The 55,368-nt window shown below is 43.5% G+C and overlaps 4 protein-coding genes and 2 long non-coding RNA genes across 36 annotated transcripts in view; 4 read left to right on the forward strand and 2 right to left on the reverse strand.

Moving 5' to 3' along the window:
• The window catches only part of trdn (triadin), a 7,360-nt gene extending 4,100 nt beyond the window's left edge, over nucleotides 1-3,260 (forward strand). The window contains exons 3-7 of one of the 3 annotated variants that reach the window (XR_008947503.1): nucleotides 426-467; nucleotides 1,708-1,755; nucleotides 2,125-2,286; nucleotides 2,671-2,786; nucleotides 2,831-3,260. Coding sequence is in view for 2 of the 3 variants with exons in the window: in XM_057017595.1 (XP_056873575.1) it covers nucleotides 426-467; nucleotides 1,708-1,755; nucleotides 2,125-2,286; nucleotides 2,671-2,693 (275 nt within the window). In the remaining variant the exon portion in view is untranslated. Of the gene's footprint in view, nucleotides 1-425; nucleotides 468-1,707; nucleotides 1,756-2,124; nucleotides 2,287-2,670 lie in introns of all 3 variants that reach the window. The other 2 variants (XM_057017595.1, XM_057017596.1) reach the window with 2 other exon arrangements.
• A 6,882-nt stretch (nucleotides 3,261-10,142) lies between these two features.
• Nucleotides 10,143-30,258, forward strand: LOC130515921 (uncharacterized). Of its 22 annotated transcripts, none has more exons than XM_057016525.1 (15): nucleotides 10,143-10,265; nucleotides 10,601-10,661; nucleotides 11,124-11,245; nucleotides 11,325-11,385; nucleotides 11,462-11,611; nucleotides 11,729-11,806; nucleotides 25,702-25,839; nucleotides 27,407-27,556; nucleotides 27,772-27,813; nucleotides 27,943-28,137; nucleotides 28,220-28,489; nucleotides 29,166-29,306; nucleotides 29,522-29,563; nucleotides 29,693-29,888; nucleotides 29,971-30,258. In XM_057016525.1, the coding sequence occupies exons 2-14, from the start codon at nucleotides 10,604-10,606 to the stop codon at nucleotides 29,884-29,886; spliced, it is 1,641 nt and encodes a 546-aa protein (XP_056872505.1). In that variant the 5' UTR covers nucleotides 10,143-10,265; nucleotides 10,601-10,603; the 3' UTR covers nucleotides 29,887-29,888; nucleotides 29,971-30,258. The 22 variants fall into 22 exon arrangements, with proteins under 22 accessions (XP_056872505.1, XP_056872507.1, XP_056872502.1 ...); XM_057016527.1 differs by lacking the exon at nucleotides 10,143-10,265 and adding an exon at nucleotides 10,333-10,530 and having other exon boundaries at nucleotides 27,775-27,813; XM_057016522.1 differs by lacking the exon at nucleotides 10,143-10,265 and adding an exon at nucleotides 10,334-10,530.
• On the reverse strand, nucleotides 15,344-17,502 carry LOC130515927 (uncharacterized). Its single transcript, XR_008947306.1, has 2 exons — nucleotides 17,337-17,502; nucleotides 15,344-15,584 (listed from the first exon to the last, which is right to left on the reverse strand). It is a non-coding gene; the product is annotated as an uncharacterized LOC130515927 (long non-coding RNA).
• Nucleotides 20,944-23,900, forward strand: LOC130515925 (A-kinase anchor protein 7 isoforms delta and gamma-like). 4 transcript variants are annotated; one of them, XM_057016554.1, is made up of 5 exons: nucleotides 20,944-21,496; nucleotides 21,589-21,799; nucleotides 22,157-22,305; nucleotides 22,376-22,512; nucleotides 23,825-23,900. In XM_057016554.1, exons 1-5 carry the CDS (start codon nucleotides 21,344-21,346, stop codon nucleotides 23,883-23,885), a joined length of 711 nt encoding a protein of 236 aa, XP_056872534.1. In that variant the 5' UTR covers nucleotides 20,944-21,343; the 3' UTR covers nucleotides 23,886-23,900. The 4 variants fall into 4 exon arrangements, with proteins under 4 accessions (XP_056872534.1, XP_056872533.1, XP_056872535.1 ...); XM_057016553.1 differs by lacking the exon at nucleotides 23,825-23,900 and adding an exon at nucleotides 22,921-23,712; XM_057016555.1 differs by lacking the exon at nucleotides 23,825-23,900 and adding an exon at nucleotides 22,921-23,712 and having other exon boundaries at nucleotides 21,654-21,799.
• A 1,786-nt stretch (nucleotides 30,259-32,044) lies between the features above and the next one.
• LOC130515923 (A-kinase anchor protein 7-like) lies at nucleotides 32,045-52,863 on the forward strand. Of its 5 annotated transcripts, none has more exons than XR_008947305.1 (11): nucleotides 32,045-32,280; nucleotides 32,388-32,427; nucleotides 32,900-33,085; nucleotides 33,251-34,343; nucleotides 34,436-34,646; nucleotides 35,004-35,152; nucleotides 35,229-35,365; nucleotides 36,000-36,160; nucleotides 38,077-38,327; nucleotides 38,466-38,512; nucleotides 38,809-38,900. XR_008947305.1 is itself a non-coding variant. In XM_057016552.1 (11 exons), exons 4-11 carry the CDS (start codon nucleotides 34,191-34,193, stop codon nucleotides 38,912-38,914), a joined length of 1,077 nt encoding a protein of 358 aa, XP_056872532.1. In that variant the 5' UTR covers nucleotides 32,046-32,280; nucleotides 32,388-32,427; nucleotides 32,900-33,085; nucleotides 33,251-34,190. The 5 variants fall into 5 exon arrangements, 4 of the variants coding, with proteins under 4 accessions (XP_056872532.1, XP_056872528.1, XP_056872530.1 ...); XM_057016552.1 differs by having other exon boundaries at nucleotides 32,046-32,280; nucleotides 38,077-38,189; nucleotides 38,809-38,914; XM_057016548.1 differs by lacking the exons at nucleotides 32,045-32,280; nucleotides 32,388-32,427; nucleotides 32,900-33,085 and adding an exon at nucleotides 50,607-52,863 and having other exon boundaries at nucleotides 33,816-34,343; nucleotides 38,077-38,189; nucleotides 38,809-38,909.
• LOC130515930 (uncharacterized) lies at nucleotides 41,941-43,452 on the reverse strand. The gene is made up of 2 exons (XR_008947309.1): nucleotides 43,215-43,452; nucleotides 41,941-43,146 (listed from the first exon to the last, which is right to left on the reverse strand). It is a non-coding gene; the product is annotated as an uncharacterized LOC130515930 (long non-coding RNA).
• Nucleotides 52,864-55,368: the final 2,505 nt, after the last annotated feature.

The following is a 55,368-nucleotide window of genomic DNA, read 5'->3' on the forward strand; positions in this document are numbered from 1 at the left end:
AGGTTTAAAACCAAACAAAAATTCATATATTCAGATAATTTGCTAAACTAATGTTTTTGAAATATTATTTGATAAATGCAGACAGCACTAATTCCACAGCTAGACCTTCTAAAAAAAAGGTCTAAAAAAGGCTAAATCAAAACTGTTCTTTTTCAAAAAATCTGTAGTAACCAAGTCCTGTAATAACCAATTATACAGCTATTTTAAAAAACAACTTTAAAACAATATTTGAGTGTTCACCTGTACTCATGTATCACATCATGCCACCATGTTGATGACTATCCTTCGCTGGAAAGATAGTCCCTCGTCACACATCTGCACACTCACCTGTAACTCCTCTCCTCACTCTCCCCCCCTCACCCCTTCACCCCTTCACCCCTTCTCTCATCGTCATGCTGTCAATCACCCGCCATCACCATCCCAAGAGTACACATCACACTGTGACGACCCCGTGTGTTTACATCCCGGTAAAAACAACATGGGTGCTGTTTTCCTTGTGTCTGCGGACGACCAGATAAACCTGTGGGCTGCATGAAGTGTGTGTGCAGCCTGTGAGAACTTTGCCCTACTTTTGGGTTGCATGAGCTAATGGGATGTTAGCATTAGTGATATCACATTAGCATTAGCGCTATCTCTGGTGGGGGGAAAGCCAAGTTCCTCCGACTTTATCTTACATTTTCTGAGCCAAATATTTGGACCTAGGCTCAGTAGCATTTTGTTACACTGTTGCAGCGCTCCTATTATTAATTTTTAATTAGAGCTTATATACAAATGGAGGGAAAACACACACAGAATGTGGTGTTTTCTTTCCTCCCAGATCAGGTGATTTATGATTCTTTCTACTCTGAGACGTGTTGCAGAGCCTTCTGGGTTTCCATCTGCAGCACATTTTGTGGTTTTTTTGGTTTTTTTTTTACTCTCTTCTTTTTGAGTGAGAAGACGTGAAATGATTGTGAATATTCCTCTCCAGTCTCATGAGAGGTGACAAAGGAATAAATCCTGAATACAAGGGTGGAGAAATGATGGCCGGGATGACAGAAAGAGCTGGGAATGTTAGCTATCTAATCCTGGTGGCTCATGCAGCCCGTCAGGGGTGCCAATCAGAGAAATGTCAGTGCATAAATCAGCTGTTTATGGAGGTCCATTATACAAAGTCCTCCACACCGGGAAACAGCCCTCTTCCACCTGGGGGGGCAAAAACTAAAGCAATTAATTAATGAGAGCAGATCCTGGGTCAAAGTGCTTGTGAATAGTGCAGAAGGGTCTATGCTCAAGTTCAAGAACCATAATTTCCTTTACATACTCGTTATATCCCTTTCTGTCACATCAAAATGGCAATTACACCTGTCCTTTTGAGTATTTTGCTACATTTGGCATTATTACGTTTGATCTCTGATGTGAAATGCTTCCTACAGTCCCTTTATTCAGCATGACCTTGAGGTGCTGCTAGCATGGTTTCCGCGATGGTTAACAGGGCCGGCGTGTCAGGAATTCTTATATTTTCATAGAACACTTGTCACGTCGCAGCAAATCAATGCATCTGAAGCCGCATGTGTGTGTTGAGTGATTGAGAAATACGAGGGCCACAGATCAATTATGGACCTTGGCTTTAATCTCACCCCTCTGTTTGCACTGCCTCCCTGCCTTCCCCGTTTTCTCTCTAAAACCTATGTTTTATTCTTCACATCCTGTCTTCTCTCCCCGCAGGTCTCCCTCCTCCTGCTGCTATCGCAAAGAGAGGTCTGAGGATGAGAGGCAAGCAGAAACTCTCGAGCCATCGCCATGAATATTCCCGACACATTCTCCCCCCACTTAACGCTCATATTTCTAATAGCATCTCGCGTTCTGGTGGCCCGTTGCTACCAAAATACAATGTCCATAAATTCACTCCACTTAGGGTAATTGTAGCTCATATCAATTCAGATTAATAATTACGTGGCTTCACACAGCCGAGATTAGGTGTTATCACATCACATCTTCTTCAGGTGTTAGTTAATGCTTAGTTTCGCAATAATTATTGGTAGTTAAAGGACCCCCGCGGGGGCATCATGTGATTGAGAAACTAGTTTCTCTCTGGGCTTCGCACCATTTACGTCACTCACTCCACTTGTGATCTTTCTTTAGGCGCCATTCGTCCGGTTAGATCCGCTCGTGCGTCAGTCCCCGCTGACGTCACAGGTCAGGAGGGCACGGATTGGCTGCAGCTTTTGTGGAATTTCGTAGCAAGTTTGGTTGCCCCGGATGAGGAGGAGGAAGGTATTCACCAGCTAACCGAAACCTTCACACGTAAGGGCGCACCCTCTCACCATGACTCACCATTTCACAAAGACCAGGAAAATAAGAGGCTAACATGAATCATTCAAGATAGAACTGTGAGACTGTAGAAGAGTGACTAACATGTCTAATCTATGTACTAATATCCCATTCCAACAACTTTATTGCAGAAATACATTAGGCATCAGATTAACTCCCATCTTATGGTTTCATTCAATTACCAGAACCAATGGCCCATTTAAAAAAAATGTTAATTAACTGAAGAAGTTACACTGGCGCACTTAATGTGTTTCACAAACTTTCAGCAAGGCCTTCATTAAAGGATTCACAGTGAGCTGCGTCACAGCTTTAATCAGTATTGTCGGTGTAAAAGTTTTTCCTCCTCTTGCCCATCAGCCTTCCACACCGAGGAGCTGTGAAGAGAAGAGCGCATGGAGGGCAAGAAATGATGAAGAGAGATGAAACGTTGGTGACTGGAGCGGAAGAGAGGCTGTGAAGGAGCAGGAAGATCTGTCTGTCTGTCTGTCTGTCTGTCTGTCTGTCTGTCCGTCCGTCCGTCTGTCTGTCTGTCTGTCTGATTATGCATGTCAGAATATTTGATGAATAAAATGAATACATTCTGGCATTTTTTTGAGGGGGATGAGCACAAAGTTTTGCACCATGTTGTGAGCCAGCAGAGGCACCAGTGACCATTCAGCGAATGGTCAAACTGGACATGCTTTCACACTGGGTTGACTGGGGTCTCCAGAAAATGGTGTGTGTTTGTTTGTGTGAGCTGTAATGGACTGGTGGCCTGTGCAGGGTCCCTGGCGGCCACCCGGTGACTGCTGGGCACTCCGGCACCAGTGACCCTCATTGGTGCACAGCAGTTAGGAAAACATGGATGGACAGAAACCTCCACAACCTTAGTGCCACCGTGCGCCCCCTGCTGGTGGAATACATTAGCGGGCTAACTGTGCAAACAATATAATCATGTGATGATGCTGGTTCCTTGTCTTTTCTCTTCTCTTCACTTATTTTTTATCCATGTGCACAGCAGGTCATCCACAGTTGAAGGAAAAGTCTGACATTTTATAAGTGAAAGACATTAAATCAGAGCCATGCAGCCGACACCGGCAATAAGGGTCATCTCGCCTGCAGAGGGTCCTTCAAGCATCAAACGGCACGACTCTAACAGGTATCTGAACATCAGAGGGACATGATGGTGGGCAGCAGTGGGAAGAGATCGCAAATTAATCATCTTGATGAGATTAAGAGCTCCCGCAGGAGCCTCAGTTGAAAAAAAAAAAACTGCAGGAGTTAAAGAAAAAATGGAGTAAAATGGAAAATCTTAGCAATTCTAATGAACCAGATCATCAAAAACCAATAAAGGCCCCTAATTATATCATTCCCTCTTAGATTAACCCTAAATTAATTAATCCCAGTGAGATTAGGAACCACTTTATCAAAGATGGGTCGGGACAGTCAGCAAAATGAGACTAATCCAATTTAAACCGACCAAAGTTTTTATTAAAAGAGGGAAATTTACTGGGAGTCGGTTGCACAGTTTCATCCGAGAAAACCATTTGTGGGATCTGATGCGAAGACACATCATATTTGTGGAGATGAGTAATAAAGATGAAAGTATTTTGCCTGAGAGAACAGGCAACAGAACCTCCTCATCAGATATGAGCCTGCAGGATGGACAAGATGCACCAACTGGAAGATGCGAGTGAGGTAACAGACAAGATCGCTAGAACCCAACACAGAGACACGAGCTGCAACAGTACCGGACTCCTTCATTTCAATAATTAGACGCGCATCTGTCCCCACAATAGGGAGAATTGTCTGCAGCCTCTAGAGACACAAGGCAAACCACAAACCGGATCTTTAATTACTCAGTTGCTTGGAATCCGATTTGTTTCTCTTTCTGATGATCAACATGACCAACGTTTATTCCAGCAGTAATGGAGCTCTGACCAGTGAAGCACTGGTGGAACCTGCGGAGAGCTCGTCAGGGTCTTTCCGCTAATGAAGAACTCAGTTCAGATAAAAACGAACTCTCCCGAGCTCACTCTGGTGTAAAATCAAATCACTTTTTTTTTACTACCCACTTGAGACCACTGTCAGGGTGCCCGACAACTGGACCTGAAAAAGGTTTCAATTCTGCTGTTTTACCCAGATCGCTGCTCAGACTGCTAAAAGAATAACACGCCGCGGACAGATGGATGGGTTTTATTTCCACAGAATCGGCGCAGAGTCGATATTACAGCGTCAAATGCACGGACGATAAGCACCTGCGGGGGGCGTATCCCTGCGAATATTGAATAAAAGACCCATTACAATGATCCCAGACCGGAGCTGGGGAGTGTCTCATGTCTCCCATGGCTGTTTTTGCCCTGCAGCCTCCAGTTAAGATCAGAGCTGCAGCCAAATATGAGAACAGAATCAATGGTTTGGACCTAAGCTGAGCCAGGATGTGACCTCCATCACACGGTTCCTCCCCTTTATTCATTTTGTTCATGAGTTGTAATTCAGCACATTTACAGCACAAAGAAATAATGTTGGACGTCCGCTTTTAGGGACGTTCAAAAGTAGGATTAGAATACAAATTATGTTAATTTTTAATGAAGAATACAACATGATGGGGTTCAAACACACACATACACACACACACACACACACACACCTCTGATTCCTGGCAGTAAAAGCCATGAATAATGGATCTCACTTTTCCCTGGCCTGAGGGAGATGCTTTTAAACATAATTTGTTGTTTTAATTTATTGACACAAGCCGGTAACCCTGGCCCTCTGGCTAGGTCCCTCACTCACTCCCCAACCACCCTGAGAGGGCCACAAATGGCACGCACGCACACACACACATGCACACGCACAGAGTTGAAATGCATGAACCCCTTGCACACAAACAGATGGAATTTCCACCCTGGTCACCCGGCACCAACAGCCACCAATCAGCCTCAGAAAGGTTCTCTTTTTAAAAGTTAACCACCAAACCGGGTTAACCAATCAGAGACAGAATGACATCATCATGTGGCTCGGGGTTTAGTAGAGACACACGCTGGCTCTGGATCTGTTTCATCCTCAGCCATATTTTCCTTCACTTCCTGCAATTCTAAAACAGATTTGAGGATCGGCGGTGCCACCAACCTTCGATCATGCTTCCCACCCCCCCCCCACCCCCCCACGATCAGATTCCGCCAGAAAGTCCAGACTGTATTTACATACGCAGACTCCGGCATCCTGGTGGGCCGCCCCTGATCCTGCTGAGTGATAAACAGACAGAAAATAAGCTGTTTGCTGGGCGTACATCTTCAGAGCTGCGTTGTTGATAATCCTTGAGGCTACAGTCTGACCCTGGATCACCAGTCTTTGGCAACAGCAACCAGCAAGCTCAGCAGGAAAATGACAAATAACGTGGAATAAAGTCATTCCACGTTAGTTTTTCCTTGCGTGCATGACAGATGAAGCTGCGCAGCATCCCTGAGTGTCACTCTGTTCTGTCTCCAATGAGGCATTCACTGACCTCGACATCTTCCAACCACATGATGCTTGATCACAGGTTCCACTTCATTACTTTTGTATCCATCAGTGGAGTAATTAGAATCGTACTGACCAGCACCGAGCAGCTTGGTCAATGTCAATGTGCCAGAACTCAGTAAATTCTTACCCTTATTGATCAGATCTTGTGTAATGTTTGCCACACGCTCAGCAATTAATCAGCACCATCATCATTGCTATACTTGTTTCACTTTTTCTCTTTAAGACATTTACAGCACCCAATAACGCCGCACTTTTCACACAGTTTCCAGAATCCATCAAGCCTCCTGTGTCACAGTTGTTTATGATGACAATGTGAAACATCCCAGAGAGGGTTTGTCACTGTGGTGATCGGTTTCGTACCGCATCGCTTCTGTATCGATCAAAGCAAAAACTCTGCACGTTGTGTGTGACGGACAGGGTGAGTCTGCGCGGGTGTGACCTTCTGAATGATACACACCTGCTGCATCTGAGCAAGCACCAAAAGTTGCATCCACGCGCTCAGCAAACAGGCTGACGCTTGATGCTGTGTGTTTTCAGTAAGAGGATTGCCTCCTGCCGGGAAGAAAGGCGAGAATGGACACACACACACACACACACACATACACACACACACTCACACACACACGGAACCAGAAGTAGCTGCACAGCAGAATCCAACATGAAAATAAATGATTAGTCACAGCTCCTGACCCATCAGAGATATAAAAACGACTTATTTTCTCTAAGTTTTGGACGTTTTTGTATCCATACTACATTTAATACCAAAACCGTGAGATATTTACTGGCAGCTGCAGGAGCTCGGCTCTTTCATGTTGCCTTTAATTTCTTCTTCTTGCAGCAAATGAACATGCGGCGCTCCCTGCGACTGCAGTGTGGTTTCATGTGAAATATTCAGTATTTCTAAAAAAATAAAATAAAATACAAAAAAAAAAAATGCTGGGCTGAGGACTGGATTCAGCAGAGACACGTTTTTGATGATCTGAAGGCGGCAGCGAGGCCTCAGAAAATATGAGATGAATACAGAAGGTGGTTAGTTTTGGCAGCCACTTAATGGCTGTATTCTACCACCAGCCGGGCCTGTTTCTGCACCAGGTTTAGCATAGACATGTTGTTGCAGGTTTGCACCATCACCCCCCACCACCACCATTCCCACCCCCCACCACCACCATTCCCACCCCCATCCATCTCTCGCAAGGGATTCTATCCCCACTCCTCCTCTCCTGCTTTATAGTCATCCCATATGGACTGCTGCAACATCCCTCCTGGCTTAACTCCCAAAAGCACTCTTTAGCCCTAACATCTAGAAGTCACGCACACACACACACACACACACACACACACACACACACACACACACACACACACACACACACACACACACACACGCATACACACACACACTGTGGTCCCCATTCCACAATGCTATTTGTGTGGAATACAAAGCTCTGATGCTCAAACCTTCGGGCCATAGTCTAGTTGTGCTCGTCAGCCTGTGATCTGCATTCTGTCGTTAGCTGCCACTTAGCTTTTTCTTTCCCTGCGGCAGGCTGGTTATCATGCACCCTCTCCTCCTCCTCCTCCTCCTCCTCCTCCTCCTCCTCCTCCTCCTCCTCTTTCTCTCTAAAGATGGAATAACTTCACCCTGCCAATTTTCCTCCATAGGCTCAAATCTGTGATGTTTGTCATAGGTAAAAATCAGTGATATTTAAAAAAATAATTATTATTTATATCATTACTGTCCTCTGATCTTGTTTGACTTTTATACCTTACACTCCTGCTTACAGACAGGAAGGACTGGTTGTTGGACTGGTTACTTGTTTGTGCAAGAGTAAATTTCCCTGACAGTTGTTTGAAGTAATTTGGGAGGTGAATGTCTTGAGTTATGTCTGACTACCCGTGTGTGAGAAAAGAAAGACTATATGATGGCAGTTTGAGTTTTAAACGGTATACTGTATTTACAGTCCTGAGAGTCAGTGAGATCTGCAGATGTGAAGTTCCTGCCAACGCTATGTTGTGAGACGTAATTTAGTGCCCTCTAGCGGCGAGAATACACATTACCGGAATTGAACCATAACCTCTCCGTGTCAGACAAGCTGTGGTGGAATAAAATGTCTTTTTCCATTTACGCCCTAAAGTATTTCCACTCCATAGGCTCGGAATAAATTTAGATTTTTTTCTGGGATTGAAAATATAGTTATGAGAGATTATTGAGGATTAATATTTACAAATATGGCTCCTAATCCACTCTGGACTACTGCACCATGTTGGGGAAAATATAGTGATGGATTTCCATCGCTATGTTTTAAAAGCATGTCTCTATGAAATTCTTTGCAGCATATATGAGTAAAACTATGCCCTCATCTTTAAAGGATGCATTTTCCATATGTCATAGACAGATCACATCAGTAAATATGACCATATTCTAGTGATTTCATCTCCTTTAACGCCACGGCTTGGTAAGCCAGTAGAGGAGTGTGTGCGAGGTGGGCTGCCGTTTAATCAAAAATGTGTCACATTAATTCAGACAAATTCGAGCGATCCAGTTTTCTAATAAAGCTGTCATATTTGCATCCGCTGACTTACATTAACCATCATTTTAGATTAACTGCCGTCACAATCTCTTGATTTATGAACATACAATCACTGATGGCAAAGTGTGTGTGTGTGTGTGTGTGTGTGTGTGTGTGTGGTGTGTGTGTGTGTGTGGTGTGTGTGTGTGTGTGTGTGTGTGTGTGTGTGTGTGTTCACAGATATCAGTTTCTTCCTAATTTTTTCCATTTTCTCTCACTAATTAAAGCTCATGGAATTTAAAAAAAACAGTTTTACAATATAACTGTTGACTTCTGAAAAATGGTCATTGGACATCGGTATGTTGGGAAGCAGATTCTGGTTCTTGTTCATATCAACCCAACTGCTCATCAATGCACTGATCTTCCTGTCACGGTGATCTTACAAGCTTTTCCTATAATTTATGCAGAGTTTTGTGCGATTAGGTGGATTTTATGCCAATTTTGGAGCAAAACCTGTTTTCACGCATTATTGTTGTTTGATTCGGGCTATAAATTGATTTAAGAGCTCAGATGTGACAAAGTGGGATTCAGATTAATAGTTATCTTCACTCTTGCATGTATTTAAGCCTCAGTATTAATCCTAATCTTAAACGTTTATGTTATATCCATCTTGTGGAGAGTTTTGTCAGGTGGAGAAGGGAGAACCTTCTGCAGCTCAACGTGACCAAGACGAAGGAGATGGTGGTGGATTTCAGAAAAAGCAAGTCCCCACCCTCCCCAGTCTGCATTAGTGGGAAAGAAGTGGAACTAGTCCCATCTTACAGGTTCCTGGATGTCCAGCTGGACAATAAACTGGAGTGGTCCACAAACACCGATGCTGTCTACAAGAAGGCCATGAGCAGACTCTATTTCCTCAGGAGACTCAGGTCCTTCAGTGTTTGCAGCAGGATGCGCCACATGTTCTACCAGTCTGTCATGGCGAGCACCATCTTCTTTGCTGTGGTGTGCTGGGGTGCAGGCATTAAAGCAAAGGATGCCATCAGACTTAACAAACTCATCAAAAAGGCAGGGTCTGTTGTTGGCTGTAGACTTGATAACTTGGACGAGGTGGTGAGGGACAGGATGGTGTTGAAACTGCGGACAATCATGGACAGTCCCTCTCACCCCCTCCATAACACAGTGGACAAACTGAGGAGCAGCTTCAGCAACAGACTCCTGCAGCCTCGCTGCTCCAAGGAACGGTACAGGAAGTCATTCCTGCCGTCCGCCATCAGACTATATAACTCATCCAAACCCAGCCAATAACAACAACTGTGTAATGTTCATGTTGTAATTTTATTTCTAATTTATTCTATATTTATGTATATATGCTTATAATGCTTATAATATGTATATATTATATTATGTATATATTATATATATGCTTATAATATATGCTGTATATATGCTTATAACATTCTAATCTTATCTGTATTTATTTTTTCTGTCTCTTTACTCTGCATACGCTGCTACTATAATTCAATTTCCCCACGGGGATGAATAAAGTTCATCTTAATCTTAATCTTATATTTATAGACCTCATCTTTTAGGAGAAAACCAATAATCGTGGTCTTTCTCCCACATCCAGAATAACTTTCTAAACACTTAATTATACTCTTATGCAGAAACTGGGCCTGTGAAGAATGCCAGAGCCAAGGTTTATACACAACGTCAGAAAACTGCTGAATGACGTCAGCCTAGCGTCGCGGTCTGGAAGAGCGGCGCGGTGCTGCCCCCTGCTGGTTTCTGCTGTGGGTACAGTTTTTATTCTTATCCAGCAGGGGACTTTTAGGAAGCAGCCCGCTCTCTTTAACGTTTGACCCAGAAAATAACGTTAAAAACCCCGAGTAAATAAAAAGAAAACGAGAAAGACAGAAAGATAAAATGTAAAACTACTTGAAGGTAAGAGCTCATTGGCCCTCTCGGGGGGTGGGGGCATCTGCGTCACAACGTCAAGACGGTTGTTTTAGTTTCACTTTCTTCTGACATTAAACGGAAAGACTACGTGGATGACACCGCGTTTTACTCAAATTATTGAGCTAAATGGTCGTGTGATATTTGCTGCAGCTGCTGAAGGTGGTCGCCAGTCTTGTTTGATCATCGGTCGTTTTTGGCATTTCTGGATTGGATTTCTTGTTTTTAATTTCACCTTCGTCTCTGTTTAAAAGTGCGTTGTGCGCACAAATGCCCAGAAGCGCACGCCAGAATAGATCCGTTTAACCTGTCTTTTGTTCCAGGTCATGTCGCTGCTTGGTAAAATCAGAAAGTACAATTCAGCCGCAGCCAAAGAGCTGGAGAGTAAGTGCGCTGTTTGGTTTTGCTTTCTTTTTAAAGCTGGGAAAGTGAGTCCAGGACAGGGATGCCCAGATCCGGCCCTCCAGGGTTCTAGTCCAGCTGTTGCCACCAATCTCATCAAAGAGACTCCCTGGACCAGGGGTGCCCAAACTTAGTTGGGATTTCTGTCCTACCAGGTAGAGTGCACTTTGACCCGGAGACTTTCCTTGGAGAAAGCATTTTATGACTGGTAGGAGAGAAAACCCGGCCGTAACTATATTTGGGCACCCCCTTGACCAGAGGGTGTCTTTGGTGGACGTTGGTGGCTAAAGCAAAGGTGAAAATGTTTCTGTGCAGGAGAATTGTAGCAAAATATAGAGTAATGTGTCTCCAACCATCACAGAGAAGGCTACGCTGTGTATTAGCCTGTTCAGCTGTTCAAGCCCGACTGTTGATTCTGACAACAGCGGCCTTCTGTTGTTGCAGATGCAAACTTCAGAACTGACTCTGAAATCAAATCTCTGGACCAGACGGACCTCCATGAGCTGTTTCCTGAGAAGAAGAACCTCAAACTGAGGAAGGACATCATTGAAATAATTCACCCAAAGGTGAAACAGCATGGAGAGAGGGAGAGAGTGGCTGAACAGAGACATGACAGTGTCAACTAAAATAATCTCTTTGGTTTAGAGGCCAGTAAAGGACCTTGTGAGAGAACTGAAAGGTTTCATCCCACATGAAAGTGCCTTTGGTGTGTGTTCTTGTTTAACACCTATCCTTCTATTCAAGTTGGCAGCGGCTGATCTCTCTGTCTCTCGCTGCTCCAGCCAGCAGCGGGGTCGTGGGTGATTACCTGTGCATCCTGAAGGAGATGAAGACTCAGATGGATACAGTGCAGACCTTCATTAATGCTCACATCGACCTCCTGGAAGATTTGAGCAAAGACCCACCCCTTCACAAGACTGACGCACTGCCAGGTTTCCATTTTAAAGCACATTATTTCGGTTTGAGGTCCTGGTCCAGAGTGTTCTATCAGCTGCTGCAGGACTCAGCTCGACCTCAACATTGATCATTACTGATGGATTGTCTTTCAGCCGCAAAGTCTTCAGACCCCTCTGGTCCAGCGACCTTCTCAAACTGCCAGACTGGTCACATTCCACCGGAAACACGAGGTGAATCACACCAAATCTGCACTCTGACTCTTTTCAGGTTGATTTTGATAGTTACCCCCTTCCATACATGAGCATATCTAAATAAAATCCCCTTCACTACTTATTTTGTGATAGAGCCCTGTTTTGGATAGAATTGGACTTTCGGGTTCTAGATGCTGAGTCAAGCTTTTTCTGATCTCGAGGTTTCCTAGGGGCCGATTTAGAATCTGACAAAAAATCCATTTATCTTTGATGAGCCATCTACAAACAAAAATGCTCCAGTTTTTAAAGGTTGATCTAAATCACTTCTACTTTTTGCAGTTTGTTCAGCTAATTCTTGGCAGTCATGTGGTTCTCCGTCATGTTTTGTGCCTTTCCTATGCCTTTCCTATGGCTATGTCTCTCAACTACTTTGTTCCATCTATGTCTCTCAACTTACTTTGTTCCATCTATGTCTCTCAACTTACTTTGTTCCATCTATATGTCTCTCAACTTACTTTGTTCCATCTATATGTCTCTCAACTTACTTTCTCAATTTCCAGGTTTGTCTGCAACTCCAGAATATCTGTAGTGCAGAGTTTGCCTGAAAGATTCAACTTTCTTCTCCACCTTTCCTGAGTTATTTTCCCCGAACCTTCTGCATCTCCTTCCACAAACTTTTCATCCCCCTCAAGTTCGACATTCTTTTTCTTGAACAGCCGCATTTTGTACTATGTGGTCTCACAGAAAAGTTCTCTGGCACACAGTCAAAGGGAGGACACTAACACGGCCTTCTACCGTGCACTATCTGCACAGCGGTGTTAGTTTTAAGGGATGAAACCCGTCCTTTGTCCCCTGATCACCAGTACTTCATTTTCTTATGAGGCAAAATAATAAAACACAGGACTAGCAGAGTTCTCCTATCAACTCTTTCAATGGCTTAGTCCTCCATTCAAACACAAACACAATTTCCTATTTTCTTAACTTAATTAATGGCTAAGTATAACCCACTTAATTACGGCTAAGTTTAACCAGGTCTCACCTCTGAGGCAACAATTTGTTGTGAGTTTAGCTGTCCTTTGAATCCATAATCAGTTATCTGCTTGTCTAAATACGCGAGTTTCTTTGGATTTTGTTCTTCGAGGAATTTCCAGTCCTTACACTGCAATTCATCTCTGGGCCTTTGTTTGCTTTTACTTGTCCCCATTTTTGGAGAATTATGTTTTAACTTTTAGCTCTTCTTTTCTCTCTGTTTGTGGTTATGTTTTTTTTTTGTTTTCATTTTACGAGTTAACCTTATCCTAATTTACAGTTGTTGTTTTTTTTTATTGTTTTTTTTAAAAAGATTTTTATTATTATTAAGAATTTGGTCCAGTCTTGCACATAGGGTGACCTAAAACTGGGATGTTGATCTCAGTGGGGTGATAATTAATCAAACCGTTGTGGTACTTCTCACTTTAACTCTTTCGAGTGGAGAGTCTTGCCTCTGCATCCACCAGGGCCTTATCACTTACTGTCCCACTGCTTTGGTATGATTGAAAATACCTAGTGGTATTTAACAATCCTTTCACACTCACAATCACTCTTTTGGATGATTTGTCGTGACTTAATTTCTTTTCCACGTGGCCAGGACTCCCTCGCCCTGCCTTGGTACTGACCTTAGTACTCTTATTTACCTGCCATTGACTAGTATTCACAGGGTTTGTTTCTCATTGCGTCTTACAGAGGATTTTCGGGTTCCTCTCTCCCAAAACGCCGCCTTAGTGTTTATCGCAATTTTTACATTAAGTCCCCGACAATCATCACACACACACTTTTGAATTCAAGACATGCTCACCACTGTTGCCTTTTCCTCCTGGAATTCCATCAACCGTCAGGGTCCAATCAGTGAGCTGAAGCCCAGTCCCGGAAAGGGTATCATAGGTCGCTTTGAAGCGGCCTGCTGTGGCCACGGTCTTTCCTGAGGTTCAGCCTCACCCACTGGACCCTTCAGGTGTGTTGGAATCCGGCTCGAAGGACCAAAATGTTAGGTTCAAACAACCTGAAACACGAGAAACACAAATGAGGCAAAGACAACAGTTTGAATTTTACTTGCAAGGAGAACGGGGAGATGTGCTCAGTTACAGATCTCCAACACGTTCTGCCGCACACCTCCCGCCATCCTTCTTTTATTGGAATTAGGAGGTCCCTAGTTACAGAAGTCCTTCACTGATTTGATTAGCTTATCTCGCAAACAGCACATTCTTCTATATCAGACAGATTAAGAGAACATCTCCTGGGTTCGGCCCCACAGCTCTGTCTCCAGTCAATGCCACTTCTCCAACAGCCGCCGCATTTCTGTCGCCCTTGACCAGAGAAGTTTGAGGTGACATACCAAGCATCATGAACATTAAGCATTAGCAAATAATAAGAAACATTAAGTAATGAGAGACAATATAACAAGAATAAGGAATATAACAAGGTGAAAGCAAATAAAAGATAACTTTAATATAATGGATCTAACAGATTTTTATGATGGCAAAGTAGTAAAAAAGAGTGAGAATAGCATCAAAATAGCCATTAACTGCTGTCAACTGCACAGTTTATGTGAAAATAAATCAATCTCTTAACGGCCAAACACAAAAACATTGTGCATAAATCTCATTTTAAATATTTCCTTTGATCTTCAGCAGGAAACTCTTCCGATCTGTGCGTTTAACCAGCAGAAAATTTGGACCATTACTATCTTTTATTTTGGAATTTCTTTGTTGTTCCAGAGGTCTTACGTTGCCCTGAAAGCAGCCGGTGTACGAGTGCAGGAGACTTTGATGGCACTGATTGTTTTTCGGGTGCAAAGACTACAGACCCCTCTGGTCCAGTGACCTTCTCAAGCCCCCAGATTGGTCACATTCCACCAGGAACACCAGGTGAATCACACCAACTCTGCACTCTCACTACATGGGTAATAATCCATGTAAACACTTGGATGGAGACTCTGATATCATCCATATATCAATCAAAACATGTTCTGTTAACTGCTCGTTCTGAATATAAGTCAAAGTTCATGTGAAAATTAATCAATCTCTTAAACACAAAAACATTGTACATAAATCTCATTTTAAATATTTCCTTTGATCTTCAGCAGGAAACTCTTCCGACCTGCTACCGTCTGTGCTGAGGGAAGGTAAGAGAAGCTCACAGCTGGTTCTGCTTGGAGCAGTATCAGTGTAATCGTGGTCCCTCTTGGGAGACGTCACCATTGTTCCCTTGAATTCATTAAAAATGTAAACGATTCTGTTCCCTGTGCCTGCAGTGAAATACAACATGATTGTCGACGGTCAAACCCTAAATGCTCACCAACAGCTGATGAATGAATTGTTGAGTCAGCAACAAGTGCAAGATTGTCAGTTCTCTGAGAGCAGCGACGATCACCAGGTCACGCTCCTCTTCAAGTCCATCAGTTCACGCATGGAGTCAGACGTCGAAGCAGCCATGAGTCGGATTAAGGGTGAGAGGAATGGTGACACTAGGATCTGCTGTTTCCTTTTGGTCCAGGCTTTACAATTCTGCTCTTGTCTTCCTGTCTTCAGATAATAAACCTGTTATTCTGGTCCTGATGCACCACGTCTATGAGCCCAAGTCCACATCTTCTCAGAGAATCTTGAAGGACCATCCAAATGTTGTGCTGACCGTCCATGTTTTTTTCCATGAGACAAAATCTGGACTGTTGACATGTAGAGAAAACAGTGCTGCCATCTCCAGTATACGAGATAAATTACTGGAGTACAGCACGCTGGTGATTCCAGGAGAAAATCTCCAGGGTGTAAGTGAGAGAAGAAACCTGGAGGCTGAAGGTGGAGGTAAAAAACAACATTTTTAAAGTGATAGAAAGTGTTCAGACAGAGTGGCCACATACCAAAGTTAACTGATTGTCCAGTAAACGTAAAATAGCTCTGTAAAATCACTTGGTCACATGACGACTGTGTAACTTCTAAAAAACATTTTTCCTGCTAAATTGTGTTGTGGAAGAATTTGGTCTTAAAATTCTTTAAACTCAGTCAGCTTTTATTCATCCTTCATTAATTTTTTCCATGTTTAATCTTTTCTTCCCCCGTTGATCCATGACAAAGAGAGATGCGTCTATCCTGGCACAGTGGACAGTTTGGAGTGTAAAAGGATTTATTGTCAGATGTGTGTTTATTGTCACCTGCTTTGTATGACGTTTAGTGTCAGAATACAAAAATATAGATACGCTCCATCCGTTTGATATCTGCTATAACCTATTTTTTAAATGATGAAGCCACGCAGAAGACAAACACTTGCCAAAAACACTCACCTGACTCTTAATGGGTTTTTTTGCAAATTGAGATTGATTTTTCTTTAGCTTTTTGCTACATTTAAACAAATATAAACACTGTCACCAAATACAATTTCAGAATTTAGCAGTAAGCACCTGGGGACTTGATCTGTGCGTTTAACTGCAGAAAATTTGGACCATTACTATCTTTTATTTCGGAATTTCTTTGTTGTTCCAGAGGTCTTACGTTGCCTTGAAAGCAGCCGGTGTACGAGTGCAGGAGACTTTGATGGCACTGATTGTTGTTCGGGTGCAAAGACTACAGACCCCTCTGGTCCAGTGACCTTCTCAAGCCCCCAGATTGTCACATTCCACCAGGAACACCAGGTGAATCACACCAACTCTCACTCACTACATGGGTAATAATCCATGTAAACACTTGGATGGAGACTCTGATATCATCCATATATCAATCAAAACATGTTCTGTTAACTGCTCGTTCTGAATATAAGTCAAGGTTCATGTGAAATGACAATCAATCTCTCTTAAACACAAAAACATTGTACATAAATCTCATTTTAAATATTTCCTTTGATCTTCAGCAGAAACTCTTCCGACCTGCTACCGTCTGTGCTGAGGGAAGGTAAGAGAAGCTCACAGCTGGTTCTGCTTGGAGCAGTATCAGTGTGATCGTGGTCCCTCTTGGGAGACGTCACCATTGTTCCCTTGAATTCATTAAAAATGTAAACGATTCTGTTCCCTGTGCCTGCAGTGAAATACAACATGATTGTCGACGGTCCACCCTAAATGCTCACCAACCGCTGATGAATGAATTGTTGAGTCAGCAACAAGCGCAAGATTGTCAGTTCTCTGAGAGCAGCGATGATCACCAGGTCACGCTCCTCTTCAAGCCCATCAGTTTCCGCAAGAAGTCAGAAGTCGAAGCAGCCATGAGTCGGATTAAGGGTGAGAGGAATGGTGACACTAGGATCTGCTGTTTCCTTTTGGTCCAGGCTTTAAAATTCTGCTCTTGTCTTCCTGTCTTCAGATAATAAACCTGTTATTCTGGTCCTGATGCACCACATCTATCAGCCCAAGTTCACATCTTCTCAGAGAATCTTGAAGGACCATCCAAATGTTGTGCTGGCCGTCCATGTTTTTGTCGAAAGGCTAAAATTTAGACTGTTGACATGTAGCGAAAACAGTGCTGCCATCTCCAGTATACGAGATAAATTACTGGAGTACCACGCGATGATTTCAGGAGAGAATCTCCAGGGTGTAAGTGAGAGAAGAAACCTGGAGGCTGAAGGTGGAGGTAAAAAACAGCATTTTTATGATGACCAAAAAAGTGGTGAAAAGAGTTCAGACAGACAGGGTAGCTTCGGGTTTTTTGAGTCGCTATTTAAACTTTAACTTTAAATTGTCTTCCAGTCAATGTAAATGAACTTTGTCCAATAATGTGGTCACATGAAAACTATTGGATTCCTAAAAGCCATGTTATTGAAATTTGAGTTAATCAAAAACGGTGGCAGTGAATGTTTGGTTAATATTTGAAAAAACCTACGTACACACTGACGATCTGCATCTGTGCTGTAATTCAAATAAAGTCTGTCTTGTGAGCGTTGCCTGCTGATGATGATCTTACAACACAAACACAAGGTTTTTGGAGTTTTTTTTTCATCAGGGTAATAATTTACAGAAAATATTTAAAGGACACAGTAGCCACAAACCTGAGAATATTTGACATTTAAAGTAAAATTATAAACAATCTATGTAATGTTTCACTGGAAGAATTGTGAAGTGTGTTTAAAGAGAATTTGGAATCACAAATATTTTAAAGTCACATTTGTTGCAACTTTACAATAAATTTCCTGGGTAATGCTTTTTTCTGAATATAAAGAACAACACTTATTTTATTTGCATGAAATTCTGATTCTGGATTTTTTTTCATGTTGTTTTTAATTATATTAAATAAAGGTTTCGGACGTGTGGACTGATATGTGTTTAATAAATATGCATCTATTTTAAACAGCATGTTTTGGGTGAAATAGCTCTTTTTGTGTTTTCATCCACTTAAATATTTAAAATGATCCACCTTTAGAGGCCATTGAACGTAGCAGGGAAATTAAGCAAGTTTACCATGATGCTGTTTAATCCGTGAAGTGCAGCGTTCCATAAAGGCGTCATGTGCGTCATGACGTCAGACAGGAACAAAAAACATAAAAATAAAAACCCAAATGTTCTTTCACTTTCGGTTGCTTTTGCTTTCCTTTGTGTTCAGACAATCCTAGAAGTTCGTCGCTCTTTTATTTGACTTCAAGTACGAATAGTATCTTTATTTGTTCTCCTTCCGTTATTTAATCATCTTATAATCTATGTTTCTGTGGTTTTGTCGTCTTTTCTCACAGTTGGAGCAATGTCGCGATTTGAAGAGATAAGAAGTTGCTTTCCTGACGCGGCTGGTGTTCTGAAGCGTAAGTAGGTGTACTTATTCAGATGTTTGGTTGTAAGATGCGTGTCCAATGTCAATTCGTATAATTTTAGTAGCGACAGACAAATAATTAAATAAAATAAGCCCCGCCCCCGGCTGTGCCCCAGTCAAAAGAAAAACTTATCTGTTCAAAGAAAGGTTGGAATTGTTGGCTCGCAGCTTCTCAGTGTAAATGTTTTATTGTTTTATTGTTGTTGCAGAAGCAGGTTTGACCTCTGACTCAGACCATCAGGACACTGGATTCAGCAGACCTCCAGGCTGTGTTTCCTGGACCCCAGAATCGCCAGAAGAGACACTTTTTAAAGGAAATTCATCAAGATATAAACTAACCAACTAGACAGACAGAGAGACAGAGACATAGATAGATAGATAGATAGATAGATAGATAGATAGATAGATAGATAGATAGATAGATAGATAGATAGATAGATAGATAGATAGAAAGAAATATAATTTGGTCTATATTTTGTTTTTCAGCAGTCAGCTGGTGCAACTTCAAGAACCGGATCTGAAGGTAGTAAAACCTTGGAGTTAACTGTCAGTTTCTCCTTTTCTTTCTCTCATCTCTCATCATGTCTGTTATTCATACGCAACATTTGTGTAGTGACAAATTTATTTTGTATTGAAAATGAAGCCATAATGAGAAAAATAAGAGAAGTCCGATCCGACGCCGCCAGTGTTTTGGAAAGTAAGTGGTGTATTTCCTTTTGGTGTGTTGCTCTGATGTTTACAACATGCTCTGGTACTGTAGTCCATTATCCTAAACTACTGCATCTGTTGCTACAGATGAAGATCCCCCGGTTGACTTGTGCCTTCTGGATCGCACAGATCTGCAGGAGCTGTTTCCCGAAGTGGAGAAACTCAAATGGAGAAAGGAAATCTATGACATAATTCAGTCTCCGAAGGTGCCCAGAATTCTTTTTTTTCTTTTTTTTAATGAAACTAGCAGGTTTCATCTGTACATGCCCAATGTCCACTGGACAAATTCTGTGATCAAATATTTTTATTTCAGAAGACATCTTCCCTTTTCGATAGGTTCAAGCCTTCTTCAGGTACTCACAAACAAAATAATTTCATTCCTGTCCTAAGTCTTTCCTCATCTTTGTGGTGGTGGATCTAGACCTCTCAGTATCTTTCAGTATCTGCAGTTTAACAGGCCTACAACTCCCATAGTTGAGTCTGTTTTCCTCTAGTAAAGTCCTAAAATATTTCACATGTAAATGTGGCGCTACCATGTGTATTAGACTTTTTAAAAATATATTCATCAATACTTTATCTAACAACATGTTTATCCTGTAATCTCTTTAACGGGGTTGTACAAAAGCGAGGGTAAGTGTCTACCTACCCAATCCCAATCGTCTAAAGGCCTCAGGAGGTTAACGATAGTGAGAATGGAGCTAACCGCTAATCTTGCTAAGTCAATATTGTTTGATTAAACAAAATGTCTTTACTCCCATTAAATAGTGACACTACTGTTGGATAGAATGAACTCATTGGCGTTTTTCTTACCATTTCCCTCAGTGAAGTACCAGATACTTAAAAGTGGAAACCCTCTGGATGTTTACCACCAGGTGATTAAAAAGGTTGGCACGTAAATCCCGGGTTCGCTTTGTAGAGGCCCCTGGGGATCACAAGGTGTCAATTCTCTTCTGTCCCGTCATTTCCCGTATTGGGTCAGATGCAGAAACTGCCATTGCTACCATTAAAGGTAAATAAATGTCTTTGCATACCAACCAAAGAGAAGATGGTTTTAATCCCACAGTTTCATTAACACATGTGGTCAGTGTGACTCAATCTGCTCTGGATTAAACCTGATGTTGCTGCTCAATACCTTCATTATTTAATTTCCTTTCTTCTCATTTGGTGTCCACAGATGATAAACCTGTCATTCTGGTGTTTTTGATCCACTCTTTGAAGGCACAGTCCTTAACTTTGCTGAAGTCTTGGGACCATCCAAATATTGTGCTGCATGCTCACCTTTTTCACCATCAAATGAAATCGGGATTACTCAGATGTAAAGAAAACAAAACCGCCATCTCTGCCATAAAAAAGAAGCTGAAGAAATACAGTGTGCCGATCTAGATGAAGAAAGTCAGAGTTGCCACACACTGTGGCATGAATTGAAGAGAATATGTAAAGATTAATCACTGGGAAATCATCCAAAATATATCAGAATTTGATAAATATCTTGTTACTTGTATTCTATGAGGAAATGAGTAAAAAAAATCAATGCATTATGTATGGTGTCAAATAAAGTCTTTAGATGTCATTATTATTCAACCATGCTTGACTAAAATAAACGAGTATGAAGGCATAATGTATAATGCCCTCTAAAATATAGCTGAATTATTGTTGCGTCTGTTTTTTTATTCATCTGTTTTATGATGAAAATTCTTACCGGAAGTTGGATGTTGTTTACAAACAACCGCTCGTAGCAGCTCCCACTGCGCGCACCAAGTTAGCCTGATGTTTTCGAGCTAAATGTATATTTTCCTGATTCGTTTGGGGGTTTTCCCTTAACTCTCATAGTCGGGTTTGCCCCTCAAAAAGATAAAAGCATGTTAATCAGAAAAATGCCATGGCTAGTTTTAGTTAATAGCATTGCAACTTCTCTGAAGGCAACTAGCAGCTAGCTCAACGAATCGGCATGGTCGTGTGATTCAGTTGGACGTGTGTTGGCCATAATAGGCAACATCCTTCTCCACATTATTCATAGTTCTGATTTCACGGCTAAACTAAACACAATGGCCGGAACTGTTTGTTAAACTAGCCCCGTCTGTGTTGCGCTACTCGCAAAACTCTGTTACATGTCATGCTCCTCGGTCGTGTTCCGTCGAGCCCCATCAAATGCGTCCAACTTTTTGGCTTGCAAAGGTGTCTTTCTCACAGTGAAGCATCGCCTCGGTGGCATTCCGAATTTATTTCCCATTTCCTTAAGCCGTCTGCACACCGGACCTCATTTAAGGTAATGAATCGCTGAATTTGATAAAAGAATTCTCTCTGGATCCAGATGATGGTGACGACGGAAACGCCCTCACTGGGGTTCCTCTCCTCCAGACGCGCTTCTGCCGGTCTCCGCTTACAGTTTCCGATATGCAGACAGACAGTTTCTCCTGTGGCAGAAAGAGCCCTGCTGTTGTTAGAGATGAAATGGATGGCGGTGGAGAGACAGAAGGGAGGGAGGTGAAAGAGGTCCCAGACCAGCTGGAGACAATCGGAATGGAACTCCAACAAGCAGAAGGTGTTATTGGACAATCCACAGCATCAGGTACATAAAAGCTGATATAAAATACAACCTTAAGCCAAACTGAGCTCAAGCCACAGTCAAACAATACTACAGTAATATTAATACCATCTAGGGTATTTGTGTCACAACATGAGCGTTATTGTGGTAGTTCAGGAACTCCTGCATCTGCATGTCAGAGCTGCAGTTTTTTTTGGAAGGAACTTGGATGTGCATAGATCAGTATGCATTCATTTATTAATCTATTTATTCCCACTAGCATCCCACTATCATACACCAAAGATACATTGCAATTCCCTCCCCAGCTAATGTAGCTCTCCAACTGCCTTTTAAAAGTTTCCTTTTTAAATGTTAAGTCTGCCTGGGTCTTTTTCTCTCCAGTCTCCAGTTCAGAATCAACCCAGGAGAAGAGAAAGCGGAAGATAAGAGACGGTGGAAGACGAGTGGACAGGGAAGAGGACGCAAAGAAAAAGAAGAAACAAAGCCAGCGGCCCAACTATTTCATCTCCATCCCCATCACTAACACACAGGTAAAAAAAAAAACACAATGCGTAATTGAGAGGTAATGTTCATATTTCAGTCACATTTGCTCAATGACAGATCAGTTCGGCGGTGTTCAGCGTCCAGGAGCTGCTGCTTCAGCACGATCCCCGACTCGCTAAAGCCATGATTCCCATCCCAACGCTCCACATCACTCTTTTAGTCACTCACCTCGCCACCCAGGAGGAAGTAGATCTGTAAGTGGACATAAACACACATTTAATAACAGATCAGACACACCAATAATGGCTCCATTTTAATGCTCAGCATATGAGCTTGTTTTAATAAAAGGGACTGTGTTTTGTCTGTCCATGCAGTAGAGTAATGATGTGCTTTTAGACATCATATTTGTGCTGGGATAGATTGTTGGATTAATTACTTGATTAGAGGTAGAATTGAATAAAAACGCTGTCATTTGCATCCATTGCTGGTGTCCTCTTTGTCCTTTGTGCTCTCAGAGAGCTGGAAATGTCAAACCCCAATCAAACAGAGTACCTCTTAAAAGTGGTTACACAATAATACTAATGTGCCTAACGTGCTCAGATGTGACAAAGTGGGATTCAGATTAATAGTGATCTTCACTCTTGCATGTATTTAAACCTCAGGAGGTGGAGGGCGTGCAGACCTACAAATATCTTGGGCTGTGGCTGGACAACAGGCTGGACTGGACAAGCAACTCGAGGCAGCTGTACAAGAAGACCCAGAGCAGGATGTACTTCCTGAGGAGACTCAGATCCTTCAACATCTGCAGGAAACTCCTCTGGATGTTCTACCAGTCTGTGGTCGCCAGCGTCCTGTCCTACGCTGTGGTGTGCTGGGGGGGGAGTGCGACAAAAGCGGACCTCTCCAGGCTGGAGAAGCTGATCAGGCGGGCCAGCTCAGTGGTTGGGATGAAGCTGAAACCTCTGGTGACAGTGGCAGAGAGGAGAACTATTGACAAACTGCGGAGCATCATGGACAATGTCTGCCACCCTCTGCACACTGTCATCCACAGCCAGAGAAGCCTGATCAGCCAGAGGCTGCGCCTCCCCAAGTTCAGGACAAACAGACTGGGGAACTCATTCATCCCCTGAGCCATCAGGCTGTTCAACTCCTCACTGGGGGGGAGGAGGGCCAACAGAAGGACTGGAACAACACTGCAATAACATAATACTGGGACATCCATTCATTCAGTTCATTCATTCATTCAGTTCATTTATTTACATTTCTATAGTTTTATATTATATTCTATTTTTAATTTATTCTATTGTATTTCTTATTTTATTCTATTTTTATTTTTATTATTTTTAATATTTTAAACAGTGCTGTACATTTCTTTGAGGAGATGCTAATTTCCCTAATGGACACCCCCTAAAGGGATCAATAAAGTACCCTGATTCTGATTCTGATAATCCTAATCTTAAACGTTTATGTTATATAGACCTCATCTTTTAGGAGAAAACCAATAATCGTGGTCTTTGTCCCACATCCAGAATAACTTTCTAAACACTTAATTATACTCTTATGCAGAAACTGGGCCTGTGAAGAATGCCAGAGCCAAGGTTTATACACAACGTCAGAAAACTGCTGAATGACGTCAGCCTAGCGTCGCGGTCTGGAAGAGCGGCGCGGTGCTGCCCCCTGCTGGTTCCTGCTGTGGGTACAGTTTTTATTCTTATCCAGCAGGGGACTTTTAGGAAGCAGCCCGCTCTCTTTAACGTTTGACCCAGAAAATAACGTTAAAAACCCCGAGTAAATAAAAAGAAAACGAGAAAGACAGAAAGATAAAATGTAAAACTACTTGAAGGTAAGAGCTCATTGGCCCCTCCGGGGGGGTGGGGGCATCTGCGTCACAACGTCAAGACGGTTGTTTTAGTTTCACTTTTCTTCTGACATTAAACGGAAAGACTACGTGGATGACACCGCGTTTTACTCAAATTATTGAGCTAAATGGTCGTGTGATATTTGCTGCAGCTGCTGAAGGTGGTCGCCAGTCTTGTTTGATCATCGGTCGTTTTTGGCATTTCTGGATTGGATTTCTTGTTTTTAATTTCACCTTCGTCTCTGTTTAAAAGTGCGTTGTGCGCACAAATGTCCAGAAGCGCACGCCAGAATAGATCCGTTTAAACCTTTCTTTTGTTCCAGGTCATGTCGCTGCTTGGTAAAATCAGAAAGTACAATTCAGCCGCAGCCAAAGAGCTGGAGAGTAAGTGCGCTGTTTGGTTTTGCTTTCTTTTTAAAGCTGGGAAAGTGAGTCCAGGACAGGGATGCCCAGATCCGGCCCTCCAGGGTTCTAGTCCAGCTGTTGCCACCAATCTCATCAAAGAGACTCCCTGGACCAGGGGTGCCCAAATTTAGTTGGGATTTCTGTCCTACCAGGTAGAGTGCACTTTGACCCGGAGACTTTCCTTGGAGAAAGCATTTTATGACTGGTAGGAGAGAAAACCCGGCCGTAACTATATTTGGGCACTCCCTTGACCAGAGGGTGTCTTTGGTGGACGTTGGTGGCTAAAGCAAAGGTGAAAATGTTTCTGTGCAGGAGAATTGTAGCAAAATATAGAGTAATGTGTCTCCAACCATCACAGAGAAGGCTACGCTGTGTATTAGCCTGTTCAGCTGTTCAAGCCCGACTGTTGATTCTGACAACAGCGGCCTTCTGTTGTTGCAGATGCAAACTTCAGAACTGACTCTGAAATCAAATCTCTGGACCGGACGGACCTCTATGAGCTGTTTCCTGAGAAGAAGAACCTCAAACTGAGGAAGGACATCAATGAAATAATTCACCCAAAGGTGAAACAGCATGGAGAGAGGGAGAGAGTGGCTGAACAGAGACATGACAGTGTCAACTAAAATAATCTCTTTGGTTTAGAGGCCAGTGGAGGACCTTGTGAGAGAACTGAAAGGTTTCATCCCACATGAAAGTGCCTGTGGTGTGTGTTCTGAGCCTATCCTTTTATTCAAGTTGGCAGTGGCTGATCTCTCTGTCTCTCGCTGCTCCAGCCAGCAGCGGGGTCGTGGGTGATTACCTGCGCATCCATTTTAAAGCACATTATTTCGGTTTGAGGTCCTGGTCCAGAGTGTTCTATCAGCTGCTGCAGGACTCAGCTCCACCTCAACATTGATCATTACTGATGGATTGTCTTTCAGCCGCAAAGTCTTCGGACCCCTCTGGTCCAGCAACCTTCTCAAACTGCCAGACTGGTCACATTCCACCGGAAACACGAGGTGAATCACACCAAATCTGCACTCTGACTCTTTTCAGGTTGATTTTGATAGTTACCCCCTTCCATACATGAGCATATCTAAATAAAATCCCCTTCACCACTTATTTTGTGATAGAGCCCTGTTTTGGATAGAATTGGACTTTTGGGTTCTAGATGCTGAGTCAAGCTTTTTCTGATCTCGAGGTTTCCTAGGGGCCGATTTAGATTCTGACAAAAACGGCGTCATCAGTCCCGATTTGGGAAACCAGCTGAGACATCCAAGGGAAGATTCTCAGGGTTTCAGTAAAAGTGAAAAAAGAAAAGAAGAAGCAGGAGGTGGAGGTAAAAAAGATTTTTATGATGGCAAAGTAGAAAAAAGAGTGAGAGTAGCATCAAAATAGCCATTAACTGCTGTCAACTGCACAGTTTATGTGAAAATGAATCAATCTCTTAACGGCCAAACACAAAACATTGTACATAAATCTCATTTTAAATATTTCCTTTGATCTTCAGCAGGAAACTCTTCCGACCTGCTACCGTCTGTGCTGAGGGAAGGTAAGAGAAGCTCACAGCTGGTTCTGCTTGGAGCAGTATCAGTGTGATCGTGGTCCCTCTTGGGAGACGTCACCATTGTTCCCTTGAATTCATTAAAAATGTAAACGATTCTGTTCCCTGTGCCTGCAGTGAAATACAACATGATTGTCGACGGTCAAACCCTAAATGCTCACCAACCGCTGATGAATGAATTGTTGAGTCAGCAACAAGCGCAAGATTGTCAGTTCTCTGAGAGCAGCGATGATCACCAGGTCACGCTCCTCTTCAAGCCCATCAGTTCACACATGGAGTCAGACGTCGAAGCAGCCATGAGTCGGATTAAGGGTGAGAGGAATGGTGACACTAGGATCTGCTGTTTCCTTTTGGTCCAGGCTTTAAAATTCTGCTCTTGTCTTCCTGTCTTCAGATAATAAACCTGTTATTCTGGTCCTGATGCACCACTTCTATCAGCCCAAGTTCACATCTTCTCCGAGAATCTTGAAGGACCATCCAAATGTTGTGCTGGCCGTCCATGTTTTTTTCCATGAGACAAAATCTGGACTGACTGTTGACAGAAAGAAAACAGTGCTTCCATCTCCAGTATACGAGATATAAATACTGGAGTACAGCACGCTGGTGATTCCAGGAGAAAATCTCCAGGGTGTAAGTGAGAGAAGAAACCTGGAGGCTGAAGGTGGAGGTAAAAAACAGCATTTTTAAAGTGATAGAAAGTGTTCAGACAGAGTGGCCACATACAAAAGTTAACTGATTGTCCAGTAAACGTAAAATAGCTCTGTAAAATCACTTGGTCACATGACGACTGTGTAACTTCTCAAAAACATTTTTCCTGCTAAATTTTGTTGTGGAAGAATTTGGTCTTAAAATTCTTTAAACTCAGTCAGCTTTTATTCATCCTTCATTAATTGTTTCCATGTTTAATCTTTTCTTCCCCCGTTGATCCATGACAAAGAGAGATGCGTCTATCCTGGCACAGTGGACAGTCTGGAGTGTAAAAGGATTTATTGTCAGATGTGTGTTTATTGTCACCTGCTTTGTATGACGTTTAGTGTCAGAATACAAAAATATAGATACGCTCCATCCGTTTGATATCTGCTATAACCTATTTTTTAAATGATGAAGCCACGCAGAAGACAAACACTTGCCAAAAACACTCACCTGACTCTTAATGGGGTTTTTTGCAAATTGAGATGATTTTTCTTTAGCTTTTTGCTACATTTAAACAAATATAAACACTGTCACCAAATACAATTTCAGAATTTAGCAAAGCACCTGTTGGACAGTGATCTGTGCGTTTAACCGGCAGAAAATTTGGACCATTACTATCTTTTATTTCGGAATTTCTTTGTTGTTCCAGAGGTCTTATGTTGCCTTGAAAGCAGCCGGTGTACGAGTGCAGGAGACTTTGATGGCACTGATTGTTTTTCAGGTGCAAAGACTACAGACCCCTCTGGTCCAGTGACCTTCTCAAGCCCCCAGATTGGTCACATTCCACCAGGAACACCAGGTGAATCACACCAACTCTGCACTCTCACTACATGGGTAATAATCCATGTAAACACTTGGATGGAGACTCTGATATCATCCATATATCAATCAAAACATGTTCTGTTAACTGCTCGTTCTGAATATAAGTCAAGGTTCATGTGAAAATGAATCAATCTCTTAAACACAAAAACATTGTACATAAATCTCATTTTAAATATTTCCTTTGATCTACAGCAGGAAACTCTTCCGACCTGCTACCGTCTGTGCTGAGGGAAGGTAAGAGAAGCTCACAGCTGGTTCTGCTTGGAGCAGTATCAGTGTGATCGTGGTCCCTCTTGGGAGACGTCACCATTGTTCCCTTGAATTCATTACAAATGTAAACGATTCTGTTCCCTGTGCCTGCAGTGAAATACAACATGATTGTCGACGGTCAAACCCTAAATGCTCACCAACAGCTGATGAATGAATTGTTGAGTCAGCAACAAGTGCAAGATTGTCAGTTCTCTGAGAGCAGCGATGATCACCAGGTCACGCTCCTCTTCAAGCCCATCAGTTCACACATGGAGTCAGACGTCGAAGCAGCCATGAGTCGGATTAAGGGTGAGAGGAATGGTGACACTAGGATCTGCTGTTTCCTTTTGGTCCAGGCTTTAAAATTCTGCTCTTGTCTTCCTGTCTTCAGATAATAAACCTGTTATTCTGGTCCTGATGCACCACTTCTATGAGCCCAAGTCCACATCTTCTCCGAGAATCTTGAAGGACTATCCAAATGTTGTGCTGGCCGTCCATGTTTTTTTCCATGACACAAAATCTGGACTGTTGACATGTAGAGAAAACAGTGCTGCCATCTCCAGTATACGAGATAAATTACTGGAGTACAGCACGCTGGTGATTCCAGGAGAAAATCTCCAGGGTGTAAGTGAGAGAAGAAACCTGGAGGCTGAAGGTGGAGGTAAAAAACAGCATTTTTAAAGTGATAGAAAGTGTTCAGACAGAGTGGCCACATACAAAAGTTAACTGATTGTCCAGTAACGTAAAATAGCTCTGTAAAATCACTTGGTCACATGACGACTGTGTAACTTCTCAAAAACATTTTTCCTCCTAAATTGTGTTGTGGAAGAATTTGGTCTTAAAATTCTTTAACTCAGTCAGCTTTTATTCATCTTTCATTAATTGTTTCCATGTTTAATCTTTTCTTCCCCCGTTGATCCATGACAAAGAGAGATGCGTCTATCCTGGCACAGTGGACAGTCTGGAGTGTAAAAGGATTTATTGTCAGATGTGTGTTTATTGTCACCTGCTTTGTATGACGTTTAGTGTCAGAATACAAAAATAGATACGCTCCATCCGTTTGATATCTGCTATAACCTATTTTTTAAATGATGAAGCCACGCAGAAGACAAACACTTGCCAAAAACACTCACCTGACTCTTAATGGGTTTCTTTTTTGCAAATTGAGATGGTTTTTCTTTAGCTTTTTGCTACATTTAAACAAATATAAACACTGTCACCAAATACAATTTCAGAATTTAGCAGTAAGCACCTGTTGGACAGTGATCTGTGCGTTTAACCGGCAGAAAATTTGGACCATTACTATCTTTTATTTCAGAATTTCTTTGTTGTTCCAGAGGTCTTACGTTGCCCTGAAAGCAGCCGGTGTACGAGTGCAGGAGACTTTGATTGTTTTTCGGGTGCAAAGACTACAGACCCCTCTGGTCCAGTGACCTTCTCAAGCCCCCAGATTGGTCACATTCCACCAGGAACACCAGGTGAATCACACCAACTCTGCACTCTCACTACATGGGTAATAATCCATGTAAACACATGGATGGAGACTCTGATATCATCCATATATCAATCAAAACATGTTCTGTTAACTGCTCGTTCTGAATATAAGTCAAGGTTCATGTGAAAATGAATCAATCTCTTAAACACAAAAACATTGTACATAAATCTCATTTTAAATATTTCCTTTGATCTTCAGCAGGAAACTCTTCCGACCTGCTACCGTCTGTGCTGAGGGAAGGTAAGAGAAGCTCACAGCTGGTTCTGCTTGGAGCAGTATCAGTGTGATCGTGGTCCCTCTTGGGAGACGTCACCATTGTTCCCTTGAATTCATTAAAAATGTAAACGATTCTGTTCCCTGTGCCTGCAGTGAAATACAACATGATTGTCGACGGTCAAACCCTAAATGCTCACCAACAGCTGATGAATGAATTGTTGAGTCAGCAACAAGCGCAAGATTGTCAGTTCTCTGAGAGCAGCGACGATCACCAGGTCACGTTCCTCTTCAAGCAGCATCAGTTCACGCATGAAGTCAGACATCAAAGCAGCCATGAGTCGGATTAAGGGTGAGAGGAATGGTGACACTAGGATCTGCTGTTTCCTTTTGGTCCAGGCTTTACAATTCTGCTCTTGTCTTCCTGTCTTCAGATAATAAACCTGTTATTCTGGTCCTGATGCACCACTTCTATCAGCCCAAGTTCACATCTTCTCCGAGAATCTTGAAGGACCATCCAAATGTTGTGCTGGCCGTCCATGTTTTTGTCGACTGGACAAGATTTAGACTGTTGACATGTAGAGAAAACAGTGCTGCCATCTCCAGTATACGAGATAAATTACTGGAGTACAGCAGGCCGATGATTCCAGGAGAAAATCTCCAGGGTGTGAGTGGGAGAAAAAACCTGGAGGCTGAAGGTGGAGGTAAAAAACAGAATTTTTATGATTACCAAAAAGGGGTGAAAAGAGTTCAGACAGACAGAGTAGCTTCAGGTTTTCTGTTTGGCTATTTAAACGTTAACTGTAAGTTGTCTTCCAGTCAATGTAAATGAACTTTGTCCAATAATGTGGTCACATGAAAACTATTGGATTCCTAAAAGCCATGTTATTGAAATTTGAGTTAATCAAAAACGGTGGCAGTGAATGTTTGGTTAATATTTGAAAAAACCTACGTACACACTGACGATCTGCATCTGTGCTGTAATTCAAATAAAGTCTGTTTTGTGAGCGTTGCCTGCTGATGATGATCTTACAACACAAACACAAAGTTTTTGGAGTTTTTTTTTAATCATATTTACAGAAAATATTTAAAGGACACAGTAGCCACAAACCTGAGAATATTTGACATTTAAAGTAAAATTATAAACAATCTGTAATTTTTCACTGGAAGAATTGTGAAGTGTGTTAAAGAGAATTTGGAATCACAAATATTTTAAAGTCACATTTGTTGCAACTTTATAATACATTTCCTGGGTAATGTTTTTTTCTGAATATAAAGAACAACACTTATTTTATTTGCATGAAATTCTGATTCTGGATTTTTTTTCATGTTTTTAATTATATTAAATAAAAGTTTAGTACGTGTGGACTGATATGTGTTTAATAAATATGCATCTATTTTAAAAAGCATGTTTTGGGTGAAATAGCTCTTTTTGTGTTTTCATCCACTTAAATATTTAAAATGATCCACCTTTAGAGGCCATTGAACGTAGCAGGGAAATGAAGCAAGTTTACCATGATGCTGTTTAATCCGTGAAGTGCAGCGTTCCATAAAGGCGTCATGTGCGTCATGACGTCAGACAGGAACAAAAAACATAAAAATAAAAACCCAAATGTTCTTTCACTTTCGGTTGCTTTTGCTTTCCTTTGTGTTCAGACAATCCTAGAAGTTCGTCGCTCTTTTATTTGACTTCAAGTACGAATAGTATCTTTATTTGTTCTCCTTCCGTTATTTAATCATCTTATAATCTATGTTTCTGTGGTTTTGTCGTCTTTTCTCACAGTTGGAGCAATGTCGCGATTTGAAGAGATAAAACGTCGCTTTCCTGACGCGGCTGGTGTTCTGAAGCGTAAGTAGGTGTACTTATTCAGATGTTTGGTTGTAAGATGCGTGTCCAATGTCAATTCGTATAATTTTAGTAGCGACAGACAAATAATTAAATAAAATAAGCCCCGCCCCCGGCTGTGCCCCAGTCAAAAGAAAAACTTATCTGTTCAAAGAAAGGTTGGAATTGTTGGCTCGCAGCTTCTCAGTGTAAATGTTTTATTGTTTTATTGTTGTTGCAGAAGCAGGTTTGACCTCTGACTCAGACCTCAGGACACTGGATTCAGCAGACCTCCAGGAGCTGTTTCCTGGACCCCAGAATCGCCAGAAGAGACATTTTTTAAAGGAAATTCATCAAGATATAAACTAACCAACTAGACAGATAGATAGATAGATAGATAGATAGATAGATAGATAGATAGATAGATAGATAGATAGATAGATAGATAGATAGATAGAAAGATAGAAATATAATTTGGTCTATATTTTGTTTTTCAGCAGTCAGCTGGTGCAACTTCAAGAACCGGATCTGAAGGTAGTAAAACCTTTGAGTTAACTGTCAGTTTCTCCTTTTCTTTCTCTCATCTCTCATCATGTCTGTTATTCATACGCAACATTTGTGTAGTGACAAATTTATTTTGTATTGAAAATGAAGCCATAATGAGAAAATAAAGAAGTCCAACCCGACGCCACCAGTGTTTTGGAAAGTAAGTGGTGTATTTCCTTTTGGTGTGTTGCTCTGATGTTTACAACATGCTCTGGTACTGTAGTCCATTATCCTAAACTGCATCTGTTGCTACAGATGAAGATCCCCGGTTGACTTGTGCCTTCTGGATCGCACAGATCTGCAGGAGCTGTTTCCCGAAGTGGAGAAACTCAAATGGAGAAAGGAAATCTATGACATAATTCAGTCTCCGAAGGTGCCCAGAATTCTTTTTTTTCTTTTTTTAATGAAACAAGCAGGTTTCATCTGTACATGCCAAATGTCTCACTGGACAAATTCTGTGATCAAATATTTTTATTTCAGAAGACATCTTCCCTTTTCGATAGGTTCAAGCCTTCTTCAGGTACTCACAAACAAATAATTTCATTCCTGTCCTAAGTCTTTCCTCATCTTTGTGGTGGTGGATCTAGACCTCTCAGTATCTTTCAGTATCTGCAGTTTAACAGGCCTACAACTCCCATAGTTGAGTCTGTTTTCCTCTAGTAAAGTCCTAAAATATTTCAGCATGTAAATGTGGCGCTACCATGTGTATTAGACTTTTTAAAAATATATTCATCAATACTTTATCTAACAACATGTTTATCCTGTAATTCTCTTTAACGGGGTTGTACAAAAGCGAGGGTAAGTGTCTACCTATCCCAATCCCAATCGTCTAAAGGCCTCAGGAGGTTAACGATAGTGAGAATGGAGCTAACCGCTAATCTTGCTAAGTCAATATTGTTTGATTAAACAAAATGTTCTTTACTCCCATTAAATAGTGACACTACTGTTGGATAGAATGAACTCATTGGCGTTTTTCTTACCATTTCCCTCAGTGAAGTACCAGATACTTAAAAGTGGAAACCCTCTGGATGTTTACCACCAGGTGATTAAAAAGGTGGCACGTAAATCCCGGGTTCGCTTTGTAGAGGCCCCTGGGGATCACAAGGTGTCAATTCTCTTCTGTCCCGTCATTTCCCGTATTGGGTCAGATGCAGAAACTGCCATTGCTACCATTAAAGGTAAATAAATGTCTTTGCATACCAACCAAAGAGAAGATGGTTTTAATCCCACAGTTTCATTAACACATGTGGTCAGTGTGACTCAATCTGCTCTGGATTAAACCTGATGTTGCTGCTCAATACCTTCATTATTTAATTTCCTTTCTTCTCATTTGGTGTCCACAGATGATAAACCTGTCATTCTGGTGTTTTTGATCCACTCTTTGAAGGCACAGTCCTTAACTTTGCTGAAGTCTTGGGACCATCCAAATATTGTGCTGCATGCTCACCTTTTTCACCATCAAATGAAATCGGGATTACTCAGATGTAAAGAAAACAAAACCGCCATCTCTGCCATAAAAAAGAAGCTGAAGAATACAGTGTGCCGATCTAGATGAAGAAAGTCAGAGTTGCCACACACTGTGGCATGAATTGAAGAGAATATGTAAAGATTAATCACTGGGAAATCATCCAAAATATATCAGAATTTGATAAATATCTTGTTACTTGTATTCTATGAGGAAATGAGTATAAAAAAATCAATGCATTTATGTATGTGTCAAAATAAAGTCTTTAGATGTCATTATTATTCAACCATGCTTGACTAAAATAAACGAGTATGAAGGCATAATGTATAATGCCCTCTAAAATATAGCTGAATTATTGTTGCGTCTGTTTTTTTATTCATCTGTTTTATGATGAAAATTCTTACCGGAAGTTGGATGTTGTTTACAAACAACCGCTCGTAGCAGCTCCTACTGCGCGCACCAAGTTAGCCTGATGTTTTCGAGCTAAATGTATATTTTCCTGATTCGTTTGGGGTTTTTCCCTTAACTCTCATAGTCGGGTTTGCCCCTCAAAAAGATAAAAGCATGTTAATCAGAAAAATACCATGGCTAGTTTTAGTTAATAGCATTGCAACTTCTCTGAAGGCAACTAGCAGCTAGCTCAACGAATCGGCATGGTCGTGTGATTCAGTTGGACGTGTGTTGGCCATAATAGGCAACATCCTTCTCCACATTATTCATAGTTCTGATTTCACGGCTAAACTAAACACAATGGCCGGAACTGTTTGTTAAACTAGCCCCGTCTGTGTTGCGCTACTCGCAAAACTCTGTTACATGTCATGCTCCTCGGTCGTGTTCCGTCGAGCCCCATCAAATGCGTCCAACTTTTTGGCTTGCAAAGGTGTCTTTCTCACAGTGAAGCATCGCCTCGGTGGCATTCCGAATTTATTTCCCATTTCCTTAAGCCGTCTGCACACCGGACCTCATTTAAGGTAATGAATCGCTGAATTTGATAAAAGAATTCTCTCTGGATCCAGATGATGGTGACGACGGAAACGCCCTCACTGGGGTTCCTCTCCTCCAGACGCGCTTCTGCCGGTCTCCGCTTACAGTTTCCGATATGCAGACAGACAGTTTCTCCTGTGGCAGAAAGAGCCCTGCTGTTGTTAGAGATGAAATGGATGGCGGTGGAGAGACAGAAGGGAGGGAGGTGAAAGAGGTCCCAGACCAGCTGGAGACGATCGGAATGGAACTCCAACAAGCAGAAGGTGTTATTGGACAATCCACAGCATCAGGTACATAAAAGCTGATATAAAATACAACCTTAAGCCAAACTGAGCTCAAGCCACAGTCAAACAATACTACAGTAATATTAATACCATCTAGGGTATTTGTGTCACAACATGAGCGTTATTGTGGTAGTTCAGGAACTCCTGCATCTGCATGTCAGAGCTGCAGTTTTTTTTGGAAGGAACTTGGATGTGCATAGATCAGTATGGATTCATTTATTAATCTATTTATTCCCACTAGCATCCCACTATCATACACCAAAGATACATTGCAATTCCCTCCCCAGCTAATGTAGCTCTCCAACTGCCTTTTAAAAGTTTCCTTTTTAAATGTTAAGTCTGCCTGGGTCTTTTTCTCTCCAGTCTCCAGTTCAGAATCAACCCAGGAGAAGAGAAAGCGGAAGATAAGAGACGGTGGAAGACGAGTGGACAGGGAAGAGGACGCAAAGAAAAAGAAGAAACAAAGCCAGCGGCCCAACTATTTCATCTCCATCCCCATCACTAACACACAGGTAAAAACAAAAAAAACCCCACAATACGTAATTGAGAGATAATGTTCATATTTCAGTCACATTTGCTCAATGACAGATCAGTTCGGCGGTGTTCAGCGTCCAGGAGCTGCTGCTCCAGCACGATCCCCGACTCGCTAAAGCCATGATTCCCATCCCAACGCTCCACATCACTCTTTTAGTCACTCACCTCGCCACCCAGGAGGAAGTAGATCTGTAAGTGGACATAAACACACATTCAATAACAGATCAGACACACCAATAATGGCTCCATTTTAATGCTCAGCATATGAGCTTGTTTTAATAAAAGGGACTGTGTTTTGTCTGTCCATGCAGTAGAGTAATGATGTGCTTTTAGACATCATATTTGTGCTGGGATAGATTGTTGGTTTAATTACTTGATTAGAGGTAGAATTGAATAAAAACGCTGTCATTTGCATCCATTGCTGGTGTCCTCTTTGTCCTTTGTGCTCTCAGAGAGCTGGAAATGTCAAACCCCAATCAAGCAGAGTACCTCTTAAAAGTGGTTACACAATAATACTAACGTGCCTTCCAATTTGGCCTTCATCAAACTGAACAACACATCAAATGAATCAGCTCACCTGACGCAGTCAGGCAGATTAAGATTACTGATGTGAGACGGGTTCAGTGTGTTGATGGAAATAAAGGTATCCTGCTCCAAACAATAGCGAGCCGTTCTGTGTGGCCCCTGCTGTGCGACAACGCTAAAGCTTAAGCTATGTCAGAAGATTGTCCCATTAATAATCACAATTATGTAATGAGAGAGGGTGGGGATTAGCTTGTGACTTTGTGTGTGTGTCCAGAATATTCAGGCGTTTATTTCCTTCAGGGCGGCGTCCGTGTTGGCTCAGGTTGAGCCGTCATTGGTTGAGCTGCTGGGTGGGCGGGACCTTGTGCTGCCCTTCTCTGGGATCAGTCATTTCAGGAAGGAGGTGGTGTTTGTCGGGCTGGCCCCTGGACAGCACAGACACACACTGGACACTGTGGCAGGTCAGAGAGACATTTGCTAAGCTCTTTGCTCTCTTCATCACTCTGTTCTCCTGTTTTCTTCTGTCTTCTTTCAGCCCTTTCTGACAGGCTGTTGCTATAAATAGTCCCATTTCATGCTGTAGTTTAAAGTGCTTTAATGTTGTGTTTTATTTGTCCCATTAGAGGATGCAGTGAGTCTCTTTATTGTCCCTAGTGGGGGTTGTCAGAGCATCTATGCTGCTGTGACACATCATGGATTAAACAGCTTTAAGAAATGGATGGGTTTATACCTGGGTGTCCTTAATAGTCCGACAACTGGGCCCGATTTGTGTCTTTTATTGTCTTAGGGATACGTTTACTGTAGGTAAGATCGTATAACGACATTTGGATTCCCGTGGAAGCAGTATACATGTTTCAGTGTGTACATTTTTATGTAATAACATGCTAATAATCTTATCTGTTGTGCAACTATGTCCCATTTCATGATGTCTTTGAGGTGGTTTGCATGTGCATGCGTTTTCAAATTCCTTTCCATATTTGCATGGGTTTTTGAAAGTGTCGTGCATGTTTTCCCTCCCCTCATCATTCGTTTGCATGCGTGCAATGTGTTTTTCCACTTGCATGTATGACTTTTGTGTATCTTTTGACCACATCCTTAAGCCAACACTCCTAAGAGGATTCCCACTCTTGCACCACCAACACACACACTCTAAATGAGCGTTTACCTGCTTAATATGACCTATTTCCAGTCTAAAATATAAACACGCACAAGATTAGTGCATAATTACATGGAAATGATTCGGACTTATGAGATATTTTGTTTATATGCCCAAGCTGCTGAATAATTTCCAAATTTCTGCTTTAGTGTGTGTTTGCCTGGTGATTCTTTCTTCATGGTTCAGGCAAATGCAGTAGCTTAGCGTATTAGCAACGGCCAATCTGAGACAAATTCCATTATGGACTTTTTTTTTTTTTTAAAAGACGAGACCTGTGTTTGAAGAAAGACGGTTGTTCTCACACAATATTTTTACTTTTATCTCACAAATGCTGCGATTGTTTCCTCAGGCGTTGAAAATATGTAAAGCGAATATTCATCATCAGTCTTTTTATCTTTCTGTGACTTCATCTGCTGGCCCTCTTCGCTGATAGAAGAGGCAGCTGCTCTGTGATTGACCTTGAGTGATTGATTGAAGTCTGAGTGTATTAATAGACACTATTCTACTGCATCTGCTCTTGTGTTATTGACATTTGATGGATGGATGCAAAACTACTGCAACCCTGATCCATTAAATGTTAAGATTAAGTGTTCCTAGACATTTTATTTTATGTCTGGCATTAAAAATTTAATGGCAAGTAATGATAAAGATAAAGTCACTGTGTTTAATGGAGCAAAAGGTAAAAACCAGTACAAAGCAGGAATTCAGCCTCTTATCCCCCTGCCCTCTCCTTCATCATCACTGTTATTGATTATTTACTAACCTTTCTGTCCATGTGGAGCTCCTGGTCTAAAAATAACCCTTTGGTTGTTTCCCATCATGAAAATCTGTGCATCCTTGTCCACGCCCGTCTGTCCTTGTGGTTGTCTGCTCACGTATCTGTTTTATCTCATCCTGAGTTTTACAAGTCCTGTGGGGTGATAGATTCTAGGTGGGGTTTTAAATCCCAGTTTAACCTGCTAGATCACCTAAAGTGTAAATACCTCAAAGTTATCCACAGAACATTTTTGTTCTGTAACTAAATCTGATCCAAAATCAATTATATTTCCCTTCCAGGACCTGGCTAAGAACAGGATCGGGGGAACAGAGTGTTATGTCACAACAAAAAAGCTAAACTGCTTCTTTAATGCATCTGAATTTGCCTTTTTCTTAATTCTAATCACAGGAATTCTTGCACAGTCATCTGTATTTGTTCATAAAAAGGCTCTTTGTGTACTACAGAGTTGTTACAGAGTCATTTTGAGGAGCAGGGTCTGCTGCAGAGAGGCACTCGTGGGTTCGAACCTCACCTGACCATCATGAAGCTATCCAGAGCGTCAAACCTACGATCTCAGGTACTCGTGCGCAGTCTGCACAGCTTAATGTCTCTACATCAAAGACAAATCTAAGAAAAGGAAAAAGGAAGCCCTAAGAAACAGATGAAGAGGGATGGGGTGCAGATGTGACGGGGAAGAGCGAGTAGCAGAGGTCAGGTGAGACGGAGGAAGGCGTCTGTCATTGTGTGACACCTGATGACATCTCATCCTGTGTGGCGTCTGCTAGACGACATTCCAGTGTGTGATGAGTCTGCAGACACGAATGGTATTTCATTTTCACTCTGTGTCTCCTAGGGCGTCAGACGAGTGGATCCAGCTCTCTACTCTAACTACACCAACAAGTAGGTGCCCAGTTTTTCCATTTTATTCACAGAAATGCTTCACTCCCAGTTGTGAATTATTCTGCAGTTTGATTTGATGGGTTCAGCATTAACTGTTGTACTTCTCAAATGTCCAACACTCCATAGCTGGGATTTAGCATAAATGTTCCTTTTTTTTAAAGCATATTATTATTTTTTAACTTCCTTTTTCACTTTTAGTTTGTTGTCAAAATACAAATAGAATGAGGGCTCACTGTTGCTTCATGCTAACTGGTTCACATCTCTGGCTCTTTTATTTTGTTCCACTGGACACCCAGGTTTTTTGGAGATCAGACCGTTGAGCGCCTGGATCTTTGCTCCATGTTGAAGAAGAAGCAGCCGGATGGATATTACTACACTGAGACGTCACTCCAACTGGGTTAGTGCGCTGTTCTCCTCCACCAACAGAGGGAGCTCTCTGTCTTATAGAAAACTAGGAGGCATTAGTTGGTTTCCTTGGCCGTCCCTGTGGGGGGTCCAGTATGTGTGTTTCTCTTGTTTTTTTTAAATTTGAGATGCTCTACACTATCTCTCACTCCCATACATTCAGAAATAGCTCACAATTTAAAAGTTGCTACTTCCAATTCTGCAAGTTACAGTGTAATGACCCCATGTGGTGTGATGAAGTCACTACACTGCAAATAATTTTGTCCCGTCATTGACTTTTATGGTATTGCCATTATTATAATAATGAATTGAATTATGGGATAGGAAGTTCTCCCACAACTTGACACAAACCACGAAGAAGCTATTTTACATGTGACGTCCAGGGTTAAATTGTATTCCTTGTAAGTTCCTTTACTCTTTCACTCCGGTCTTTAGCCTGCATAATGGTCCAAGTCATTGTGAAACCTTGGTCTTTGGTCTCTAAACTCCAGATGGCCTCTTTCCCCATCACAGCGCTTGAGTTAAAGCCTGAGAGTCAATGTCTAATAAAGACAGACAGATGCCTGGAGCAAACTGCACTTCACAAGACTGTGGTGCATTTAAGAGTTTATTTTAGATTTATAGCTTCATAAATCCTCACAGATTCTAAAGCATGAGCAGCTTCCCTGATATTCAACATTTTGCATGTGTTTGTCAAGCATATCCAGCTGAAGTTTGAAGGTAAAATCCTACTTCAATTCAAAAATGCATTGTCTGCTGTTCCCCACGATGTGGCAAAAGCATGTTGAAAACGTGTCCTCCTTTGTTTGGAATCCAGTCAAACTGTGTAGATGTGACTCAGGCAGTGATTCAGGGCAAGAGCCTGGGGAGAACTGGGAGCACAGAAAAGCCTGTTCCTTTTAACAACAACCGCAGCACGGTGTAGTTTGCAGGCATGACAGGAGGCTTTGTCCAAAAACCGCAGTAGCTTCATTTAAAATTGTTCCAAATTTTCATTTTTTTAATGCTCTGAGTAGCAAAAAATCCTAGCTTTGCAGGAAGCTCTCTGGAACTTTATCCTTCATGATCTCGAGCCTTTGAGCAAACAAGAAAACAACACTTTTCTCAGCTTTCATTAAAGCGGCGCTATATGTTGTGCCCAGAAATGTGCCTTTTTCACATAAGCAGACTAGAGGGGATTGACGGGGAGACCCTTATGTTCCCTGCATGGAGTTGCCACGCTAATTGGTGAGAGAGAGCGACAGAGAGACACTGTCACTGACAGTGTAACTGGGCTGTCACAATGTTGTGTGGATCACTGGGTTGTCTGTGAAAAACAAAGAGTGACAGCGCGTGTGTGGGAGTGAGCGTCGCAGAAGGGAGATGTTTGGCTTCAATGGTTCTCCTCTATATTGTGCATCTAACCCTGTCACTTTCATCCTAAAACACTTTTGAAATTTCCCCCCAAAGATTTAATATCTCTCTGGCAAAATACGACTTTCATATCTTTTTTTTTTTTTTTTTTTTTTTTTTTTTTTTTTTAATAAAACAGTTTTTTCATCATCAAATTACAGACTTAATACCCACACTGGCAACTGCTGCTGCCCTTCTGTTCCACTTAAATGTCAGCTGTTGTAGATTCTTGACTGAATTTTGGGAACAGAAGTATCCAATTAAAGTACTAGTAACAGTCTCTGCAGCCTCCATGTCCAAAAACCTGGTTTAAAGCAGTTAAAGCTGTGTTTAAAGCTGAGGGTTGAGAACACAATCATGATAATTAACTGGTAATAAAGGTAGTTTCCTTATGTGCTACTATCCAACATTCTCTCTGACTCAACAGAAGTTTAATGTCTTTTTTTATTGGCATTAGGATTTTGAGTCAATAAAGCTCTGTGTATTCTGTAGATTATTTCACTGAGGTTTGACAGCATCTCATCAGTGTCTAAATCCCACTGGAAGCAGCGACACCTCCCCTTAAAGCAGATCTCTGGCTGGGTTGATCCTCCTCACAGTGGTCAGCATCTGATCATGTGTTGGTGTTAATCTCATAATCCACGCGCTACACGCCAGCCGGCGCGGTGGGTTTTGTGGGCTCCCATTAACATCATCATTCGCTGTCCCAGTATTGTGAGGGTAGGTCGTTTACAGATGTGTCCTTTTAAGGATGTTTCAAAGACCTGTTGCACAGCAGAAATATTTATACATCTGCCAATCAGAGAAACCAGGCGGTGAAAACAAAATGGTGTTGGAGTCCTTCTTTTTGAGCAGTTATTTACATTTTTGGGGCCTGTCTTCATGCACAGGTTTAATTGTGATGAAGTGGAAAATGTTAAGAGCATTAAAAGTGATCGAGAACAGCCAGGCAGCACAACAGAGTTCTCTCTGTCTCTCTGCTCTGTGTTTGTTCCCATAAAAGCCATCAATTGGTCAGAATAGTCATTGGACGTGCACGAGAGCATTTATGCACGCAGACGGATGAAGCTGGTTTGGTGAGACTTCCTTCAGATAAAGCAGCTCAATTTTTTATTGTCTTTTCTGGCATTGCTCTGTTTCCACTTGCCAGATATGCGTGGCTGATGACGCATTTCGCTAGTGGGCTAATTTCTCTCTGGAGAAATATTGAAAAAGCAATTGAAACACAAGTATTGATTGATTCTTTGCACATTATTTGTCTCCTGTAAACACCAATCCTGTGATGAGGTAGCATTCAGTTGCCTTTTGTTGTTCAGTTGTGTAAAACATGACTCGAGGTAGATCTGCATTAGCCCTCGCAGACACTTTGTTGCTCCAAATAACACATTTAAAACAGTTGGGGTCTGAATATTAATGATCAAGAACACAAAAGAAACATACTTAAGGTCTCCTTTATGGAAGCCTTGACGCATACCTGCTCACCGTACTCCTAATAATTCATCAGAATTAATTACTGCTCCCTCCATCAGCTCTGCTTTAGAGTAAGAGGAGATCTGATTTCCCTATTGAGAAGTTTCAAATTTCCTCGATAATAACTGCAATCACACGGGAAAGAGGAATGTTCAGGTATATGGAACTGCAGCATATTGGTTTAATTCTTTCACAGTTTTTGTAAATTCAGATGTTTTTTTGTAAATTCAGATGTTTCCTCCCTCCATCTCATGCTGAAATTCCCATCTTATAATTTAGCACCGTTTCCATACAGGCCAAAGCCAAAAAGCTTTTGACAAATGAGGTGACGTAAGAGGATAGAGGGGCTGAGGCTGGATGAAGCAGATGGGAGAAGAAAGGCTGAGAAGGACACAAATCATCAGGGACAGATACAGGAAACATAGGAGATTGAAGAGGATGGGGCTGGTAATAAGCAAGAATGAACGGGGGATAATTGGGTTTAGTGACAAAAGCAGAGGGAGAGGAAGGGAGATGGGGCTGCAAACATCGCATCAAACCGAGCTGATTAGGTGGACAGACAGAAAATTGGGCCTGAGAGAAGGTGTCAAAGCCAGGATTGAATATGCCGGCACGAGTGGAAGACAGATGGCACAATAACACAAAAATGACAGAGTACAGCATCAGATGGGAGGACGGATGCAGATGGGTTAGAAAGGGTGAAAGAGTGGTGTTGGAATGTCATCCCACATTATTGACACTGGGAATCATAAATGCCAACCATCAAAATCTCAACCGTCTCTCGTCCTCTTCTGGAAATTCGTGCTTCAGTTGTTGAATTAGTCCAATTTTAGAACTTAGCTCTGAGCAGTGCAGCTATCCTACCAATAATGTCCCACTTAGAAACTGAGAAAACTCTGAAATCTGCCCTGTACTTTAAAGTTATCATCAAAACATTCAAATGGAATTACTTTACTGTGCACCGAAGCAACAGTAGTGGTTGACTCTCCACTTGCAGAACCGTGTGAACAAGCCTGTCTAATTGTTGCAAGGCTTGGAATTAGTTCTAGCTGAAATGCTAACATTCTCGGCATGTCGCACACCGTTTAAACAATCCCCCCAACAGGCAGAGCGCCAAACAATCACAGTCCATTTATTCCCCTTCTTTATTTCTTGTTTTCCTTGGAGGCAGTCAGTGTTTGCATCCCTGCACTTTATTCCTGGGTCTAAGATAAGGAGCAAGCAGCACCAGCGGAGCAGGCTGCTATCAGCTGCATGCAGCCTTTGTCTTGCCTTGTGACTCCCTCGAGAGGCAGCTGGAGTTGACCTTGAGCCAAACAGTCGGCACCGTTGGAGCGTTCCCTTCTCGTGCTTGCTGTGGCTTCAACCTGCAACATATGTTGTTCAGTCGTTCACTTGCAGGGAAAATGCAGATAAGAGCGACAACAGCAGTTACCTGTTCCTACGCTCTCCATAGAAGAGCACAAATCGCGCGTCGCCCCCACGTTTACAGACGCGGGGCGGTGATGTTGAGGCTCATCTATGCATCGTAATCGGTGCTCAAACGCACATTAGCCTCGGCGGCGACACCCAGACCCTGCAGTTAGCAGTCATCACAGCTGTGTGCGTGTGAAGTGGCTGCAAGCTCCTTCGTCTCCTCACAGCTGAGCTCAGCGTTTCATGCCTGTGTTAGCGTAAGCATCCCCTTTGCTCTTCAGACTCTTTTATCTGATCCTTACTTATCCCTGAAAAAAAGGTCCCGTGTTGCAACCACAGAGGCATCTGGAAGGTGGAGATTGTTTTACTGAAGAAGCCATCAGCAGAGCTGCTGGGGGGCATATTAGGTCATTATGCTATATTATATACTATACTAACTGCTAACACTTGGTGCCTTCTTGCATCAACTCAATGAGTCCATTGGAGGCATTAAATAAATATTTTAGTTGTTCTTTGGAACCCTTATTGATACTACAGCACCTCTGATGTAATAAGTAAAACATGCAGGCTAGTGGACAGCAGCTGTCCTCCATTTAACAACCATTCTTGCTATAGCTATCAGGGGCGGAGACTGGACCCCCCTCCCCCTCCAAATGCACCCATGCTCAGGGTCGTGTCTGCCGTCTCTCTTTCATAAACTGCATCATCTTCTTGAAACATGCTTGGGGGCATAATTCTGCATCTGTCCTGATAACTATTTAATGCTCAACACATTTTTATCCTGTTCTGCGGACCCGCGCCTTCATTTATCACTAAACTACAAAGATTTACTCAAAACCGCATTTGTGTCTTTGTGTCCTCGCAGCACTTTCCTCTCCTGCCTCTTCTCTGTTGGCCAGGCTCGCTCTCTCTCTCTCTCCTTCTCCCTTGCTCTCTCTCTCTCTCTCTCTCTCCCCCCACTACTCACACCCTCACTGTGTATCAGTGCAATGTAGAGCGCGAGCAAGGAGCCAGTCTTCATTTTTCCATCCTCTGCCGACTTGCTCGGTCCTCTTCAGTCTGCACAGAGGGACTAGCATTTGTTTTGGGGATTTGTTTTGTTTTGTGTTTTTGCCTCCATCCTCACTGAAAGTGTTGGTCCTCTGTGGACGAAGGGAGAAGAAGGGGACAGGAGGGGTCTCTATCTGCCTCTAAGAAGGAGAGGAAGGGGGTAAAAAGAGGGGGCAACATCGGGGAGAGGGAAGGAGGCGCCATGGGTCAACTGTGCTGCTTCCCGTTCTCCCAGGCGGAAGAGAAAATCAGTAAGTTGTCTCCTGCTCTCGTCCGGGCGCGTGTGTGTGTGTGTGTGTGTGTGTTGTGGGAGAAAGCAGTGGGATCGACCTGCTCGCTGGTGGAGTCTGTTCACGGGGACGGCAGAGTGCGCGTGCGCGCTCCAGTGCATGTCGCTTTGTGTCAGCATCTGTGATCGTCTGTGACCTACAGACGCAGGCGGAGAGCCAGAGCGCAGCCGTGCACTTCTCAGTGTTGAGCTGTAGAATGAATATCACCCAGAGCCTCCGTCACTCTGAGCCTCTGTGGCCGGTCGTCCAGCTATCGGAGGCTTCTTCTGGAGAGTCAGCTGCTTGTCTTTATCACTGATGTACCAATCATCTTTATTGACAGTTGCATACGTGGTTGCTTCCAGAAAGTTTCCAATCTGGGTCTCCTGTGAAACTTTTCCCTGGAACAACGCTCACGAGTCTGGCACTGACAAAATCGGCGTATCTGGCTGTTCAGCTGATAAAGAGACTATTCATTTGTTGTCTGACCACTTTTCACATGACCGAGTTGCAGATTGGCCAGATAAGGCTGCGATTTCAGCGTTCAGTGGTCAGACAAAAGGAGATGGGATGTATAAATGAGTAACTAAAATAAAAGCACCGTATAAAGCAGTGAGAGCTGCGGCTGGAGATGAGGTGAAGCCGTGGATGTTAATTAATGATGCAGCCTCTGGCCTGATTGGGCCAAGATGCAGCAATTATATCCATTGTTCTCTTGAAGCAGCAGATCCACACTCGCAACGCTGCTATAATTTAATACACTTATAATCAACTAGGTCATCTGCTCATAATGGAGTCACACAGATGAGCTGGCTGCTATAAACCAAGTGTTTACAGTGGGAAAGAAGGAAGAATTCAGAAGTTTTTAACCAAAAAAGGGAAAATCTTTGAGTGTAGAGCAGCAGGAAATCGTTCCTGCATGCAGCTCTCTTTCATGCTTGCTGGAAATCAGTTGGATTATTTGTCAAACAACATTATAGGTTAATAAAGTGTAGGATTTGGGGTCCACATGCAATCTCTCTGTCATATATCCAGATGTTGACAGCGGCTGGGATGACCAGTGTGAATGCAGATGTTCTCGTAGCGCCGCGTTGGTGAGGATTAGCAGGAATATTAAAGTAGGCTTGCAGTTTCTCTTGCACTCTCCTGTGTTTTCCCCGTGCCCCCTCACTCGCTCGCTCCCCGCTTGCAGCTGCACTGCTATAAACAGGAGAGCCACTGTGCCCTACTTCTGAGGGAAAGAGGGATGCAGGGAAAGACAACTGCTTTGAGAGGAAAGGAGGGAAGGGAGCGGAGAAGAGGAGGCACAGAGAAGGGGACTGTCTGTGTGAGTAGGTCAGCTGTGACCCCCGTGATGCTATAAGAGCTGGGATCAACATGGGTGATCGCTGCATCCTTGAGCTGCCTGAGGCTAAACATCACAATCCTAGTGACTCTTTCCATTAATCCCTGCAACTGGACAAACAAATGCTTTTCTAAAACACTCTTTTGGGGTTTAAACTGCACTCAGGAATGAACTAATTATCTATGAAAGGTCTGCATGAGGCCACGCGGGGCCATGTGATGAGCACACATCATTCTTGATTAGCAGCATCCAGACGTAGCAGAACCAACTGCACAGTTCAGGCAGGTTTGCCTCCAGTTGTTATTGTACTCTTTTGCTTCTGCTGTGCTTATTATTCACACTTAGCTTCTTTTTTTTTTAATTTCAACTTTAGTTTCATTTTTTAGAGTTGTGTTTAACCCGCACAGAGGGAAAAAGCTTACAGGGAATGTGTCTGTTAAAGCTTCCGAGGTGCGACATCATTTCCTTTTGACTTGTGCAGAGCTGCAAGGTCAGAAAATGCAAAGAAAAGATGAGGATGATGAGGACCTAAAGGGGAGGAAGAGATCCGTGCAGCAGAGCTCTCTTCATCCTTGTTTGCCTCTCATTCAGCCCCTGCTTCCACTCCGGTGCTTCTATGCAAATTCCCTTTTGCTGCTGTAGCAGCGGAACTCTGAGAAATGAAAAAGTCTTTGCTGATTCTGGGATTCTAAAGGTGCGTGCACGTTTGGGCAAGTCCGGGTTTGACAGCTGTCGACAGGCCGGTTAGCGTGGGTCAGCGAGCAGATCGACACGAAGACGGACGGACTGCTGCGCCCCCGAGTCACCACACGCGCCCCGGGGAACTGCCGGAGGAGGCCGTGATGGGTTTGTTAAAAGCAGCTGTCTGATATCTGAGGAGTTGGCAGTAAAAGATTCAGCTCAAAGAAATGCTGAAATATCAACGGGATCGTAACAGTATAGTGAAAACCCGTCAGCGGGGCCCTGGAGCCGACGTCAGCAGCGTTACACATTCATATTCAGAATCCTGATGGCTAAATTTTAGCGTGACCTCGGCTCAGAAAGGCTGCTTTTCTCCAGCCGTGGCTTCAGTAAGAACAGAATAATAATGAAACGGTGCGGCCCCAGACAGCGTGGGGCCGTGCTGGGCCGTGCTGGGCTGGGCCCTGTTATGGGAAGCTAGTCCAAACTGTCGTCCTCTGCGCTTCAAAAGGTATTTAATGATCAGAAGAGAATGTTGGCACATGTTTATCTGCATACTGGTCTGGTCTCCAGCCAACTGGATTCCAGTCGAGCAAATGGCGTCTTTACGTCCTGTATTGGTGAATTTTGCTGATATTCCAGATTCCCACTGACCCAGAGTGCCATCTTTGCCTTCTTCTTAGTCTCCCTTCCGAGGGCGTAACCCCCCCAAAAGCCCAACGCTGGGCTGCAACGGGGCTTGAGGTGACATCGATAAGTCGATTTACTGATGGATGCACACGGTCGTGATTTCCCAGCTGTCGGGGTTTCGTCTGACTTAAAGTAGCTTCATTACTCCAGAAATCTATTAATGGTCTTCATGTTGCTTAATGCGCCTCCGCAGGCGGGCCCTGGCTCCTTAAAGACGACATCAAAGGCCTCGGGAAGTTAATGGTGCAGATTGATTGAATGATTATTCCCAAATCAGTTGTGAAACTGTCTCGTTAACTGTGTTGTTAACTCACACGTGTTGAGGGCAAAGCCCATCGTAGGACATCTGAGTGACCAGGAATTAGTGATAGAGCTCACCATGGGGGATCTTGGAGGAGGTTCTTGGCGGTTTTAGGAAGGAACTGTCAGTTGAATCAGCTGTTCCGGGTGTTTATTCTAGTTCCTGTGATTTATGTGCGGCCCATTGCTTTGCTAAATCCATAAAACTGCACACAAATGTGTAACGTTCCCCTGGGAAGCTGCTGTGCGCTTCTCTCTGCCCTTCACATTCCGTACCCTCCAGTTTGTCTTCATTCTCGGCCCCCCTCCCTTATTTTTCCTCCTCCTCATTAATCCACAGCCCCCCTTTACAGTCGTCTTCCTCCTCCCTCTCTCCCCGCTCGCTCGCCTTCTCCTCCCACTCCTTCTCATCCATTCAGCATTCTCTTTTAGGCTTTACTTTCCATATTCTCTACCAGGAACACGTTCGCCTTCTTCCATTTTATTTCCAAGTGTTCACAAACCAGTTTGTTTTCCCTGATAAGAAATTAGTGGCGACAGCAGATAAAGCGGCTAATGAGCGCGGCTGCTGCATCCAGCCCGTTTTATTCAGCCTTTTAATGGGATTTGTGGGTTCCCTTTGATGTTGCATTTAGATGGGAATTGCTTGCACGTGTGCAACAGCTGGGACGGCGCTCCCTCGCTCGCAGACGCGACAAGAAAAGTGCCACTATTTGGAGTGATGGAGATTAATGGACGTGTAGAGTAGTGACGGGCGTTAGCATAAGTCAGAGCAGCGGCGGCGCTGCAGGAGCAACACGGCCGCCACCTGCCCGACCACTGAGCCAGGGTTCACCTGTGAGGAGAGGAGTTTGCTCTCATTAAGGTCACACATCTAAAACACGCCGCACTGGGATTGGAGCGGGAAGTCTTTATTATGGGATGGGGATGTGCCGGAACTCTCTCGGCGTCTGTTTGGTTTTCCAAGAAATTTCAGACGCCGATCTAAACACAAGCCGGCAATTTTTTGAAGCTTCAAATGTGGGCGAAAGACTGGTTTTTGGGGTTTTTGGCCTGTTGGCGTGTACCTGACTCGGTGGGGACGAGACGCCGCGTAATTCAGTAAAAACTCCCCTGTCATTAAAAAAGGCCCTTTGGAAGTCCTGGCGTCACCATGGCAACACCGCTGGCAAAAAAAGAGGATGTCAACTAAAGTAAATCAGTTTGCATTGGACCTGATGTGTGGGAAACGCTGCGTTCATGTCACAGACATTTACACACGCTGAAGTGTGCAATCAATCAGCGTCTCCGTGGTGAGAACGGCTCACCTGTGTGTGTGTGTGTGTGTGTGTGTGTGTGTGTGTGTGTGTGGGTGTGTGTGTGTGTTTACTGCCACCGTAAAGTCCGAGACCGGATCCAACTTTAGATGCTCTTTTCATCCCTCTCCCCTCAGAAGTGCTCTCCTGGGCTTCGCCGCCACATCCTGTGGTATATTTCTATAAAAGCGCTGCTCTGGAACACGAGTGCGGCCTCCTTTGTTCCCCGAGCCGTCAGGGGATCCAAACCAATTCATTTAAAATCACTTCACTGAGCCCCAGAACCCCAGAACAGCCTCCCCATTGTTACCGCACATGAGGCGGCGAGGAGGAGCGCGCTGACCCTTTAGGCAACATCTGAGCAGGTAGGCTCATCCAAGCTGCAAGCTGACGCCTGAGGTCAGAGGTCAGCAGCATTTCTAAGAGCTTGAGGCCCAAAGGATTGTGGGAAGTTCGGTCCGGAGGTCACGTGGTGCCATCAGGTCGAATTTACTCGATGTTTATGAGCCGAGCAAAAGCGTCTTCGTCTGAGGGCAGGACAGGGAGGAGAGCGTTTATGAGCTGTGCTCACACACACACACACACACACACACACACACACACACACACACACACACACACACTCCCCTGAGTAGGCTGCTCTCTAAGGTGTCCTTCGGCTGCCTTCTCACAGACGTCACCAACTCTTTATTGCCGTTGATCCAACACCGCCTCCATATTTTCTGCCTTTATCTTCGCCAGTCTCGCCTGTGCACACACAGCACGGCGGCTTGATGTTTGACCTGCGTTTAATCATCAACCTCGCTGCAGCTTTGAAGCCAAAGCGACGGCAGCAGCGAGGGAACCTCACCGAGCCTCGTGCGCCTCACAGCCGGCGATCCCTGGCTCTTCCGGAGCTTCGCGGTTCTTATTTGTGGGGTTTTTGCTGCAGGAAATGAAGGAGCTGGTCTGTTTTCCTGAATAAATGCTGCAGCCTCGGGGGCAGTAAAGGCCTCATCAGAGAGGGTCAGTCAGACTGACGGGCTGCAGGAAATCAAACTCATCCTGGCGCAGCGGCAAACAGGAGCAGTTTAATAAAACATGACCTCGCCACCACGACCGCAGCAGCAGAAGGAGGAAGCTGGTGAACCTGCGCTGAATCCTGCCTCCTGTTGACAACCTGCCCTCCGATCCGGGGGCTCTGCGGACGAGCAGAGGTTGGTGGGGGGCTCGTTTAGCTCCAGCGGCATCACTGCTCCGAGGATGGTCTGGGGGGAATTTCCCGCTCTGGTCTCCAGCTCTAGTGTGTTTTAAACCCTCTTTATTGACCTTCACCCCGGCGGCTCTTCCTGGATGATTGGCTGATTTTCTATTACTTGTCCCTGAATGATGCAGCCTTCCCAGCTGCGTGCGCCTGACTCCACTCATTTCTTCCCCGTGGCGATGAGATGAGCTCGGCGGCCACGGGTGCGCGGCGGGCTGCCATTTTGTCTGCCGTAACCGCAGAAATGAGCAATAACAGTCACTCTGGAAGGTCGCTAGACCTCCTCAGGCTTCAGTAGAGCCGGGAGACGCCGTCACTGTCGTGTTTCACATCCTGCCTGCGCACGTCTCGCTCTGCGTCAAGCAAGCGCACGCCAACTTGTTACTGTCATGTTGATGTATTGGCTGTTTGCTGCTTTCATTTCGCAGTGTAATGAGAATGAAATCATCTCTTGCACGGATGGAAAACCGAGCTCCAGTTGCATGAATGGGTGCAGTCGTTTTCCATCGGAGTCATGACCACGTATGTTCTCTCCCAGGTGCGCGTCGGCGGTCTGAACCCGACGAGGCGGAGCTGCTGAGGGTCAGCAAGCGGTTAGTCGAGGATGCCGTCAGTCGAGCCCTGCAGCAGTACAAGCAGGAAACCCTTCAAAACGGAGGAGGGCCCCAGGCCCCTGGAAACGCGGAGGAAACTGTGACAAAGACGGGCACTACAGCTAACTCCACTACAGACCACAGGAAGTGACTTCATTGGACCGAGGTACAGAGACTGACAAACCAGCTGCCCAGAAAACATCAGCCAGACCTGGCGAACAAGCCGAGGAGTCGGGCACCACGCCTGAATCAGCAAACTAGTCAGCCCGGTTGGCTGACCAGCGAAGTAAGCTAGCACACCACAATGGCTCGCTAGTCCCGCTAGCTGCCGGCGCGGCTAAGCTTGCTTGCCACTATGCTAGTTAAATAAATAATGTAGCTTGAGTTCAGTGCTAAGTGACTGTCCCAACAGGTCGGCTAGCTACAACAAAGTAACTCTAGTGTCTTATACAGAATTTATCACTCAGTTCTACGTCTGTTCGTGCACATGAAAACCATATGTGAAGCACTAAGGCACATTTGCACTTGTAGGTTTCAGTTTTTACACAAAGAAAAATCATGTTTTGTTGACAGTTTGGTTTTAAGGTCACTTGTACTTGAACTGGGTTTCATTATCCTCCAGTCCATGTGTAAAAGTCTTTTTTCCACACTAATCAGTCCGGATAAGTCGTTTTATTTGTGAAAAGAACTGATTCGGTCCTACACACCTAAGCACGTCCTTTTGGATGAACTCTGTCCTTTGCAGATCTCGCTTCAGCGCACTTTGACTCCAGTATAGCTTCGGGCTCCAAATCCTCTACACTCTAAACTCATGTTTGCTCGACAGTTCCAAATGGTTTTTATTTCACTCTTGAAGTTATTTCCAGAGACTAACATGTCAGAGTTTAGCTTTGCATTATAAATGTTTTAACCTCAGAGACAATCATCACTTTAAGTTCACTCACTCATAATCTAAAACCTTTAGAATTGAACTCACTCTACTAAAAATGGCTGCTAAATTGGGATATTATGCATATTGGATTTTCTTTTAGTAAAATATTGATCTACTTTAGCATATTGCTGTCTTCTCACACACGGACTGGTGACACTATTACGACAAATTCCGACTGTTGAGTTTGTCTTTAAATTGTCAAACGTTTGAATTGTGAATTTAAGGATTGAAATGACAGTTCACATATCCGAATGCTGCTGTGCTGCTCTCAGACTCATTCACAAACGCTTTATCTCCAGTCTTGATTATTCTTTTCTTTGCGGATCTGAGCAGGTTTTGTTCTGCTGGTGCTCACACACAAGCGGCTGCTCACACACACTCTGATGCTGGGGGAGCCCAACCAGACAATCGCTGCCGTCGGCTTAAACCAATTTTCAGATTTTAATATAATGAAACCAGTGTCCTCTGGCAGTTAGCATCTTCTCTGTGACACCTCACGCCCTGTTGCAGTGGGTCTGAGAAATTTCTTTTTTTCCTAATGAGAAGGAGCTTTCAGTTTGCATTTAAAAGCGATAAAAGCACAAAACGACGTGTTTGTCTTGTTTTTCTTGTCTACTCGGATCACCTCTTTCTAAGTGGCCTTAAGTCACTCAGTGATTTTCTTCTTTAATTATTATTATGATTATGTCTTTGTGACAGCTTCAGCTGATTTTACTCTGAGATTTGCCTCTCAGATGCTACTGCTAACGAGTTATTTTCTGGGTTTAAATCTCACATCTGTGCACCGCGATGCACCTCGGGCGCTGCCGTTCCTGTTTCGAAGGTTTGTGTCTACTTAAAACACACTTTATCTCTGCCCCCCCCCCCCAGTGCAAACAGACTTTGCTCCGTTTAATCCGCATAAATCTCGTCGACGTGAGCTCGTTCAAATGTCAACACAAAGGTGACTTGTGTCTTAAAGTGGACTTTGAAGGCTTTTGTTTTTGATCTTTTTATTGGCACCAGATCCTTAATCTCCTTAAAATCCCCTTTAATACACTTTTCTGTCAGCTTGTCCTGTCGGCTGTTGTGCGTGCGTGCGTGCGTGCGTGCGTGTGTTCTTGCCTGGCCACAGGATATTTGATGGTTTCCCGTCTCTGCCTCTGAACCTCAGAGCTGAACGAGGATAAGCATCTGTACAAATTTGTCTACCCTGTCTGTTTGCAGTTTTTTGTACTATACTGTACATACTGTCTGACATTTGAACAATAAAATGGGGGATTAAATTCACAGCCACTATCCTCTCCTCATCCTTTTTACAGTAAAATTTACATTCCCAAACCTTTATCTTAATCCTCTGATGGATCAGGAGGAGACGCAACGTCCCTGGCGGCCAGCAGGGGGCAGATGGGTGTCCCGTACATGAGTGACAGCGTCGGCGCATCCTGAAAATCCCATTAACAAAAGAAAACGCCAGCGCGAAGCCCCGACAGCTGTGTGGTTTTCACAGCTTCCTTCATAATGTGTTGAACCACCTTCACCTGCTAATGCACCACAGTTATCAGCTCGCCAGTCACGGCTGCGGATTCCCCCCCCCCCCCCCCCGGTAATGAGTGTCGCCGCGGCTGGCTGTCAGATGCACGGTGAGAGGCAGTAGGCAGGTGATCACGCCAGCCCGGCGCCATCCAAATGGTTCTGGGGGCGGAGGCGAGGCGTGGAGCGACTCGCGTGGAGCGACTCGCGTGTCACCACCGGCAACGTATGACGGAGACACCCAGCAGCCTGGACGCGTGTCAGACCGGCGATGGTGAGATAAGAGTGTGTTCTTTCTTCTCACCACTAGATGTTGCTGGATCTAACACAAAGGTGTTTTTGTCTTTCCGTCTTTTAAATGTCCTTTTCCGCCAGGTGAAGTAGGCTGGAGCAGGGCGGATAGGATGGGATGACACCTCGGTTGTCAAGGTAACCTGCCGTATATCAACGACACGATTGAGGATTTCTCCCAGATGGTCTGAAATCAATATTGATGAGAATATTGAATGCGGGGACACATTATTGCAGCTTTTTGAAATGGGTTTTCAGAGATGATTAATCAAGCTGCGGGTCGCTGCGTCATCAGCTAATGTGGTTTTTATGGAGTTAATTGTCAGAATTGAATCCACCAGAGGAACAGTAAGTGAAAGCATCATGTGGGGAATATGAGCATGTTATTACTGTCAACATCACAAATGGAAACGGCTGGAGCATCTTCTGTTGAATATTCATGAGGCAAGGCTCGGGCAGGACACTTTATTCAGGAAAAATAGTTCCGGTTTTCCCTGCGTATCGCACCTTGACTGGCGTTGTTGACGAGCAACGTCGGCATCAAACAACAGAAATCAAGCGGGCGCACAGTTAAAGTGGCGCTCAGCCATTTTTCCACATGATGCTTTAGTCGTCACGCTAGAAAAAACACGTCAGGCTGGGGGGGGGTTTAAAACACACTCATGCCGTATTAACCTTCATTTAGCAGGCAAACAAAGGCAGCATTCTCAGCACAGATGAAAGCGAGCTTCCCACAATGGTGGGGATGTCATTTTAGTGTTTTGTAGCTGCACACACACACACACACTCACATGTTAGCATAAAGAACCTCTTTATAGCCTGGCTAGCTGCCAATGCTCACCAACGTGATTCTTTCATATTTTTAGCATTTCATAGAAACAATCAATGAATAAACAGCAGGAAAGTAGCAACAAGGTTCACTTGGTGTGTGTGCGTGCGCATCTGTGTGTGTCTGTGTTGTGATACCCACAGGGCTGTTCTTCACTGAAAGAAAAACTTCCCTTTTTCTTCTTTTGTTACTGTCTCCTATTTTGGTCTCAGCTCATGACACCATCTGCCTTTTTGAACATAGTTGTGTGTGTGTGTGTGTGTTTGTCTGTGTGTTTGTGTGTGTGTGTGTGTGTGTGTGAGATCCCTATGCAGGACTCCTCTTGGACATAAACTTTCCTCCTCTCAGTCCCAAGTGTGTGTGTGTGTGTGTGTGTGTGTGTGTGTGTGTGTGATGATAAAAGCAGAATCTGAGAACAGAAACTATTATTACAATAATCGTCATCACAGGAAATTAAAGGGTAGACAGACGGAGGGGGGGAGCGCAGTGTGGAGAAGAGCCTCGGCTGCGAGGTGGCACAAACATGACTGGAATATGAACAAGCTAATCCCCCTCGACTACCCCCCCCCCCCCCACACACACACACACACACACACGGTGATGAGAAGCGATGCTTCCCATCTCTAAAATTACGCCAGCGGATAAACGGCTGCAATTTGAGGAGACATCAGCGGTCACATGTGATCACATGACCCTGGATATGCAGCAGATTCATCCCGGTGGGCTGGTGACGGCGCTCCCTCTGCGGCGAGCACGCCGACGCCTACGGCGAAGGTAGCATTTCCCCTTCTGCGGGCGGTTGCTTCCCTGAACGGAACAGTTGCAGCTTCCTCACAAGTCTGTACTGGTTCTGGTTCCTGCGTCATAATGGTTCCGCTGGTTCTGCCCCAGTGCCCACAAGCCACAAACTCCAAACTCCGCCTCAGGCTGCAGCACCTGTGTGGTATTTTTAACCAGAACATCCCAGTTTTCTCCCATCTGGCAGCACGATAAATGATGCATGAAGGGGATGTGAAGCCTTTCATTTTCCGTTTGGTTTTTTTAGTGCTTCGACTCTGGACGTTGGTGGTGCGTGAATAATAAGAGTATTTATTTATTTTATTCTTTTCTAGTCGTGCGCCACAAAAGCATAGCGAACGCAAAA

This window comes from Takifugu flavidus, chromosome 19, assembly GCF_003711565.1.
Source record: "Takifugu flavidus isolate HTHZ2018 chromosome 19, ASM371156v2, whole genome shotgun sequence".
NCBI lineage: Eukaryota > Metazoa > Chordata > Actinopteri > Tetraodontiformes > Tetraodontidae > Takifugu > Takifugu flavidus.

Excerpts from the sequence above, each read along its gene's own strand:
- LOC130515921 (XM_057016525.1), top strand. The coding sequence starts at position 10,604 with ATGTCGCTGCTTGGTAAAATCAGAAAGTACAATTCAGCCGCAGCCAAA. Across the intron at positions 27,814-27,942 it reads ACCGTCTGTGCTGAGGGAAG|TGAAATACAACATGATTGTC; the intron begins GTAAGAGAAGCT and ends CTGTGCCTGCAG. Across the intron at positions 29,307-29,521 it reads CATTCCACCAGGAACACCAG|CAGGAAACTCTTCCGACCTG; the intron begins GTGAATCACACC and ends TTTGATCTTCAG.
- LOC130515925 (XM_057016553.1), top strand. The coding sequence starts at position 21,344 with ATGCTCCTCGGTCGTGTTCCGTCGAGCCCCATCAAATGCGTCCAACTT. Across the intron at positions 21,497-21,588 it reads CACACCGGACCTCATTTAAG|ACGCGCTTCTGCCGGTCTCC; the intron begins GTAATGAATCGC and ends CCTCTCCTCCAG. Across the intron at positions 22,306-22,375 it reads TCCCCATCACTAACACACAG|ATCAGTTCGGCGGTGTTCAG; the intron begins GTAAAAAAAAAA and ends GCTCAATGACAG.
- LOC130515923 (XM_057016548.1), top strand. The coding sequence starts at position 34,191 with ATGCTCCTCGGTCGTGTTCCGTCGAGCCCCATCAAATGCGTCCAACTT. Across the intron at positions 34,344-34,435 it reads CACACCGGACCTCATTTAAG|ACGCGCTTCTGCCGGTCTCC; the intron begins GTAATGAATCGC and ends CCTCTCCTCCAG. Across the intron at positions 35,153-35,228 it reads TCCCCATCACTAACACACAG|ATCAGTTCGGCGGTGTTCAG; the intron begins GTAAAAACAAAA and ends GCTCAATGACAG.